Genomic DNA, 72,089 nt, shown 5'->3' with positions numbered 1-72,089 from the left:
GTGGACACAGGCGGGAATGAACCGGAGGCGACGAAGATGCCTTAGAGTAGTCAGAAAGCACGCCTTAATTCTTTCGAACATACCACGGCAGCTCGGTGCATACAACCCTCTCACCCAAAAGTTGTGTTGTCCGCGTTCCATTCCAACTGGTGTAGTTGAAAAGTATCTAATTTTTTGCCTCAGCTATTGCTCACATGTGTGTCCCGTCATGTCATCTACGCACACCAACTCCATCACTTGCCAAAATTTTGTCCCTAGTTTACCCAGTTTTTCTCACACTCAATATTGTGTGGGCATTTTGAAAATAGCATATCTTTATAATTGTGCATCGTATGAAGATGTGTTATACATGAATGTTGATCAGCATGATGTTAACTTGTTGTAAGTTCCATTTTCGACCATGAATAAGATTTCCAACATTTTGTTAACCATGTTTGAAAAGTGTGTGTTGATTTAAATGCTTTGTGTCTGAAACATGCAGTTTCTTATCCGAAACTGAAACTTTCAATTTCTTCTCTGAAAATCACCTGGACAGGCAGCCATAGCTGCTGGTGGATTGGATGTCGTGCTTCTTCAACCCCCCAGCAGCGCGAGGGGAAATAAGATAAAACTTCCGTCCCGTGCTGGCGCTTGGGGAATGGAGCGAAATGGATTTAAGAGGGGCGGGGGCATGACACAAGGCAGCGCCGCCGACCCCTGAGTGGCAGCAGGCAATCTGGCCGTGCTGTTGGTTTGTGCGGCGGGAGAACAACCAGAGGGAAGACTGAAGAAGCACATCAGACGCGAATTATTCTTTTCAGTGGATGGCTCTCGATGGCGTACTTTTTTTTCTTGCCTCTGCATGATACAACTTGTATTTTTAGCCTCCCAGTCCATGGCGGACCAGCAGCACCTTAGCTGGGCGGGCCAACCTACAGAAAGCAGCACTTGATTTTTCATCAAGGCCCAAAAACAATGCAGTATTATGTGTGTTTTTAGGCCGAAAACATTATTGCGGGGGTTGAGCGGGGAGGGGGGACTGAGCAAAAAGATGAAAAAGGAGCTGACTCACCGTTGCTACCCTAACAAGCAGGTGCCATTCTTCTCAGGACGAAGGTGTGCCGTGTGACATTCACACGTCACAATCTCACATTATACATTCTAACTAGTTCACACACAAGTACAACAAAAAAGGTAAACATTCAGGTCAAACTCAGGTTCACGGGATACGTTCATATTCATAGCCAACATTGGCAATAAACAACTCAAAAGATTCATGTATAGACAAGTTCAGCATGCCTATGCATCCAAATGATTCATACTTAGATCACAAGCCAATATGCATAGCTAACATTCACAAAAGATTCAGATATACACAAGTTCAGCATGTTTATGCATCCAAATGATTGAGATAACACAACCAATATCATCCATCGACAAACATTAATCACCTACAGTACAGACGGGCAAGTGATGTTCACTCGGTGGTACTTGCTAAAATTAATGCTTGTCTGAGCAAACTTCCGAGTACATAAGAGGCAGCAGAGACCATATGAACTTTGACCATCAATAGATATAGAAAGAATTGGTCTAAGAAACTTGATGATGCATTATGGGCTTATAGAACTGCTTATAAAAATCCTATGGGCATGTCTCCGTATAAAATTGTCTATGGAAAAGCATGTCATTTACCTCTTGAGTTAGAACATAAAGCATATTGGGCAATTAAAGAACTCAATTATGATTCCAAACTTGCCAGTGAGAAAAGGTTATTTGATATTAGCTCGTTAGATGAATGGAGAACCCAAGCTTATAAAAATGCCAAGTTGTTTAAAGAAAAAGTTAAAAGATGGCATGATAAAAGAATACAAAACGGGAATTCAAAGTGGGTGAGTATGTTCTATTGTAAAATTCTCGTTTTAGTTTTTTTGCAGGAAAAATTCTCTCTAAATGGGAAGGACAGTGTATCATCGAGGAAGTTTATCGTTCTAGGGCTATTAAGATCAACAACTCCGAAGGCACTAATCCGAGGGTGGTCAATGGACAAAAAATTAAGCATTATATCTCAAGTACGCCTATTAATGTTGAAACTAACATTATTCAAACTATAACACCTCAGGAATACATAAGAGAGACCTTCCAGAACACTCCAGACCTCTGAAAAGGAATAGGTATGTGATACGGTAAGTAAACCGACTCCAAAAATTCCATAAAAATATTTTCTGTCAGTTTTGGAATATTAGAAAAATACAAAAATAAGAAATAGCCAAGGGGACCCACGAGGTGCACACGAGGCACCAGGGTGCACCCATCACGCTGTTGGAAATATGCCCTAGAGGCAATAATAAATGGTTATTATTATATTTCTTTGTTCATGGTAATTGGCTATTGTTCATGCTATAATTGTATTGTCCGGAAATCGTAATACATGTGTGAATACATAGACCACAAAGTGTCCCTAGTAAGCCTCTAGTTGACTAGCTCGTTGATCAACAGATAGTCATGGTTTCCTGACTATGGACGTTGGATGTCATTGATAACGGGATCACATCATTAGGAGAATGATGTGATGGACAAGACCCAATCCTAAGCATAGCATAAAAGATCATGTAGTTTCGTTTGCTAGAGCTTTTCCAATGTCAAGTATCTTTTCCTTAGACCATGAGATCGTGCAACTCCCGGATACCGTAGGAGTGCTTTGGGTGTGCCAAACGTCACAACGTAACTGGGTGACTATAAAGGTGCATTACGGGTATCTCCAAAAGTGTCTGTTGGGTTGGCACGGATCGAGACTGGGATTTGTCACTCCGTGTGACGGAGAGGTATCTCTGGGCCCACTCGGTAATGCATCATCATAATGAGCTCAATGTGACTAAGGCGTTAGTCACGGGATCATGCATTGCGGTACGAGTAAAGAGACTTGCCGGTAACGAGATTGAACAAGGTATTGGGATACCGACGATCGAATCTCGGGCAAGTAACATACCGATTGACAAAGGGAATTGCATACGGATTGATTGAATCCTCGACACCGTGGTTCATCCGATGAGATCATCGTGGAACATGTGGGAGCCAACATGGGTATCCAGATCCCGCTGTTGGTTATTGTCCGGAGAGGCGTCTCGGTCATGTCTGCATGTCTCCCGAACCCGTAGGGTCTACACACTTAAGGTCCGGTGACGCTAGGGTTGTAGAGATATATGTATGCGGAAACCCGAAAGTTGTTCGGAGTCCCGGATGAGATCCCGGACGTCACGATAGGTTCCGGAATGGTCCGGAGGTGAAGAATTATATATAGGAAGTCAAGTTTCGGCCACCGGGAAAGTTTCGGGGGTTACCGATATTGTACCGGGACCACCGGAAGGGTCCCGGGGGTCCACCGGGTGGGGCCACCTATCCCGGAGGGCCCCGTGGGCTGAAAGTGGAAGGGAACCAGCCCTTAGTGGGCTGGGGCGCCCCCCTAGGCCTCCCCCCATGCGCCTAGGGTTGGGAACCCTAGGGGGAGCTCCCCCCTTGCCTTGGGGGGCAAGGCACCCCTTCCCCCCCACTTGGCCGCCGCCCCCCTTGGAGATCTGATCTCCCAAGGGCTGGCGCCCCCCCAGGGGTCCTATAAATAGTGGGGGGAGGGAGGGCAGCAACCGACAGCCTTGGGCGCCTCCCTCCTCCCCTGCAACACCTCTCTCTCTCGTAGAAGCTCGGCGAAGCCCTGCCGGAGACCCGCTACATCCACCACCACGCCGTCGTGCTGCTGGATCTCCATCAACCTCTCCTTCCCCCTTGCTGGATCAAGAAGGAGGAGACGTCGCTGCACCGTACGTGTGTTGAACGTGGAGGTGTCGTCCGTTCGGCACTCGGTCATCGGTGATTTGGATCACGGCGAGTACGACTCCGTCATCCACGTTCATTGGAACGCTTCCGCTCGCGATCTACAAGGGTATGTAGATGCACTCCCTTCCCCTCGTTGCTAGTACACTCCATAGATGCATCTTGGTGAGCGTAGGAAAATTTTAAATTATGCTACGATTACCAACGGTGGCATCATGAGCCAGGTCTATGCGTAGTTACTATGCACGAGTAGAACACAAAGAAGTTGTGGGCGTTGAGTTTGCCAATTCTTCTCTTTTCTTGTTTCGGTGGCATTGTAGGATGAAGCGGCCCGGACCGACCTTACACGTACACTTACGTGAGACAGGTTCCACCGACTGACATGCACTAGATGCATAAGGTGGCTAGCGGGTGTCTGTCTCTCCTACTTTAGTCGGAACGGATTCGATGAAAAGGGTCCTTATGAAGGGTAAATAGAAATTGGCAAATCACGTTGTGGTCATACGTAGGTAAGAATCGTTCTTGCTAGAAACCTACAAACCACGTAAAAACTTGCAACAACTATTAGAGGACGTCTAACTTGTTTTTGCAGCAAGTGCTATGTGATGTGATATGGCCAGAAGATGTGATGAATGATATATGTGATGTATGAGATTGATCATATTCTTGTAATAGGAATCACGACTTGCATGTCGATGAGTATGACAACCGGCAGGAGCCATAGGAGTTGTCTTTATTATTTTGCATGACCTGCGTGTCATTGAATAACGCCATGTAAATTACTTTGCTTTGTTGCTAAACGCGTTAGCCATAGAAGTAGAAGTAATCGTTGGCGTGACGACTTCATGAAGACACAATGATGGAGATCATGGTGTCATGCCGGTGACGAAGATGATCATGGTGCCCCGAAGATGGAGATCATAGGAGCATGATGATATTGGCCATATCATGTCACTATTTGATTGCATGTGATGTTTATCATGTTTTTGCATCTTATTTGCTTAGTACGACGGTAGCAAGTAGGATGATCCCTTATAATAATTTCAAGAAAGTGTTCACCCTAACTGTGCATCGTTGCGAAGGTTCGTTGTTTCGAAGCACCACGTGATGATCGGGTGTGATAGATTCTAACGTTCGAATACAACGGGTGTTGACGAGCCTAGCATGTACAGACATGGCCTCGGAACACACGCAATACACTTAGGTTGACTTGACGAGCCTAGCATGTACAGACATGGCCTCGGAACACGGAGGACCGAAAGGTCAAGCATGAGTCGTCTAGAAGATACGATCAACATGAAGATGTTCACCGATCTTGACTAGTCCGTCTCACGTGATGATCGGACACGGCCTAGTTAAACTCGGATCATGTTTCACTTAGATGACGAGAGGGATGTCTATCTGAGTGGGAGTTCATTAAATAATTTGATTAGATGAACTCAATTATCATGAACTTAGTCTAAAATCTTTACACTATGTCTTGTAGATCAAATGGCCAACGTTGTCCTCAATTTCAACGCGTTCCTAGAGAAAACCAAGCTGAAAGATGATGGCAGCAACTATACGGACTGGGTCCGGAACCTGAGGCTCATCCTTATAGTAGCCAAGAAAGATTATGTCTTAGAAGCACCGCTAGGTGATGCACCAATCCCACAGAACCAAGACGTTATGAACGCTTGGCAATCACGTGCTGATGATTACTCCCTCGTTCAATGCGGCATGCTTTACAGCTTAGAGCCGGGTCTCCAAAAGCGTTTTGAGAAACATGGAGCATATGAGATGTTCGAGGAGCTGAAACTGGTTTTTCAAGCTCATGCCCGGGTCGAGAGATATGATGTCTCCGACAAGTTCTTCAGCTGTAAAATGGAGGAGAACAGCTCTGTTAGTGAGCACATACTCAGAATGTCTGGGTTGCACAACCGCTTGTCTCAGCTGGGAGTTAATCTCCCGGATGACGCGGTCATTGACAGAATCCTCCAGTCGCTTCCACCAAGCTACAAGAGCTTTGTGATGAACTACAATATGCAGGGGGTGGAAAAGACCATTCCCGAGGTATATTCAATGCTGAAATCAGCGGAAGGGGAGATCAGAAAAGAACATCAAGTGTTGATGGTGAATAAAACCACCAAGTTCAAGAAGGGCAAGGGTAAGAAGAACTTCAAGAAGGACGGCAAGGGAGTTGTCGCGCCCGGTAAACCAGTTACTGGGAAGAAGTCAAAGAATGGACCCAAGCCCGAGACTGGGTGCTTTTATTGCAAGGGAAGTGGTCACTGGAAGCGGAACTGCCCCAAATATTTAGCGGACAAGAAGAAGGCCGGCAACACCCAAGGTATATGTGATATACAAGTAATTGATGTGTACCTTACCAGTACTCGTAGTAGCTCCTGGGTATTTGATACCGGTGCGGTTGCTCATATTTGTAACTCAAAGCAGGAACTACGGAATAAACGGAGACTGGCAAAGGACGAGGTGACGATGCGCGTCGGGAATGGTTCCAAGGTCGATGTGATCGCCGTCGGCACGCTACCTCTGCATCTACCCACGGGATTAGTTTTAAACCTCAATAATTGTTATTTAGTGCCAGCTTTGAGCATGAACATTGTATCTGGATCTCGTTTAATTCGAGATGGCTACTCATTTAAATCCGAGAATAATGGTTGTTCTATTTATTTGAGAGATATGTTTTATGGTCATGCCCCGCTGGTCAATGGTTTATTTTTGATGAATCTCGAACGTGATGTTACACATGTTCATAGTGTGAATACCAAAAGATGTAAAGTTGATAACGATAGTCCCACATACTTGTGGCACTGCCGCCTTGGTCACATTGGTGTCAAGCGCATGAAGAAGCTCCATGCAGATGGACTTTTGGAGTCTCTTGATTACGAATCATTTGACACGTGCGAACCATGCCTCATGGGTAAGATGACCAAGACTCCGTTCTCCGGAACAATGGAGCGAGCAACCAACTTATTGGAAATCATACATACCGATGTGTGTGGTCCAATGAGTGTTGAGGCTCGCGGAGGATATCGTTATGTTCTCACTCTCACTGATGATTTAAGTAGATATGGATATGTCTACCTGATGAAACACAAGTCTGAAACCTTTGAAAAGTTCAAAGAATTTCAGAGTGAGGTTGAGAATCAACGTGACAGGAGAATAAAATTCCTACGATCAGATCGTGGTGGAGAATATTTAAGTCACGAGTTTGGTGCACACTTAAGGAAATGTGGAATGGTTTCACAACTCACGCCGCCTGGAACACCTCAGAGAAATGGTGTGTCTGAACGTCGTAATCGCACTCTATTGGATATGGTGCGATCTATGATGTCTCTTACCAATTTACCGCTCTCATTTTGGGGTTATGCTTTAGAGACTGCCACATTCACTTTAAATAGGGCTCCGTCGAAATCCATTGAGACGACACCGTATGAATTATGGTTTGGGAAGAAACCTAAGCTGTCGTTTCTAAAAGTTTGGGGATGCGATGCTTATGTCAAGAAACTTCAACCTGAAAAGCTCGAACCCAAATCGGAAAAATGCGTCTTCATAGGATACCCTAAGGAAACTATTGGGTATACCTTCTACCTCAGATCCGAAGGCAAGATCTTCGTTGCCAAGAACGGGTCCTTTCTGGAGAAGGAGTTTCTCTCGAAAGAATTGAGTGGGAGGAAAGTGGAACTTGATGAGGTGATAGTCACCCCTTCCGAACCGAAAAGTAGCGCAGCGCGGGAAAATGTTCCTGTGGTGCCTACACCGACTGGGGAGGAAGTTAATGATGATGATCATGAAGCTTCAGATCAAGTTACTGAACTTCGTAGGTCCACAAGGACACGTTCCGCACCAGAGTGGTACGGCAACCCTGTCCTGGAAATCATGTTGTTAGACAACGGTGAACCTTCGAACTATGAAGAAGCGATGGCAGGCCCGGATTCCGACAAATGGCTAGAAGCCATGAAATCCGAGATAGAATCCATGTATGAAAACAAAGTATGGACTTTGACTGACTTGCCCGATGAGCGGCGAGCCATAGAAAACAAATGGATCTTTAAGAAGAAGACGGACGCGGATTGTGACCATCTACAAAGCTCGACTTGTCGCTAAGGGTTATCGACAAGTTCAAGGGGTTGACTACGATGAGACTTTCTCACCCGTAGCGAAGCTGAAGTCCGTCCGAATCATGTTAGCAATTGCCGCATACTATAATTATGAGATATGGCAGATGGACGTCAAAACGGCATTCCTTAATGGCTTCCTTAAGGAAGAGTTGTATATGATGCACCCGGAAGGTTTTGTCGATCCTAAGAAGGCTAACAAAGTGTGCAAGCTCCAGCGCTCAATCTATGGGCTGGTGCAAGCATCTCGGAGTTGGAACATTCGCTTTGATGAGATGATCAAAGCGTTTGGGTTTACACAGACTTATGGAGAAGCCTGTGTTTACAAGAAAGTGAGTGGGAGCTCTGTAGCATTTCTCATATTATATGTGGATGACATATTATTGATGGGAAATGATATAGAATTCTTGGAAAGTATAAAGGCCTATTTGAATAAGTGTTTTTCAATGAAGGACCTTGGAGAAGCTGCTTATATATTAGGCATCAAGATCTATAGAGATAGATCAAGACGCCTCATTGGTCTTTCACAGAGTACATACCTTGACAAGATATTGAAGAAAGTTCAGTATGGATCAGTCCAAGAAGGGGTTCTTGCCTGTATTGCAAGGTGTGCAATTGAGCACGGCTCAATGCCCGACCACGGCAAAAGATATAGAAGAGATGAGTGTCATCCCCTATGCCTCGGCCATAGGGTCTATTATGTATGCCATGCTGTGTACCAGACCTGATGTAAACCTTGCCGTAAGTTTGGTAGGAAGGTACCAAAGTAATCCCGGCAAGGAACACTGGACAGCGGTCAAGAATATCCTGAAGTACCTGAAGAGGACTAAGGATATGTTTCTCGTTTATGGAGGTGACGAAGAGCTCGTCGTAAAGGGTTACGTCGACGCTAGCTTCGACACAGATCTGGATGACTCGAAGTCACGAACCGGATACGTGTATATTTTGAATGGAGGAACAGTAAGCTGGTGCAGTTGCAAGCAAAGCGTCGTGGCGGGATCTACATGTGAAGCGGAGTACATGGCAGCCTCGGAGGCAGCACAGGAAGCAGTCTGGATGAAGGAGTTCATTACCGACCTAGGGGTGATTCCCAATGCGTCGGGCCCAATGACTCTCTTCTGTGACAACACTGGAGCTATTGCCCTTGCGAAGGAGCCCAGGTTTCACAGGAAGACCAGACATATCAAGCGTCGCTTCAACTCCATTCGTGAAAGTGTTCAAAATGGAGACATAGATATTTGTAAAGTACACACGGACCTGAATGTAGCAGATCCGTTGACTAAACCTCTCCCTAGGGCAAAACATGATCAACACCAGGACGCAATGGGTGTTCGATTCATCACAATGTAACTAGATTATTGACTCTAGTGCAAGTGGGAGACTGTTGGAAATATGCCCTAGAGGCAATAATAAATGGTTATTATTATATTTCTTTGTTCATGGTAATTGTCTATTGTTCATGCTATAATTGTATTGTCCGGAAATCGTAATACATGTGTGAATACATAGACCACAAAGTGTCCCTAGTAAGCCTCTAGTTGACTAGCTTGTTGATCAACAGATAGTCATGGTTTCCTGACTATGGACGTTGGATGTCATTGATAACGGGATCACATCATTAGGAGAATGATGTGATGGACAAGACCCAATCCTAAGCATAGCATAAAAGATCGTGTAGTTTCGTTTGCTAGAGCTTTTCCAATGTCAAGTATCTTTTCCTTAGACCATGAGATCGTGCAACTCCCGGATACCGTAGGAGTGCTTTGGGTGTGCCAAACGTCACAACGTAACTGGGTGACTATAAAGGTGCATTACGGGTATCTCCGAAAGTGTCTGTTGGGTTGGCACGGATCGAGACTGGGATTTGTCACTCCGTGTGACGGAGAGGTATCTCTGGGCCCACTCGGTAATGCATCATCATAATGAGCTCAATGTGACTAAGGCGTTAGTCACGGGATCATGCATTGCGGTACGAGTAAAGAGACTTGCCGGTAACGAGATTGAACAAGGTATTGGGATACCGACGATCGAATCTCGGGCAAGTAACATACCGATTGACAAAGGGAATTGCATACGGATTGATTGAATCCTCGACACCGTGGTTCATCCGATGAGATCATCGTGGAACATGTGGGAGCCAACATGGGTATCCAGATCCCGCTGTTGGTTATTGACCGGAGAGGCGTCTCAGTCATGTCTGCATGTCTCCCGAACCCGTAGGGTCTACACACTTAAGGTCCGGTGACGCTAGGGTTGTAGAGATATATGTATGCGGAAACCCGAAAGTTGTTCGGAGTCCCGGATGAGATCCCGGACGTCACGAGAGGTTCCGGAATGGTCCGGAGGTGAAGAATTATATATAGGAAGTCAAGTTTCGGCCACCGGGAAAGTTTCGGGGGTTACCGGTATTGTACCGGGACCACCGGAAGGGTCCCGGGGGTCCACCGGGTGGGGCCACCTATCCCGGAGGGTCCCGTGGGCTGAAAGTGGAAGGGAACCAGCCCTTAGTGGGCTGGGGCGCCCCCCCTTGGGCCTCCCCCCACGCGCCTAGGGTTGGGAACCCTAGGGGGGAGCTTCCCCCTTGCCTTGGGGGGCAAGGCACCCCTTCCCCCCCACTTGGCCGCCGCCCCCCTTGGAGATCTGATCTCCCAAGGGCTGGCGCCCCCCCAGGGGTCCTATAAATAGTGGGGGGAGGGAGGGCAGCAACCGACAGCCTTGGGCGCCTCCCTCCTCCCCTGCAACACCTCTCTCTCTCGTAGAAGCTCGGCGAAGCCCTGCCGGAGACCCGCTACATCCACCACCACGCCGTCGTGCTGCTAGATCTCCATCAACCTCTCCTTCCCCCTTGCTGGATCAAGAAGGAGGAGACGTCGCTGCATCGTATGTGTGTTGAACGCGGAGGTGTCGTCAGTTCGGCACTCGGTCATCGGTGATTTGGATCACGGCGAGTACGACTCCGTCATCCACGTTCATTGGAACGCTTCCGCTCGCGATCTACAAGGGTATGTAGATGCACTCCCTTCCCCTCGTTGCTAGTACACTCCATAGATGCATCTTGGTGAGCGTAGGAAAATTTTAAATTATGCTACGATTCCCAACACGCGCCCTAGTGGCTCATGGGCCCCTCGCGAGCCTTCCCGACTCTGTTTTCTTCTAGAATACTTGTTTTGCAAGATAAAAATTCTTTATATACTCCCGGATGTTTTCACCACCGCATCGCAGCAATATATGTTGTTCTTTTTTTGTGTTGTTTTCTGTCAGATCTACCAGGCTAGTCATCATGTCTTCTTCCTCCTCCAATAACCTAGAAGATGATGCTTGGTTGCTGAGATGGAACTAAGGAGAGAGGGATCTGAGGCTGCCATGGAAGAAGATGAAGGAGACTCGCTCGAAGTGCACCCTCTGGCCTCGGAGAGGGGCATGCTGGCCGGCATCTCCACTACTTCGAACCCCCATCAAGCCATGAGGCTGATGAGCGACCAAGGGAATCATGAAGTGGAAGAAGGGATTCCCCCTAGGAGGCCCTTACACAAGTTACATCGGAGCAATTTTCATAATTTGGTTCACAACTATGGGGTTGAAAATACTCCTTGTATGCACATACCGTCCAATTGGGACATATCTCATCCACGAGAAAGTGATGCAGGAACAAACTCTTGGGGACTGGAGAATAAGCATATTATGGCTGAGGTGGAGAACAACACTGAGTTGACTCATCAAGCTCTCCGAGAAATTCAAAGTCTGAGGAGGCACTCATGAGTTTTATGGAGAACAAACCCGCTACTTCATCATCACCAACATCACCAAAGAAAGAAACTTGAGTACACGGGTTTGGGCACTCCCCTTGGCTTGTGCCAAGCTTGGGGGAGGTGCCCCGGTATCATATCACCATCACTTTTATTATCTTTACCTACTTTAGTTTGATCCTTAGTTATTTCGTGATTTAGTTGAATAAAAGTTTAGTATGATCTATTTTTGAGTGCTAGTTTTGTGATCTATCTATCTATGTAATCGAGTTGAGAGTCATATAATAAAGAGTAGTTTGAGTTTTTGCTTCTTTACTTTTATGTTTCAATCCTAGCAATGAAAATAATGAAAAAGATCATATCTATTCTTATGGAAAGTAATGAAATTACATAAAGAAAAATATAATTGGTAAAATTTATTGAAGGATAAAAAACATAGCATTGGTCAATGATGCAATTCATGAAAGAATTAATAAGGGAAGAGAAGATTCAAATGCAAATACACTATCTTGGACATCTTTTATGATTGTGAGCCCCCATTAAATATTTTATGTCAAATTGTTGATGTTGGACAAGGAAGACAACGTAATGAATTATGTTTGCTTATATTCACAAAGAAGTTATATTGTTATAGATCCTCCAACATGTGATGCTTGCCCAATATCTTTGCTAGCCAAAAATCCGCACCAAGTAGAGATACTACTTGTGCATCCAATAACCCTTAAACCCAGTTTTATGTCATGAGAGTCCACTATATCTACATATGGATTGAATGAGATCCTTCAAGTAAGTTATCATCTGTGCATAAAGCAATAAAAATTGCTCCTAAATATGTATGATCTTTTATTGTAAGGGAAAAATAAGCTTTGTACGATCTTGTGATGATAAAGAAATAAAAGTGACAGTTTGCATAATAAAGGTTGCTATCACAAGGGGCAATATAAAGTGACATACCTTTGCATTAAGAGCTTGCACATCCAAAAGCAAAAAGCGCATGATAACCTCTGCTTCCCTCTGCGAAGGGCCTATCCTTTACTTTTATGTATTTACTTTTCATGCAAGAGTCGATAGTGTTCTCCTCTATTCCTTTTTATTTTTCTCTTTTGCAAGCATCATGTGGTGGGGAAATATCTAGGCATGTATATCCAGTTGGATATGAGTGATCATGAGATATTATTGTTGACATTACCCTTGAGGTGAATAAGTTCGGAGGCAAAATTATAAGCCCCTATCTTTCTATGTGTCTGGCTGAAACTTTTTGCTCCATATATATGTTATGAGTGTTAGCAATCATAGAAGACTAAATGATAGTTGAGTATGTGGACTTGCTAAAAAGCTCCTACATGACACCCTTCCTGAAAAGATGATGAATTGTAGTTGCCTTGTCGACTGAGAACAAAGTTTGTTAGTTTTCAAGAAATTTTATGCCTTATACTTCTTTGTTGTGATGAATTGTTGCTTGCTCATGAGAAGTTCTATGATAATGTTAATTGTTGCTATAATAATGATCATGATGTTGCATGTCCATATTTTTTTATCGACAGCTCTTTCTCTAAACATGTGGGCATGATTATCGATATCGGTTTCCCTTGAGGACAAGCGAGGTCTAAGCTTGGGGGAGTTGATAAGTCCATTTTGCATCATGTTTTCGTACTATTATTTGTAGTGTTTTTAATCAATATAACACTCAGTGGAGCAATTCTAATGCTTTTTTCTCTTTTAATATGCAAGATTTACATGAAGAGGGATATTGCCGCCAGCTAGAATTCTGGACCTGAAAAAGCTATGTCAAAGATACCTATTCTGCACATCTCCAAATGAGCTGAAATTTCAAGGAGATTTAATTTGGAATAAATAGAAAATATTGGAGAAAAGAAATACCAAAGGGGGCCACCCAGGTGCCCACAAGGCACCAGGGCGCGCCCAACCCCCTGGGCGCGTCCTGGTGGCTTATGGGGGCCCTGGCCAGCCTCTGTTGCCCATCTTCTCGTATATAAGCCCATTTGACCTAGAAAAAATGAACGAGAAGACTTTCGGGATGGAGCGCTGCCGTCTCGAGCGGAGCGATTCCGTTGGGGATACTTCCCTTCGGGAGGGGGAAATCGAAGCCATCGTCATCACCAACAACCCTCTCATCATGGGAGGACCAATCTTCACTAGCATCATCTCATCTCAAACCCTATTTCATCTCTTGTATTCAATCTTTGTATCAAAACCTCAGATTGGTACATGTGGGTTGCTAGTAGTGTCGATTACATCTTGTAGTTGATGCTAGTTAGTTTATTTGGTGGAAGATTATATGTTCAGATCTATTATGCTATTCAATACCCCTCTAATCTTGGACATGAATATGATTTGTGAGTAGTCACTTTTGTTCTTGAGGACATGGGAGAAGTCTTGTCATAAGTAATCATGTGAATTTGGTATTCGTTCAATATTTTGATGATATGTATGTAGTTATTTCCCTTAGTGGTGTTATATGAACGTCGACTACATGACACTTCACCATCTTTGGGACTAAGGGAATGCATTGTGGAGTAGTTATTAGATGATGGTTGCTAGAGTGATAGAAGCTTAAACCCTAGTTTATGTGTTATTCCGTAAGGGGCTAATTTGGATCCATATGTTTAATGCTATGGTTAGATTTATCTTAATTCTTCTTTCGTAGTTGCGGATGCTTGCGACAGGGGTTAATCATAAGTGGCTGGCTTGTTCAGGTAAGAACAACACCCAAGCACCGTTCCACCCACATATCAAATTATCAAAGTAGCGAACACGAATCAAACGAACATGATGAAAGTGACTAGATGAAATTCCTGTGTGTCCTCAAGAATGCTTTGATTATTATAAGAGAGCGTTCCGGCCTATCCTTTGCTACAAAAAGGATTGGGCTACCTTGCTGCACCTTAGTTACTATTTCTACTTTTCACTCGTTACAAATTATCTTGCTATCAAACTACTCGTTACCGATAATTTCAGTTCATGCAGAAAATACCTTGCTGAAAACCGCTTGTCATTCCCTTCTGCTCTTTGATACGTCTTCGTCGTATCTATAATTTTTGATTGTTTCATGCCAATATTATACAAGTTTTACATACTTTTGACAACTTTTTATATGATTTATTGGACTAACCTATTGATCCAGTGCCCAGTGCCAGTTCCTGTTTTCTGCATGTTTTTTTTATCGCAGAGTATCCATATCAAACGAAGTCCAAATGCAGTAAAAAATACAGAGATTTATTTTGGAATATTTGTGATTTTTGGGAGTTGGAATCACCGCAAACGGAGGCCCACACATGGCACAATACACCAGGGCGCGCCAGAGGCCCCTGGCGCGCGGTGGTGGGTTGTGCCCACCTCGTACGTCGGTTGGACCTCTACTTCGGGCGCAAGGAAGCTTATATCCGGGGAAAAATCGTGTTAAAATCTCAGCGCAATCAGAGTTACGGATCTCCAGGAATATAAGAAACGGTTTTCGGCTAGATCTGGGGAGTGCAGAAACAGAAGAGAACAGAGAGGGAGATCCAATCTCGGAGGGGCTCTCGCCCCTCCCATGCCATGGAAGCCAAGGACCAGAGGGGAAATCCTTCTCCCACCTAGGGAGGAGACCAAGGAAGAAGGAGGAGGGGGCTCTCTCCCCCTCACTTCCGGTGGCGCCGGAGTGCCGCCGGGGGCAACGATCGGGACGGCGATCTAGATCAACAATCTTGCTACCGTCAACACCAACTCTCTCCCCCTCTTTGCAGCGGTGTAACACCCCTTTTCCCTGTTGTAATCTCTACTTAAACATGGTGCTCAACTCCATATATTATTTCCCAATGATCTATGGTTATCCTATGATGTTTGAGTAGATCCGTTTTGTCCTGTGGGTTAATCGTGATCTTGGTTGGTATGATTGTATATTTTATTTATGGTGTTGTCCTCGGTGCCCTCCGTCTAGCGCAAACGTGAGGGGCCCCGCTGTAGGGTGTTGCAATATGTTCATGATTTTCTTATTGTCAGTGTTGCGAGAGTGACAGAAACTTAAACGCGGACAGGTGGGTTATGACGTATGGGATTAAAGAGGACTTGATACTTAATGCTATGGTTGGGTTTCACGACCTTAATGATCTTTAGTAGTTGCGGATGCTTGCTAGAGTTCCAATCATATGTGCATATGATCCAAGTAGAGAAAGTATGTTAGCTCATGCCTCTCCCTCGTATAAAATTACAAGAATGATTACCGGAACTTGTTATCGATTGCCTAGGGACAAATGACTTTCTTATTGGCAAAAGCCATCCTCTTTTATTATCTTGCAATTTTTCCGTAGTTTTATTCTCACAAAGTACTCGTAGTTTTATTCTTGCCAAATAGTTTCATACTTGTTTCCGGTAAAGTAAACGTCAAGCGTGCGTAGAGTTGTATCGGTGGTCGATAGAACTTGAGGGAATATTTGTTCTACCTTTAGCTCCTCGTTGGGTTCGACACTCTTATTTATCGAAAAAGGCTACAAACTATCCCCTATACTTGTGGGTTATCACTCCTCGTTGGGTTCGACACTCTTTCTTATCAAAAGGACTACGATTGATCCCCTATACTTGTGGTTCATCAAGTTACATCGATGCTAGCTTCAAGAATGGTATAGATGACTACAAATCTCAATTGGGCTATGTTTTCACCCTCAATGGTGGTGTAGTGGTTTGGAAGAGTTTCAAATAGGACACTGTTGTGGATTCTACAACAGAAGCGGAGTATATTGCGGTCTATATCTAGAGGTTTCTTCAAGAAGTTGGTGTGGTCCCAAGTGCAATGAACCCGACGGCGCTCTATTGTGACAATAGTGGTGTTGTTGCTCAAGCAAAGGAACCAAGATCCCACATGAAGACCAGACACATCGAACGCAAGTATCACATCATCCAATAATATATCGACAAAGGTTTTGTGAAGGTTCTCAAGGTTCACATAGATTTGAAAGTGTCAGGCCCGATGACGAAGGCCTTACCACGAGCAAAGCATGAGCAACACTGGATAGCAATAGGTGTTAGAGAAACTATGTAACTAGATTATTGCCTCTAGCGCAAATGGGAGTCTGTTGGAAGTGTGCCCTATAGGCAATAATATTGTATTATTATATTTCCATGTTCATAATTAAGAGTTTATATTCTATGTTATAACGGATATGATCCTGGAATATGCGATTCAGTGGAAAACTCATATGCACGTGTAGAACAATAAACGGTAAAATAAGATTCCTAGTCTCGCCTCTAAGATTGGCTCAAGTGTTGTTAGTGATCAGGTTTTCCAGATCTTAGGATATCATCAAGTGTAACAATAGTCCTAAAACAAAATTGGGATTATGACATTAGAAGAACTATCATATTGAATCGACCCAAACTTGTTTGTTATACTTTGTGATGATATCGTCACAAGTCAATTGTTATGACATGGAGTGTTAGCATGTGTTTTAGTTCCTTAGACCACGAGAGTATCATAGTCACTTCTTACTGTACGATGAGCTTTGGGGTTGCTCAAACGTCATCTGTAACACGGTGATCATAACGACAACTTACAGGTTCATCGGAAAGTTTGACAAAGGACTCGATAGCTCGAGAGTGGAATTTGCTCCTCCGATAATGGAGCGATATTCTTAGGGCCCTCTCGGTGTGACATCATCCATCATCGTCTCGCCATACACAGGTGACTATGCCACGGGGATGCCCGAACATGTCAACGAGAAAGAAGAACAAAACTGGCAACGAGGAGACCGGTATAGTGAGCATGTGTATGAATCAAGAGGATACCAACACGTCTCACCCAGGGTTTTGTAAAATACCTTGAAGCAAAAGGAACATGACATGATAACCAAAGGTTCACTCGAATGTCATTCGTGTAAGCATAGGGATCGATATGGACGTCCACGGTTCCTCTATCGGTCATTAAATGAAGGGGTTCCGTTCATGTCTATGTTTGTTGAACATACAGGGTCACAAGCTTAAGGTAATCATGATCTATTGAGTGTTAGTAGGGCGAGAGTATTGAGGATTTATTTGTGGAAATTTTCATTAATATTCAAAATAGTTTTGAGAGGAACCGGAAGCGTTTCGGGGTCATCAGAAGGGTTTCGAAGTTTATCGGGCAATACCGGGTATTACTGATAATTAATATATAGGTGGGAAATGTTGCTGGTGATGTTAAATTAATAATAAAAGGCTCTAGTAATTGTTAGCAGACTTCTATATTTAATTTAATATCAACGGGCCTTAAAAGGCCAATAGGTGGAGGGAGAATTGGGCCACAAGGGCCTGATAGGGGTGGCTCCCCCTTTCCCCTTTGGGAAGCCGAATTAAGGTGGGGGAAGGAATCCTCCTTGCCCCCTTGGCAGGCGCAAGGGGAGGGGAGTCCACCCCCCTCTTGTGGCGCCCCTCCTCCCCTCCAACCTATATACCATACTAGAGGCTTTGGGTACTTTTAGATACACAAGTTTTGGAGCCTCCTCTAGTTCTCTAGTTCTAGTTCTAGTTGGTCCTAGCTGATCAATTAGATCTTAACCTAGATCCTCTAATCCTCATAATTAGAAGCCCAGTGTGGTTCTAATCTCCTCCCTCTAATAGCTCTGGACGGTGAAGCGCTGCCGGATCGTGAAGACCGTACGCTTACACCTTGTAGACAGGTCATGCTTTCAGTCTTCTGTTCAAGGGACTATTCATGGGCGGTTCGCAGGATCGTTCATCTATGTTTTGAGACTCCAAGTACGATCTACACCGACTTGTCTTCTTCTACTGCAACTTGGAGACGGTAACGATCGATATCCAAACCGTTAGTGCATCTTCATATTGTTCCTGGGTGAGCAACCCCAAAGTCCACTGTACGGTAAGAAATGACCACGGTACTCTCATGGTCCAAGGAATTAAATCACACGTTAACTCTCCATGTTATAACAATTGACTTGTGATGATTGCATCTCAAAGTATAACAAACAATTTTGGGTCGATTCAATATGATCTTTCTTCCAATGTCATATTCTCAAAGTTGTTTTAGGACTATCGGTACACTTAATGATATCCTAGGATCCGGAAAACATAATCACCAACAATACTTGAGCTAGTCTTAGAGGTGAGACTAGGGATCTTATTTTACCGTTTATTATTCCACACATGCATATGAGTTTTCCACTGAATCACACATTCCAGGATCATAGCAGTTATAGCACATAATATAAACTCTCAATTGTGAATATGGAAATATAATAATAGAATATTATTGCCTCTAGGGCATATTTCCAACATGCACCACTTGGCCACCGACTTATTAGTTGTATCAAAAGGTCGCAATACTTGATCACGACCTCTTGGATGATGTACCATCGATGGTTGAGCGACTTGGTCCCACAATTATGGATGAGTTCATTGCGGTTAGGTTCGAAATTCTTGTGCTCATGGAACCAAGAATGTATGTTGGACCAAAATGTTGTGCGCCTTTCGTTCGTGCCGTGGATTAGATCAATGCTAGTGGCAACCATGCATTGCATAACAATTCGTCCTCTCACATGTTGAAGCTTTCTCCTCTACCCCTCTTCTTTGGATCGGCCGGCCAATCCTTCGGATGAACCATGTATTGCAAAACAATTAGTCCTATCCCGGCTACCCGGTGCATGAGTCTAGCTACTGGGTGTACGTGCCCTGCCCGACTGCCTGGTGTACGTACCCGGCTGTTGGGCGTACACCTCCAACTCCGATTCATCTAATTGTCCATCCTTGAAGCTACCTCTCGCTCCATCTCTGTTTTGGAATACCTCCATCATCTCCCTGTCTGCATCGTCATACGCCATCTCCCTCGTTGAGACACGCCGACATACAAAGAGCGGACATCGAGTTGATCCACGCCAGTTACTACCAGACAAGATGTTGTGATGCCAAATAAGGAAATGGAGAGGCGTCACGTCAACTTTGACGGAATACGACACGTACCCGACAACGGAGGCTAGGGACTACTCCTACCAACCGAGTTGTTTGGCAGCGTAGAACTAGGGTGGCTGATATTGTTCTGGCCAGGGACATGTGTACATGGACGGCGCTGGCGGCGGCACCCTTTAGCCCCACTCACCTCCCCTGCCGCCATTCTTTTTGCCAGCCGCCTTATCCTTTCCCTTCTTGTTGAGGCGGCAGGCTTGCCGTGTCGCCGAGTTGATCTTCTGGGCAGCCACCTTCTCTGGATCCTCCACATGTGCCGGCTACAGTAGCTGCTCATACGGATCCATGTGGCCGCGAAAGTGAAAAGCGCGGGAATTGGGGTATAGGGCGACGAGGATCGGAGTAGAGAGCATGGGTAAAGGGAGGTTGGCGTGGAAATAATGTGGACCGCTTCAAATGTATGGGCTCCGCCTCGTTTTTGGGCAGGTAGGGGGTGTCGGAGTCCAACGTGGTGGAGGTCCGGTCTCCCACAAAGCCCCCGAGCAGTTTGCTTCCGGTTTGCGGGAAACAGACACACGGACGTGTTCACGGACAAATACAAGTCCGTGGTTGATGGTTTGCAGTGTCCAAACAGCTCGGTCCGGACGTTTGTGAGCGTTTTGAGGGTCCATGTTTGAGATGCCCTTAGCTTTATTAGTGCCTACAAATCATGCGGACAATAAAGATTGTGAAACTGAAACTACCTATTCAAAAGAATTCCTTGTTGTATTCTTTTAAGCCAATTTATATTTCTACTTCCGGCCTCTGCATTCCTAGTTGCAGGTGGACTTATTTTCACCTTAAGCAGGAATTGTTTAATAAATACTTCTTGTGTAAACTAATTTAAGGTCATTTTTTGCGGAAATGATTTAAGAGGTAATATCATCGCTGGTGCTTAAACTTGTCACTGATGTTCACGTGAGTGCCTAAATTTGAAAAATATGTTGAACTCATTCTGGAACTTGACACGAGCGTGCAAATACGGTGATAATCTCATTCGTTGACATATAATGGCACCATATTTTAATTAGCATGCACACATGGCATGAGACCCACTAATTTGAAGCAGCCAGGACTCGAACTTGGGACGGCGCTATAGCAAACAACCTGCTGTATCCATAGCGCCATTCATATTTTCATGTCAGGAATGATAATGAACTTTAATATTTTGTTTAGCAACCCATTTGTGGGTTTTACATGGGGTGCAGTCCATGCAACCCATTTGCACATGTTAGCTTCTTTTTTAGAAATTTGTAAGAAGTTTGTAAATTATAAACACATTAATGAAAGTAAATCTAGAATATTCGTGTGTTATAAATATGGTTCGTACAAATAAAATAACTTATTTAAAAAACATTCATGTCATTTTAAAAATATTTACTTATTTACATGTGGATTATATTTAAAACATTTAGTAAATACAAAAAATATTAATTGTAGTAAATGTAAAAAATATAACTCATGGATTATATCAAAATACCAAATTATAGATGCAAACATTTTTATTAATATTCACTTGTTATAACTTTCACTCATGGCATATATTCTTAATTTCTATATAGTCGATGTATATATTTGTAAAAACAATTTAAATTTTAAGTTTTGCATAATTATGAATATTTCTAAATTATACGATTTCATAAAAAAGCAAAATTATGAACTATAAAAAATAAAATTTTGTATAATTAAAATACTATTTATGAATTATGATTTGGAAAATATTTGTAGTATTATAACTTATATAAATATTTTTATAATCATAAATACTATTCTATTTATATGATTTTTCCAGATATAATACATCAATACTTTTTAAAACTACTAGAACATTTTGCTAAATAATTTACTTTTTGTGTGTATTATATCCATAATATAAGAATGTTTGAAATTTATTTCTATTATTATCATTATAATTTATCAACTTTCTATAAAAAAATAAAAAAAGAAAGCTAACATGTGCAACATGGACCGCACAGATAGTGGCCCATTTAAAGTGGGTCCCACGCTACATGTGCATGCTAATTAAAATGCAGCGCCACGTCAGTGCATTATACATCTAGGGATGAGATTATCATCGTATTCGCACACACTCATGCCAAATTCTAAAACCAGTTCGATGTATTTTTCAAATTCATGCACTAAAGTAAACATCGATGGCAAGTTTAAGCACCACCGGTGATATTACCTCATGATATAAAGATCTTATATTAGTTTACAGTGGGAGTACTTGCTAAAGTGATACCTAGGGGTGCATATATCACAACGTCTTTTTGTGCTGCAAATGGTAATGGTTTGCAAATTTATGTTTTTCATATCAGAATGATTTACCTGAGAAATGGCAAATGATCAAAGCAAAACTATGCAATTTCATGTTATGAAAAAAATTTAACTAATGATACTAGTTTCACCTTACCTGTTTAAATAATCTTATTTAAATTCCTTGTGTCGATGGAAAGGGTCAATAGGAACCTCCCTGTTGGCATCCGACACGGCGACGTCGACCCTCTTCACCGTCGGCCAGACCCCGCACACGCTTCTTGTGTAGGACCCCGGGTCAGCGTAGGCTTTGCGGGGCTATTCTTCCACAAGCTAGTTCACATTGAGGATGCTAGGGCGGCGGCCCCGGGGTCGTGTTGGATGCTGCAAGTTGCTTCACGTTGGTGTGAAGTGGCAACAACCAAATCTGCACTCCGGTATGGGAAGCCCTATGGCGGCAAAGGTGCGAAGATATCCCGCCCATCTACTAGGCCACTCTAGCATGGCTTGGAGTACTGGTTGCCGTGACTATCCAAAGTTTATCACGAAGATAGTGACCGGAGCACCACTTCATGTCCGAGGTGAAAACTCTTGTTCTGTCTTTTATTAGTCGCTCCTTGTAGCGCGAACTGGCGTTTTTATCATGTTGAAGGCGGAGTCTACTTGTTGATGTGTTGGCCTTTCATTGGTTTGCTTCGGTAACTAGGATGAAAATCCTTGTCCTGGTCGTCTCCGGACGGACATGGCAACGACATTGCGAGGGTGTTTATCCCTTCTTAAAGGCGTTGATAAGAAAGATGTCAACTTAGTGGTATGTGTTAATCTATATATTTTAAAGGTTTTTATCTTACTTTTCTATGTTATGTACTTTGCTTGCTAACGACTTTAGCTTTATTGCCATGCATCAAGTCCAATGAATATGATTTTGTGCAACAAAATGATCCAGATGTCAGAGGTTTCTTTTTCAAAAGGTCAAAGTTAGGAAATTTTGACTATATACTCTGTAGACAATCATTTACACTCATAAATTGAGGTATTAAGACAACATGTATTTTTTTCAAATTAAGGGGCCTGCTCCGGATTTCATGAAAACGAAACATCTAATTAGATTTTACTTGCCATATGAATTTGCACACTGGGTCTAAAGTTCTGAAACCAAGTCCTAGAGCAACTCTAGTAGATGCACCATATTTTGGATCACCAAAACTGTTATGGACGTGATCGCTATAAAGCACTAGAGTCCACAATCACTAGTATTGCTATAAGTAGAACCCCAAAAAATGACCTCCTGGTAGAACATGTTTGTCATTGGGTAATAAGAACTATTTCTTTCACATCTCATCAGACAACAATTGAAGAAGCATCAACCTTGCTTTGAACTTGATTTCAACAAGCAAAACAGAAATACAACTAAAAATATTTATTTAAACTTACAATCTATTTTAGTTCGACCTCTTTCTCTGTTTGGAAGTGACCTCGCAGGCAGGGGGTGCTTCGACTACTGCGACCTCATGCGGTCACGAGGTCTACAACACTTGTGCATCCTTCATGCGGGAAAAGGCCACAACTTTGTAGCCCTTTGAAAGGATCGAGAAGAGGTGTCTAGAGGGGGGGTGAATAGACTCTAATCAAGAAAAGTAGCATTTTTTAATTTCCTTAGGTTGATGTGGAGTTTGGGCACAAGTTTAAGAATTCACAATACATATCAAGCAAGCATGACAAGAGTATATGAGCAGCGGAAAGTAAAGCATGCAAGTTGCAAGAATGTAAAGGGATGAGATTGGAGTGTGCAAACGCAATTTGGAGACACGAAGATTTTTTATCCGTGGTTCCGATAGGTGGTGCTATCGTACATCCACGTTGATGGAGACTTCAACCCACGAAGGGTAACGGTTGCGCGAGTCCACGGAGGGCTCCACCCACAAAGGGTCCACGAAGAAGCAACCTTGTCTATCCCACCATGGCCGTCGCCCACGAAGGACTTGCCTCACTAGGGTAGATCTTCACGAAGTAGGCGATCTCCTTGCCCTTACAAACTCCTTGGTTCAACTCCACAATCTTGACGGAGACTCCCAGGTGACACCTAGCCAATCTAGGAGACACCACTCTCCAACAAGTAACAAATGGTGTGTTGATGATGAACTCCTTGCTCTTGTGCTTCAAATGATAGTCTCACCAACACTCAACTCTCTCTCATAGGATTGGATTTGGTGGAAAGATGAATTGAGTGGAAAGCAACTTGGGGAAGGCTAGAGATCAAGATTTATGTGGTTGGAATGTGATATCTTGACCTCAACACAAGTGTAGGTGGTTCTCTCTCAGAAAATATGTGTTGGAAGTGTAGGCATGTTCTGATGGCTCTCTCCACGAATGAAGAGTGAGTGGAGGGGTATATATAGCCTCCACATAAAATCTAACCGTTACACACAAATCACCAAATTCGGTGGGACCGATTCAAAGAACTCGGTCAGACCGATTTGGTTCATAATGTGACCGTTAGGAGTTTCGGTGGGACCGAATGGATCAACTCGGTGGGACCGATGTGCTAGGGTTAGGGTAAATCCTCATCTCGGTTTGACCGATTACTCAAACTCGGTGGGACCGATTTGGGTAATAAGCGAAATAGAGAGTTGGCCAAGCAAACTCGGTGGGACCGATTGCATATCTCGGTAGGACCGAAATTATTGCAATGGGCAACAGAGAGTTTGCAAGCCCATCTCGGTGAGACCGAGATCCCATCGGTGAGACCGAATTGATTAGGGTTTCTGGCAGTGGCTATGTCAATGGAACTCGGTGGCGCCGGATAGAAAGATTTGGTGAGGCCGAGTTTGACTTTTGGTTTGGGACATATGTGGATATGTGAAAGTAGTTGAGGGTTTTGGAGCATATCACTAAGCACTTTGAGCAAGAACCTCATTAAGCAACACCTCATCCCTTCTTAATAGTATTGGCTTTTCCTATAGACTCAATGTGATCTTGGACCACTAAAATGAAAATGTAGAGTCTTGTGCTTTGAGCTTGAGCCAATCCTTTGTCCTCAACATCTTGAAGGGGTTCCACATCCTCTAGTCCATGCCACTCCATTGTTGAACTTATCTGAAACATACTAGGTAGAAGCATTAGTCCAACAAGAGATATGTTGACATTAATTACCAAAATCACCCAGGGAGCACTTGTGCTTTCAATCTCCCCCTTTTTGGTAATTGATGACAACATACGTCAAAACTTTAGATAAAGATATAGAGAATAACAAGTAAAGCTTTGGAAAGACATGTAACATGCATAGGCTCCCCCTATATGTATGCAATCATATAAATATGGAACATAGGAGCATGTGAATGTATAAGCATGACAGAGTAAGCCATGTGTTACATGTATCTTGGCTATATGCATCAGAGCAAATGATGTAAATATAGGAAATGTACCTTCATGCTCATGAGTCCTTCTTGCAAACAGTATGTACAACAGCAAGAGATCCTTATACACATGACTGTGATGCATATACTTACCTTGTGATCTTAAGTTGGCCTAGGAAAGAATGAACCTGAGTAAACAAGGTTAGATAACACAGATACACCTACTAGCCAGAGCAAACAAAAAAACCCACAAAAGTACCAAGACTGAGATAACACATAGAGAGTGAGTACTGAGTACTCTCACTACACCACGACACTACAAACACGACATGCATCTGTTGGTAGAAGTGAGAATCGCCGACACTATTTTTGTCCAGACTATACCGACACACAGTGAGTTAGTGTTATATAAGAGCACGACACATTATTTGTCGCCAAAGCACCGCCAAAGCGCCGACGTAATTTCTGTCGGCACATATAGACTCTACTGATTGTTTGTGTGTCGCCGATTCTTAGGGACACAAAAAATATCGGGGTTGTTCAGGTGGGTCCATCTAAAATATATGGCGCGGGATGAGAACAGTGGACGCTCCAGATGAAACACCCACTTTCCCCAATCTAATAAGGCCTTGTACAATGGGAGATGCTTAGAAAAATAAACCGAGTTTTTCTGAAGCACCGGTGCCTAAGAAAAGACTGATGTATTTCTCTAAGCACCTCCCCTAAGCAGTACAAGGCCTAATATCATCGTTCCCCAATCTCACCCCTCTCGCTGCCGCCCACACACAACACACAGACCTAAACCTAACGCGCCCGCGCCGCCACCCACGACCTTCGTGCCGCCGGTCAAGCCCGCACGCTGGTCCCCTCATGCCACTGCATCTCAAACCCCGGGCGTTCCTTCCCTCAGCCCGCATCAGCAGCAGCGCCGTCCGCGACAGAGGAGCATCGTCCGCCCACCACCCGCCGTTGAGGAGCAGCAGCGCCGTCCGTTGCTGAGGAGCCGCCCGCCGTTCTTCTTCCTCCACCGGCGACACGTGTACCTCCAGATCTCAACAAGTAAGCTGCAAATCTTCCCGCTCTGCCTGCCCTTGTTCTCTCCGATCTCCATTACTGGCAACGAGGTCAAATTAGGGTTCTGAAATTAGATAATACAGGAGATTAATCGAAGGGGAAAAGGAACATTTGACCACCAGCTAGCATAAGGATTTCATTTTCGGTGGTTTGAGGCAAGATCCGCTCTTCCCTGCCATGGATTTTGATGGACAGCAGGTTCTATTTGAAAGGAGAAGAGAGATAGTTCAGGGAAGAAGAAGTCGCTTAGTTTACTAGCCACTACTGACTTTGATAGTATGACCTTCCCAGGTTTAAGGGGCATGGCATGTTGGCACCATTCACAGCTGGATGGCAGAGCAATGGTGTGCATCTGTTGGTTCTTGAGAGATCTGAGGTTGCGACTCTCTAATTATAGCATTATATATGTTTACTTCTCATGCAATGTAGCGTTTGATATTGGAAATGGCAGCTAAGATGTTCATTACAGTATGCTATGGCTGTAAACTATGTATCTATGTTTTTCTTATACAATGTTAACCTACATATGCAGGGTTCTTATGTTTATAACATCAATGGGAATAAGTATCCAGATTCTCTAGCAGGACTGTGGTGTACAACTTTAGGTATGTAAAGTACAATCTTTGGAGTGTGATTTTTGCGATTATGTACCACAGAATTGTTCATTCTTTGGGATAATACCCTGCATCACCATTTTGTTTTTGCATTTAAAAGTGATGTATAAACTCTAATTTGTATCCTTTGAAGTGCGTCTCTTGTTGACTATTGATTTGTAACCCCAAATATGAAACATGACTCTCTTAATTGCTGGAAATATTGGTCATATCTATTTCAAGAAAGGTTGTGCACCCAACATTTATAGGTCCCATTCCGTGCAATCAGCCCAATATGCTTCATGTTCCTTTACAGAAATTAACAATTGGTCTATAATGTTAAAGGGCCGAACTGAACCTATATGCTTCTGCCTGTTGTTACATCATTTCTATACGCCTCTTCCTGTTATTACAGCAGATTTTAGACATGACAATGTCAGAGACCACAAATAAAGAGATAACCTTGAAATCTTAGTTTCACATTGGATGTTTGGAACATCAATTCAGTACCCTTAGTGCTAAACAGAAACCATATTCTCAATAAGCTGATATTTATTGTTGAACGTGCCTTTTGCTTTTGAAATGATAATTATTACTTAGCATGTGATGTTGCCTAGTAATAAACTGAACCGTATTTTAGTGTTTTCATTTTCCTCAATTACCAAGTTTAGCATCTACCTTTTTATCTAATACACTCCATTATACTCAAATATGTACTTTACAACCCACATGTGTTGCATTTTTTCTGCTAACAGGAGTACCAAATTTGTGAAGACTTTCATTTTTACATTCGTTACTTTCAGCCGCTGAACAAACTAAGGTAAAGAACGAAAAACACGGAAAAGGCTAGCTGTTGGCTGTGGGTGCTGAGCTGACGGACAGTGTGGAAGAAGAAGGTGTGATCTTGGCAGTGGCCCATGAAGCAGTTTTTTTCTTTGCATGCTGATCACTACTGCACTGTTCAGATTCTTAATCAAGGTAGTAGCCAATTCTCCGTGTTTTCCTCTCTATACAAATTTCGACTTGTTTGATGTTCTTTACTTTTCTTTCTCCTAATTAATCATCTAAGTTCCTAATGAAAGTAGCTTTGTGTGTGTGTGTGTGTGTGTGTGTGATCATACTTCCTTTACTTCTATCGCTAAGTTTCAGTTATCTCAGTATGACCACTATCGAAGCCAAGTGATGTTTGTTTGAGAAAATAGTGTAATAAACAGAGGTTCTTTGTGTTGCAAATAATTTCGTATGCTGAAAGAACAACTCAGCCCAGTTTGTATGCAGCTGGCACATATGTTCGCCAGAAATAGATGTGGGTGAGTGTGCATGTTCTTACTGCTTTAATACTTGCAGTGACTGATCGACTGTGATTGTGGGTCGCAACCAAGGGAATGCTAACCGTGGTGGTGGTGGTGGTGATTGAAGAGCCCTTAATCAATTCGGCCCTGTAGATTGGAGCAGCAACATGGGATATTGCACCATCTAGCTCCGTCTATATGATTCATCTTATGTTCTTGGTCTATCAACTAGAGGAATCTACAGGTATGTGCTGCATGTTTTCTGCTAACAGGAGAGCAACACATTTGTGAAGACTTTCATTTCTTGTTTACTTTCAGCCTGTCATAATTTTTTAACTGAAGACATATTATTGTTAGTTGGATGAGAGCTGATGCTATACTGCCAGTAGATAGACTAGCGTGCAAACTGTCTTAATCTGTGCAAATAACAGTGCAAACCAACCTCGTATTCTTCGAGGAACAAACTGATATTATGGTTACAGTTTTTAACAGAAGCAGGAATATTAGTAAGCATTATATATTGATGTTACATGGTTTGCTGCACCTTAGGGCCGTTAGCTAGGCATGGCCTTACAAAATACGTGCATTATTTGGCCAACCATTCTTCCTTTTGCTACGTGAACTGACAACAAGCATTGTAGTAACATGCTGTTTATGTGAATTCCAGATTCTTGAATACGTTCCTGACCTCGCGCAATCGATAGTCGGTCTGATCTCATCCTCCAACGACCAAGAGTTCCGAGACGAATGCGTGGTGCCCCTCGCGAAACATAGGTGAGATGATCTTGCACTCACCTTTTAATTATATTTTCCCTACAGTCTTCTATGTGTAGTATTAGCACTACATTAATGTAATTTCTATTTTATTCATGTTGTAAAGAACGGCTTCAGCATCACAGGATGTGCAATAATAAGAGCAAAATTTATCATCCACTTCACAGAGAAAATTTCGTATCAAATGTACTTAAACACACTCTGTTCACAGTTAGACCTGTTTGTCAATGTATTTTGTCGCCTTTTTATTTACCCCCTTGTTGTACTCTTTTCTCATCACTGTATTTGTCCATCAGCCATCCCTTCTCTTCCCTTGTGCTTCCCTCTTTTTTCTGGTCTTCTTCAAATCTCTAAAGTTACAGTAAGAACCTTATTACTGATGCCTTAGAACAAATCTGATTGCTTAAGAATGGGCGCATAATTTTCATAGTAAGCCATGTGATTTGGTAGGAGCTAGCGTGGCCTTGGTTTATTTTATGATAAGGACATCTTATGTAACCAAACTGTTTGCAATATCTTCTATTTTTTAGATATTGTTTTAGATCTTTGGGATCATTGGCAACTCGCAAGTTTGAACAAATTCTCATTTCTTTTTTTGATAAAGGGTGATTTTATTATCTCAAATGTAGCATCAAGCGGATACAAAGCATTATGAGTAACACCCGGCCTCTGCATAACTAGGATGTACACGGCCCAATATGAAGGTCTGACAAAAAATGATGAAAAAAAACCGACAAATCGGCAACAGTAGAGCCCTATAGACCAACACTATGCCTATGTCGATGGAGGTGGTGGATCGATCCGAAGGTTATGTTGCCACCCATGTTGGGAAAAAACCTCCATAGCCACCAGCTCCAATTGCATAGCTCCAATTGAATACACACCGCCTTGAACAGCGGTTGGTCCTCCAGTCGATGTAACATAGGCCACATACGTAGCAATTGCGTACACCGGAAAATAACCTGTAGAGGAGAAGCATTTCTTCCATTAAAAACAAAATCATTTCTACATAGCCAAAGCGACCAAATTAAGGCATACGCTCCCACCCTTATTAACGTTTTGAACCTATTTGAAATACCGTCCAACCAATGACCAAAAATATTGGCAACAGTTGTGGGCGGATACAAATTTGACGCTATTTGGATGACAGACCACGTAGAACGTGCAAACTTGCATTGGAAAAGGAGGTGTTTGATTGTCTCGTCATGAGTACAAAAACAACACTTCTTACTCCCTTGCCAGTTGCGTCATGCGAGATTGTCTTTGGTTAACACAACCCCCTACGAAGATACCACATGAAAATTTTCACTTTTAGTGGAATCTTGGACTTCCAAATTTTCTTGTTATTACTCACTGGTACCTCAGAATGTGTGAGCGCACGATACATAAGTCTACAGTGAAAGACCCTGATGTAGTAAGGTTCCAGTGAAACACATCCCGGCCTTGTGTCAGGTTAATCGAATCTAGTCGGGATAAAAGATTATGCCATGACACAAGTCGGGGGCCAATCAAATCCCGCCTGAATGAAATATTCGCGAGAATGAACTGAGCACTTGCGCAATAGTATTATTCTTATCGCGAACAATGTTGTATAAGCCTGGATATTGTTCTCGGAGACTGGCATTGCCTAGCCAGATGTCTTCCCAAAAACGAATCTCCGACCCATCCTTTATCGCGAAAGACCCAAAGCGAAAGAGATGTTTCTTTGCCGCCATTAGGTCAGCCCAAAAGTGCGAATCGCCAGGTTTCCAAAATGCCTGGGACACCGCCTTTTGACCTAGATACTTGTTGCGCAGCATGGTTTGCCAAACACCATCCTCAGTAAGTTTGAACAACCATTTACTGAGTAGGGCCTCGTTTTTGACCTGCAAGTCATGGATTTCGAGCCCTCCTTGGTCTTTCGGCCTACAAACCACGCTTCATTTGGCCAGCCTGTATTTTTTTTTCACCGTCTCCTTGCCAAAAGAATCTGGATCTGAAATAATCCAGTCTTTTTAGGACCCCTTTTGGGAGTTGGAAGAAAGAAAGCATATAGAGAACCATATTTGTGAGGATAGAGTTAATTAAAACCAGTCGTCCTCCAACTGAGAGTAGTTTGCCTTTCCAACTACTCAATCGTTTCTCTAGACGCTCCTCTACATGCTTCCACTTCGCAATGGTGAGGCGTCGATAATGAATCGGTATTCCCAGATATTTAATCAGGAATTGGCCATGTGCGCAACTAAATAGGTCAGCATAATCGGCCACCGCCTCAACGGCTTCTCCAAAGCAGAACAATTCGCTTTTATGGAAGTTTATTTTGAGACCCGACATTTGCTCAAACGCTGAAAGCAAGAGTTTCAGGTTTCGAGCCTTGTCCAGATCATGTTCCATAAAAAGAATTGTGTCATTGGCGTATTGTAAAATAGAGAGGCCACCATCCACAAGGTGTGGCACTACTCCTGCAATCTGGCCGTCCTGCTTGGCGCGCTCAATCAGAATCGCCAACATGTCAGCGACAATGTTAAATAACATTGGGGACATGGAGTCACCCTGCCGTAGTCCATTTTTTGCCTGAAAGTAATGGCCTACATCATCATTGACTTTGATGGCCACACTACCACCAGTTACAAAATTGTGGATCCACTGGCGCCATTTATCAGAGAAACCTTTCATCCTTAGGGCCTGTTGAAGGAAAGACCACTTGACCTTGTCATATGCCTTTTCAAAGTCAATTTTGAATATCACTCCACTCATGTTTTTTCGGTGCATCTCGTGGACGGTCTCATGCAGGATTACTACACCATCTAGTATATTTCGTCCTTGCATAAAGGCCGTTTGAGATGGACGGACAACACGATCAGCTATCAAGTTTAACCTATTCGTAGCCACTTTGGTGAAAATCTTGAAGCTAACATTAAGGAGACATATGGGTCTGAACTGCTGAATCCGTTCAGCCTCCTTAATCTTTGGCAACAAAACAATCTCGCCAAAATTTATTCTGAATAGATCAAGTCGATCGGCATGAAGACAATTGAACAACTCCAAAAGGTCAGCCTTGATGATATCCCAGAAATTCTGATAGAATTCTGCGGGGAAACCATCAGGGCCTGGAGCTTTGTTGTGTTCCATTTGGAACACCGCCGCTCTCACCTCCTCTTCTGAGAAAGGTGTTGTGAGGATATCATTCTCTTCTGCCGTGACTTGTGGAATATCATCTATTCGGGTCTCGTCAAGGGTGACATTCCCTTCATCCGACGCTCCGAACAGAGATTTGTAGTAGCTGGTGATATAGTTTTTGAGCTCCCTTTGACCTTCGATCCGCCCCTCATCCTGTTGGAGACTATGAATACATTTCTTCCTATGTCGACCATTGGCGAGCAATTGGAAGTATCTTGTATTACTATCTCCCATTAGAATGAAGTCAGCTTTGGACCTCTGGTAGTATTTGATCTCCTCTTCTCGCAGAAGACGGGCAACCTTCTCATTAGATTGATTTTTCAATTCAATCTCATGTTGAGATAAGGTGCGGTCTCTGCAATTTTGTCGAGGTCATCAATGATGGTACAAAGGCGCTGCTTTTCTTTTTTATATAACCCATTGATGTGTTTCGCCCATCCAGAGAGGTGTTGCCTCATGGCCCTTATTTTATAATTCCATCTCTGAATCGGTGTACGACCAATGGCTGGCCTCTCCCAAACTTTCTTGATTATTTCTACAAAACCTTCCCGGTGCAGCCATGCCAATTCAAATTTGAAAGGGTGGCGGGAAGAATGGCTCGTAGAATTAGAATCAAGAATGATTGGCGCATGATCCGATAATGCCTCGATTCTCTCTAGGGCTCGCACGGTTATCATAGGAAATTTTAGCTCCCATTCGGTATCCATGAGTACCCTATCGAGTTTCTCGTATGTTGACACAGAACGGTTATTAGCCCAAGTGAACTGCCGCCCTGACATACAAGCCTCCCGAAGGTCCAAACTATCAATCACAGCATTGAATAGGAAAGGCCAGTGAATGTTGAAGCGGTCATTATTCTTTTCTTCCTGGTACCTAAGGATATTGAAATCCCCTCCAATAAGCATTGGGTACGGGTTATCCTTAGCCCGATTCACCAGTTCACGAAGGAAAGCGGATTTATGCTCATCTTGGGCAGCCCCATAGACTGCGACCAGGCTCCATGTAAAATTATCAGCCTTGTTTCGTAGGTGAAATTTGATATGAAATTCACCGGTCGAAAAGGCCAACAAGTCCATTGCCGTGGTCTGTATCCCAAGAAGGATTCCTCCGGACCTTCCACGAGCTGGTAGACTATGCCATGTGTATTCGAAACCACCAGATAGGTGATCGAGGATGTGCGGGCGGAAGTCACATTTACCAGCCTCGAAAATTGCCACAAAATCCAATTCGTGTTCTCGCACACAATCACTGACGTGTTTATGTTTAGCCAAGTCTGAGAGACCTCTGCTATTCCAAAACATGCCGCTCATGTGGAAACTCGGATTGGTGTGGAAATTTTTGCCTTCTTGGGCGGTTTTTGTTTCTTTTTAGAGGATTGTGATTTAGATTTCCGCAAAGATGCTGTGAAGTCACAAAACATGGACCCAGATCTTGCGTCATCCAAACCAACCTCGGTAATATCACCAACCAAGTGGGAGACTAGCGGACCATCATATTTGGCATCCACTTCATCCTCCTCCTCGGTTTCGGGGTTAGATAGGGTGTTATTACACTTCGGAGAAACCTTTAAACGGTCAATCTCCATGTGTTTAAGTGCCCCAACCGACAGTTTAATTTCTTTATCGTTCTTTCCCATAAATACACCAACATTATTTAAGCTATTATTAATGCGAGTATCTGAAAAAGAAAGAAAAGATTGAGCGGACAGGGTACCTGGCGTGGGGTCCAAATTTCTCACGGCTTGGCGGCGCATCGCCTTCGCTAGAGAGTGCTCATCACTCGTGGAAGAACCATCGGCGGAGGTGGCATGACGATTACTACGTCGGAGAGGCGAAGCAATCCCTCCAGACATAGTCGCCGTCGGTGTCGGCGGCTTAGCCGTCGGGGTCCGTAATGTCCCAGATGTCGGTGAAGAGGGACGTGCCGACGGTCCAACCGGAACGGTAGCAACGGGCGTCGCGGCAGTACCATGTGCACGAACCGCTGCTGGACCGAGTGAAACCACAGCGACCGGAGAACATGCCGGTGCAGTCGACTCAGACGGTGTCGGGGAACCTCGCACGCAAACCGAGGTAGCAGCGCGTGCACTGCTGGCGCCGTATCCTTGCCCATAGCTAGCTGCCCGAGCATCGGGACTGGGGTTGCTGCATGCGTTGCATGCTGTGCAGGCGCGCCCCCAGGCACATGCATGTGAGCGACGGGCTCATGCACAGTGCCCACGGCTAGCTGGCTATGCACGGAGCTAGCCATGGCCACTGCATGCTTCTTCGGTGCACATGCATCCATGAGCGAGGTTGCAGCACATACAACCGTGGATGCCTCTCCCTCCGGCTCCACAGTCCTCTGGATATCTTGACCATCAGTGTGTTCTGCATGTGTCATACTCGGAAGGACTGCATCAGGGTGTTGCACAGTACTAACAGTAGAAGTTTGCATAGACACCACATTAGTGCCATATCTAGCCCCTGACGATGTATTGCCATTATCATTTTGAGTGTTTTTAGCTCTCTTGGTAGCATCCCTGTCCGGCATATCCTCATCTCGGTTAGCACCGTCATCATGTTCATCATGGCGCTCCCAAATACGAGGTACGAAGTCAGCATCCGGGACATAGTCGTCCTCCTCGAGCACATACCGGAACTCATACCCATTTAGCTTGACGTAAACATCAGAGGAGACTGAAGCTTCATTACTCCCATCCTGCTTGGCGAAAATATCTTTAGAATGCACAACAACTTGGATTCGTACAATACCGTGACGCCGCAAGCATAACAAGTCAACATCCTGTGTTGTGCCAATAACGGATCCAACCGCCCACAGAGCAAGGAAGTGGCGGAGAGTGGGTGGGACGCCGGTGACATGAACCCAAACTGGTTGTAACGGATGTAGGGATCCAGCCTCCTCGACTTTCCATTCACTAAAAGAGATCTTCACATCATGTGACTTGACATTGTACTCAAAAGCTGCCACTCGCTGCAAAACCTCTATGGAAGGGAAAGACACCAAGAAAGAATCGGCCCCATGAGGAATGGCCTCCCACTTCCAAGAAGTCTGTAGGGAGACAATTTTAGCGACCTCGGCCTCCACCACAGCGGCAGTTAAAGAACCATCAGAAATCTTAACCAAAGCTGTCGGCAAAGATGGGGGTGCAAGATGTTCCTTGAACAGTGAGTCCGGCAACTGAACAAACATAGCATTGAGTATTCCGTGTCCACCGAGCGATGCGCAAGGCCTAGGTTGCTTGAGTACAGTGCAGCGGTGGTGGGGATGCTTGTAGTTGTCACATATATAACAAATAGTGAACCGCTGTGCAGTCCTTGGACATGTGCTTGTCGCACCTGCACTTGAAGCACCATAAACCGGTTCTTTTACCTTTCACAAGCTGCCCTGCCATAGCACCCGTGGCTGTAGAGCCAGAAGCATCAACCGTGGAGCCTTGAACTTGATGGGCCGGCACTGCCACCGGTGGAAACACGGGCGTTGAGAGCGTAGCCGGGGGGACTGCAGTGGCAGCAGCGGCATCGCGGCGACCCCCCTTGCGCTTGCCCTTGGAACGGCGAGAGGCCCCTTGTGCCGGCTGGTATCCGGCGCCGAAAGTTACCGGAGCTTGCGCCGAAGCTGCGGCCATTGGAATGGCTAACGCAGCCGCAGATGCATGGGATGAAGGCGCGCCAAAACGGAAAGGTCTGGCGGACGCACCAAAGCCAGCGGAGCTCCCCGATGTTGATGCAGCGGGCGGAAGAGGAGCTGCCTGTCCCGAGCCCTTGGGCGGCTGATTCGGACGGCCGGACATGGTTGACGATCTTCCTAGCAGCACTTGGGCGAAGGAAGGCGGCGGCTCGGGACGAGTAGTGTTGGATGATGTGGGGGCAGCGGACGCGGTAGGGTTACGTATTCCTGATGGTCTCCTTGTTAGATCGATCCATCGCATTGTACGGCCCAGGTGCAAGGCCGGTTTTGGCACGTCCAACACCTTGGTCCCGTCCCCACATGGTGGCGTAATTTGATTTTGAATCCCGTCTCCATCTTGATCCGCAATCAGCGCCGGCCGATCAGCCACCGCCGCCGACGTCGGTTCCGGGAGGAAGTCAGCAAGCGCCACCGAAAGCAGAGGTCGGCGGCCTCGGCAGCGGGCCCTTCCATGGGCGCATCTGCACTCCACGGGAGGCCGGCCGCGCCGGCGGCCCGATAGCGAGGTGCTCCGGTGAAGACCTGCGACCAGAAGATTGGACATTAGAAGAAACTGGACTATCTCTCACCTGCCTGGATTGGGACGAGGTTGACGACGAGCCTCGCTCCCAAAAAGGCGACGCCGGTGTGGGATACCCGACATCCGCCCAGAATTCTTCCGCAATCTCCTCCTTCGTCTTCCTCCTCCTGGGTTTCATAGTAGACCATTGCCCACCTTCGTCACACTCAACAAATGATTGCTCAAACATAGAAGTTCTATTTTGCAGGGACATGACAAAAAGTTGCAAGTCCACAAGTGGATCTAAGATGTTCCGGTCATCGCTTTTGTTCATAACATGGTAGACACATTTTGTTCATATGGAAGTTGATGCCGGCTTGGTGATTGAAGGATTGGTCTCTTTCATAATACTCCCTCTGTACCAAAATACTCGTAGTTGGGGGAACTTGAACTAATTTCCCCCAACTACAAGTATTTCGGTACAGAGGAAGTATTTTGTAGTAGCCAAGTGATCGAACAATTGGTCTCTTAGGAGCTTAGCCTTTATATTTTGCAGCAGGACACGTCTTGTATGTCGACTTATGTATTACCTTCATGGTTGTAGCAAACTCGAGTGAAGATAACAAATTTTCAATATATGTTGAATACATGTACTAGTGAATGGTGAATGGTGTCTTGTGATGAATAGAAGAGTGTAACTATTTGTATATGTATTGTGCACTGAACATGAGTTGAAAACTACGAATGTAATTTTATTGAAAATATGGTGTAAATGCATTTTTTGCTAAAATGTGGAGCCCTGGCAGCAAAAAAGTCGGCAGAAGTATTGGACGTCGCACTATGTGTCGGCATAGCACATTAACAGACAAACTGTCGGCGTAACAATGGACGTTGCATTATGTGTCGGCATAGCACAGTGTTAGATGATCTGTCGGCATAGCATAGTCTGTCGGTATAGAATTGTCGGTAAAGACCTTTCCCGGCAGGACTATAGGCGACAACTCATTTCTGTCGCCATAGATCTTTGCCGACACTAAATGTGTCGCCTTAGGTGACATATGCCAACAGATTGTTTGACGCTGATTTGAGTGTCGTGGTGTAGTGTCTACTGGATATAGACATGTCCCCAAAGGTAAAGATGTGCAATGAGTTCAAGGATTTCCTTCCCTTAGATGTCTTGCTCCCCCTGAATCTTGCATGGGATATTGGGAGAAGATAGGGAACATAAAATCAGAGCAAAGAAAAGAAATAGCGCTAATGCAAACAATCAAATATGAACATGTCTTTTCCCCTCTTAAAGACATGTGACTTCTCTCCTCTTGAACACCAAGCATCTGGGTTTCTTACACTCTCCCCCTGAGTATTCTCTCCCCCTTTTGATGTGATCTCTCTTTAAGCTTTGATGTGATCTCTCTCTCCCCCTTTGACATCAATTTCCAAGAAGGGCTCTTTAAGATCTTTATGACAAATGGGTTTGGTCCTTGAGTCACAAAACAAAGTCGAGTGTAATGCTGGTAGAGGACAAGAATCATTGAGTGGAGCTGGAGTAGATAGAACGCAGAACAAGTGGCAAGCTGTCTTTTCTGAAGCAAAATCGGTAGCACCGAGTTGTGTGCTTCGATGGCACCGAAAGAATTCGGTTGGGCCAAAGAAAACAAACCGGTGTGACCGAGTTCATCACAGTGAAAACACTTGTCACCTCAGCTCACTAGCCAATTAAGATCTCACAAGGATTTGCAAGGAATTAGCTGAAAGATTTGCAATGAATTCGATGCAGAGAATGCAGAACACAAGTAAACAGAAAATAAATCTAGATGAAGATTTTTTTGAAAAGGGGAAATAAATATGCAAGAAACAAATGCAAGAACTCAGAGAAACACTGGAGAACTTCATCTAGAATTGGGCGGCGACAAAGTCACCTATGTTAGAGTATATTGACTTAGGAGTCAAGTGAGGGCACTTGATCATAGGTCATACTCATCGTTTAAGCTCAAAATGGGGTTACCATTTTTCGTTTAAGCATCTTGATGTATTCACATCTTGTTGAGTTGCTTTGCCCCATGACTTGGAGTAAAGCTTCTCTAAGATGGGATAACATACCTTGGGTGGTGGTGTTGATCTTGATAATGTCAATGTTCAAGAAAGTGGTAAGCGTAAGCGGAGCGGAAGGCCACAACTTAGAGCAATGGCCGCTTAAGCGCAGCTTAACCGGGATTAAGCGTTTTTTTAAATTGGCCAGAATTTGGCTGTTTTCAATAATATGCAGAAGAAAACAGGTAACATAGCACATAAGTAACTGAAAATCTGAAATAACATATTGAGGTTCAGTGGTTCACACACCATAACAAATAGGCAAATAACACATAAGGATAAGGTTCAGTGGTTCACACAGCAAGCAAAAATGCATATATTGTCTTAGAATGAGCATATAAGATAAATGGCAGCAGCCAAGCAGCAGCTCATGAAACTGCAGCAGCAGCCCAAGCAGCAGCTGCAGCAGCAGCCAGGAGGAGCTGAACTGGTAGTAGTGGATGTCCAGGAGGAGGAGGAGCTACCGGCGTCCAGATCCAGTAGCTGCTGAGGAGGAAGAACGCCAGAGGAGCCGCCGCTGGATGCAGAGCAGAAGCAGCCGCCACAATGCTCTCTTCTTTCCCCTCCTGGAAACCCAGTAACCCTAGCCGAACAGGCCTCTTTTGGGCCAGGCCTTATATACCCCCCCTTTTCCCCTCCCGCCTATGGGCTATTTCAGCTCCCGTCTGACCTTTGGGCCCGCCTTCTACGCTTTTCTGCCGCTTAAGCGCGCGCAGCGAACGCTCAGCCAGCGCTTAGCGCTTAACCGATCGCTAAATCACGCTTTTTTCCGCTCAAACGCTAAAAGTTGCGCCTAGGCCAAAAGCGAAGCGTTTAGCTACCGCTCAGCGCTTAAGCGACGCTTAAAAACGCTTTCTTGAACACTGGATAATGTAGTTGAATTTGTGTGGGTTGCTCACGGTTGATGTAGCTCATCAAGAGTTGGGAGCACCACTTGGAATTTGAGTTCATCTACCTACATGGGTTAGTCTTGCAAGGAAGAGCACTTGTATGTCCAAAATGATAATCATAAATCTTAATGTAGAACTTGTCAAAGGATATGTTTGAAGGGTTTCGTGCTTCCTTGTCTTCAACCACCATTGTGTAGAGACTTGGTGATGTAGAAATTGCTCAAGATATGAGTGAGGTGCAATTTCATGGATTTAGATCCATCCAAGTACCTACAAGGGTTAGATAGCATGCAAGGGTGCAAGTATATCCAAGACATATAGATGGCATCATGAGGGAAATATCAAGGATTAGTCAAAGGCTCATGCCTTGCATGTATCCAAATGGAGTTCCTACTCCAAGTTTGAAGCATCAATGATGTTCAATTCTCCTCTCAAACGGCAAAAGACTTTCTCATCAAGCGGTTTGGTGAATATATCCGCCAATTGCTTATCGGTACGAACATGCTTAAGATCAATGTCCCCTTTGGCAACGTGATCTCGAATGAAATGATGACGAACTTCAATATGCTTAGTTCGAGAATGTTGCATGAGATTGTGAGCAATTTTGATAGTACTTTCATTGTCACAAAGCAATGGAACATGTTTCACATATATCCCATAATCTATAAGAGTTTGGGTCATCCAAAGTAATTGAGCACAACATGAACCAGCGGCAATGTATTCCGCTTCGGCGGTGGATAAGGATACCGAGTTTTGTTTCTTGGAGGACCAAGGCATAAGAGATCTACCAAGAAATTGACACGTACTCGAAGTGGACTTTCTATCAACCTTGTCTCCGACATAGTCCGAATCGGAGTAACCAACAAGATCGAAAGAAGACCTCTTAGGATACCAAATGCCAAAATTTGGTGTGTGTATTAAGTATCTCACTATCCTTTTCACAGTCTTAAGATGACACTCTTTAGGGGCCGCTTGATATCGTGCACACATGCACACACTTAGCATAATATCAGGACGAGAGGCACATAGATATAACAATGAACCAATCATAGAGCGGTAAACTTTTTGGTCAACTGGTTCACCGTCCTTAGTCAAGTCAAGATGTCCACTAATAGGCATGGGTGTGGACATACCTTTGCATTCTTGCATATTGAACTTCCTGAATAAGTCCTTGGTGTACTTTGTTTGAGAAACAAAGGTACCTTCCTTAGTTTGCTTGATTTGCAAACCAAGAAAGAATTTGAGTTCACTCATCATAGACATCTCAAACTTCTCCGACATTAGCTTTCCAAACTTCTCACTAAAATGAGGGTTAGTCGAACCAAATATAATATCATCAACATAAATTTGGCACACAAATAGTTCTCCATTAACCCTTTTAATTAGTAAAAAGAGTAGAATCAATTTTTCCAATTTCAAAGCCTTTTTCAATAAGGAACTTGGTCAAGCATTTATACCATGCTCTAGGAGCTTGTTTAAGACCATAAAGGGCTTTGTGAAGTTTGTAAACATGATTAGGTTTCTTAGGATTGACAAAGCCGGGAGGTTGCTTAACATAAACTTCCTCCTCAATTTCACCATTTAGAAAAGCACTTTTAATGTCCATTTGGTACAAGGTGATATCATGGTGATTAGCATAAGCAAGTAAGATGCGAATGGACTCAAGTCTAGCAATGGGAGCATATGTCTCACCATAGTCCATACCTTCGACTTGAGTGTAGCCTTGGGCGACTAGGCGTGCTTTGTTGCGGACGACTTGACCATCTTCATCTTGCTTGTTGCGAAACACCCATTTGGTACCAATGATGATGTGGTCGTTGTCGGGCTTCTCGACCAATGTCCACACTTGGTTTCTCTCAAAGTTGTGTAGCTCTTCATGCATAGCGTTTATCCAATCCGGATCTTTCAATGCTTTTTCAACCTTCATAGGTTCAATGCTAGAGATGAATGAATAATGTTCACAAAAATTAGCCAAACGAGTTTTAGAGCGAGTGATTCTCCCGGTTTGGATGTCATTATAGATTTGCTCGATGGGATGGTCTTTGGCGATTCTTGCTCGAACTCGTGGGAGCTTTGGCTTGGCTCGGGGTGGAACATCTTCTTCATCTTGTTCTTCTTCTTGGTCTTCTTCATTGTTGACGTTGTCGTTCTCTTGTCGTGGTGGAGAAGGAGGTTGTTGATGTTCATCTTGACGTACTTCCTCGTTTTCTTCGTCTTGGTGTGTCCCACTTGTGGATGCTTCTGTATCAATTCTTAGTTCATCTTGTCGTGAGGTGGAAGCTTCCACTTGGACGGACGAGGTAGTCTCCTTCACCTCCGTTGGTCGAATCTTGCCAATAGACAAGTCTTGGATTGCTTCCGAAGGGTCTTTGTCTCCTACATCAATTGACAATTGCTCTACTTGTGAGCCGTTAAATTCATCAAACTTCACATCTACCGTCTCTTCAACCTTTCGGGTGGAATTGTTATAGACACGGTAAGTGTGAGAGTTTGAGCCATAACCAAGTAGGAAACCTTCATGAGATTTAGGAGCAAATTTAGAACGACGATGCTTATCAAGAATGTAGCACTTTGAGCCAAATACTCGAAAGTATCCAACTTGGGGTTTGTTACCGGTGAGGAGCTCGTATGCCGTCTTGCCGAGTAGCTTGTGAAGATACAAGCGATTTGTTGCATGACAAGTTGTCTCAACCGCTTCCGCCCAAAAGTGTTTCGGAGTCTTGTACTCATCAAGCATCGTTCTTGCCATCTCAATAAGAGTCCGGTTCTTTCTCTCAACAACTCCATTTTGTTGAGGCGTGTACGTAGCCGAGAACTCGTGTGAAATCCCTTCTTCGTCAAGAAAGGTATCCACATTTGCGTTCTTGAACTCCGTTCCGTTGTCGCTCCGAACCTTCTTGATCTTCACGTCAAATTGATTTTGGGCCTTCCTAGCGAAGTTTTTGAAGATCTTTTGGACCTGCGATTTATCATCAAGAAAGAACACCCACGTAAATCTTGAATAATCATCAACTATGACTAGACCAAATGAGTTACCACCGAGACTCTTGTAGGCATTGGGACCAAAGAGATCCATGTGAAGTAGCTCGAGTGGTCTTCTCATGGTCATGATGTTCTTCACACGATGACTCCCTCCAACTTGTTTTCCTGCTTGACAAGCACTACAAAGTCTATCCTTGTCAAATATAACATCTTTTACTCCAAGGATATGATCACCTTTAATAAGCTTATCAAGATTTCGCATGCCCACGTGACCTAGCCTTCTATGCCAGAACCAGCCTTTAGAAGAATTAGCAATTAAGCAAGTTCTAGGTTGAGCCTTTTTAGTGAAATCAACAATGTAAAGATCACCTCTACGTATACCGGTAAATACCATTTTATGATTGTCTCTTCGAAACACTTGGCAATCTACCTCAGTAAGTAGGACATTGAAACCGAAATCAGCAAGTCTAGATACTGAAAGTAAATTGTACCCAAGAGATTCAACGAGCATGACATTTTGTATGGAGCTATCATGTGAGATGGCCACCTTACCTAGGCCAACCACCTTACCCTTTGAGTTATCACCAAAGGTGACATACTTTCAAGGGCCGTTGTTTTCAGCAAGCTCATGGAACATATCTTTGTCTCCGGTCATATAATCAGTACATCCACTATCAAGGACCCATTCCTTTCCTCCAGCCATGTAGCCGCGCAGATATGCCATAAGACCAAAGTGTCTCATCGCATCATCAAGATCATAGTCACTATCATCATCCTCATCATAGTATCCATGTTCAATATCATCTTGTGATTGATCAACTCCTAGAGAGGGTAATTCATTAGATAAATGATCATTACTATGGTTATCTTTATGAATTCTAATAGCTTCGGAAATAACATTGCTAATGATTCCAACATCTCCTTTGGCACGCATGAGATTGGTAAGCTCAAATAGACAATCACCAAACTAGGATCACTGGAATTCATCTTACTCAAGGCAATAGACTTATGGAGAATTTCGTCTAAATTTTTCAAGGAATAATTTGGAAATCGTTCCTCAAGAAATCTCCATATAGTATAGGCACAATCAAGAGTAGGTAAACTAGCAATCAAATTTTTGGGCAATCCTCTAATGATAAGATTGATAGTTCTAAGATTGCGAATCATGTCAAGATCCTCTTCGGGTGTAGGATGCAAAGGATCAATATGAGGTGCACAAGGGCTAGTAATGTACTTGTTCAAATGATATTCATTGAAAATCTCAAGCATTTCATTTTTCCACTCATAGAAAAACTCTCCATCAAGAATAGGCACTCTACGTCTAAGACTCCCCAATGTAGACACATCCATCTTCCTCCAAAGGTGTTTAAACCAAGGCAATGGAGACCAAAGCTCTGATACCAATTGAAAGGATCGAGAAGAGGTGTCTAGAGGGGGGGTGAATAGACTCTAATCAAGAAAAGTTGCAGTTTTTAATTTCTTAGGTTGATGTGGAGTTTTGGCACAAGTTTAAGCATTCACAATACATATCAAGCAAGCATGACAAGAGTATATGAGCAGCGGAAAGTAAAGCATGCAAGTTGCAAGAATGTAAAGGGATGAGATTGGAGTCTGCAAACGCAATTTGGAGACACGAAGATTTTTTATCCGTGGTTTCGATAGGTGGTGCTATCGTACATCCACGTTGATGGAGACTTCAACCCACGAAGGGTAACGGTTGCGCGAGTCCACGGAGGGCTCCACCCACGAAGGGTCCATGAAGAAGCAACCTTGTCTATCCCACCAAGGCCGTCGCCCACAAAGGACTTGCCTCACTAGGGTAGATCTTCACGAAGTAGGCGATCTCCTTGCCCTTACAAACTCCTTGGTTCAACTCCATAATCTTGACGGAGGCTCCCAAGTGACACCTAGCCAATCTAGGAGACACCACTCTCCAAGAAGTAACAAATGGTGTGTTGATGATGAACTCCTTGCTCTTGTGCTTCAAATGATAGTCTCCCCAACACTCAACTCTCTCTCATAGGATTGGATTTGGTGGAAAGAAGATTTAAGTGGAAAGCAACTTGGGGAAGGCTAGAGATCAAGATTTATGTGGTTGGAATGGAATATCTTGACCTCAACACAAGTGTAGGTGGTTCTCTCTCAGAAAATATGTGTTGGAAGTGTAGGCATGTTCTGATGGCTCTCTCCACGAATGAAGAGTGGGTGGAGGGGTATATATAGCCTCCACACAAAATCTAACCGTTACACACAAATCACCAAACTCGGTGGGACCGATTCAAAGAACTCGGTCAGACCGATTTGGTTCATAATGTGACCGTTAGGCATTTCGGTGGGACCGAATGGATCAACTCGGTGGGACCGATGTGCTAGGGTTAGGGTAAATCCTCATCTCGGTTTGACCGATTACTCAAACTCGGTGGGACCGATTTGGGTAATAAGCGAAACAGAGAGTTGGCCAAGCAAACTCGGTGGGACCGATTGCATATCTCGGTGGGACCGAAATTATTGCAATGGGCAACAGAGAGTTGCAAGCCCATCTCGGTGAGACCGAGATCCCATCGGTGAGACCGAATTGATTAGGGTTTCTGGCAGTGGCTATGTCAATGGAACTCGGTGGCGCCGGATAGAAAGATTCGGTGAGGCCGAGTTTGACTTTTGGTTTGGGACATATGTGGATATGAGAAAGTAGTTGAGGGTTTTGGAGCATATCACTAAGCACTTTGAGCAAGCAACCTCATTAAGCAACACCTCATCCCTTCTTAATAGTATTGGCTTTCCTATGGACTCAATGTGATCTTGGACCACTAAAATGAAAATGTAGAGTCTTGTGCTTTGAGCTTGAGCCAATCCTTTGTCCTCAACATCTTGAAGGGGTTCCACATCCTCTAGTCCATGCCACTCCATTGTTGAACTTATCTGAAACATACTAGGTAAAAGCATTAGTCCAACAAGAGATATGTTGACATTAATTACCAAAATCACCCAGGGAGCACTTGTGCTTTCAATCTCCCCCTTTTTGGTAATTGATGACAAAATACATCAAAGCTTTAAAAAATTATGAAGCCCGAGGTCAGCATGATCGATTCTGCTAGGTCAGTTTTGTGCCGCAATATAAATGTTTATTATGGTGAACCGATGATACGATGACTCTCTTAGAGTTGTTCTTTATCACGCGGACCTCATGCAATTTGTGATCGGAAACACTAACGCCCACACGTGTGGGCGTTTGTATCTCGCCCACACGCGTGGATCCGCGTTCATTTGTGGGTGCATGAATTTTGGCATGATTGTGGTACCACGTAGGACTGGGCTGATGTGTGGGCATTCACCCGGTCGCCCACACGTCCGTTTCACCACACGGAGGGACCGGTGTGTGGGCGTTTAGCAGTTCGCCCACACGTCAGTTTTCACTCACGCACAAGGGCTGGTGTGTGGGCATTTGCCATCTCGCCCACACGTCCGTCTCCTCTCCCACGCCCAAGCTGCCAGTTGCCATGCGTTTTGCAGTGTACATGGCAACTGCTCTAGTGTAGCAGATGGCAACCCTCTTTTTTTTTTACCCGAACATGTCGGTTGCCATGTGTTTTGCAGGGTACACGGCAACTGCCCTAGTGTGCTTGTAAGCAGATGGCAACTCTCTTTTTACCCGAACATGTTGTTTTGTCATGTCTCTTTGTAGCGCTACACGGCAACTGCCTAGTGTTAGTAGGTGGCAACTCCTAAGGTTTTCAAATCATGGCAACTGCAGTAAACCAGACCATACATGGCAACTGCTTAGTGTTAGTAGGTGGCAACCTCTAAAGTTTTTAAATCATGGCAACTATAGTACTCCCTCCATTCCCTTATACAAGGCCACTATGAAAAATACATTTTGCATCTATACAAGGCCACTAAGAGTAACCGAGACAAAATTTAATGATGTTTTCTCGTACTAGCAACTTGTTTAATACTTGCATGCATGTAGTCATAATGACATTGTGCTACTTTCTTCTCATTCCTTCCTTGCATACATGTGGGTGTATTAATGATCCCAGTTAACAAGAAGAAAAGTTGGCTTGCAAAGTAGTCATTAAATTTTATCTAGGTACCTGTAATTTGAGTTTGTGGCCTTGTATAAGGGAATGGAGGAAGTAAATCAGACCATACATGGCAACAACTGCAATTGTACAAAATGACATCTGGCACTTGACCTGAGATGGCAACTGCAGTTGAGCAACCATGGCAACTGCAGTTCAGCGACATGGCACCTGCAGTTAAACGGACATTGAAGAGGGTCCGGACCATGGCAACTGAGGGGACGCATGGTGACTATCACGCGGGGCGTGCGGGACCGTGAGGTAGGTGGCTGAGAGAGGTCGTGTGGGCGTTATGCATTTTACCCACACGTAGGCATGTGATAGGGACCGCAAAGAAAAAAGGAGACGTGTGGGCGCTAGTTGTTTTGCCCACGCATAGACGTGTGGTCTGCTCCTCTTAAACACCACACAAAACGTGTGGGCAGATCCCCTTAACGCCCACACATGTGACAGTTATCGTCGTCCATTGTGATTCGTATCGTCAATCCAAGTTATTGCTTCTGATCATGCTTTTCCATACCAAACTAACTTTTTTCATGGCAACGTCTTTCAGTCGGACATACGAGCTCAGTGACCTCCTGATGAAGACGTGAACAGTTGCCGCTGCCAACCAAACGCTGCAAGATTTGCTTCCACCTTGATTGAGCTTTTAGCCACTGCAAGACGTGAACAGTTGCCGCTGCCAACCAAACGCTGCATCTCTGGCCAGCTATTGCCACGGACAGCACACCCTCCGCTGGTGGAGGTGGACAATACATCGGAACCTGGGGAGGACAATGGAAAGGCTTAGAGTTCTTTGATACGGAATGCTACTACTCCCTTCGTTTTAAAATAGATGACTCAACTTTATACTAAAATAGATAACTCAATTTTATATTAACTTTAGTATAAAGTTAGTATAAAACTGAGTCATCTATTTTAAAACGGAGGGAGTACTTACGTACCAATAGGGAATAGATCGCTACTGTTTTCAGGTTGACATCTCGCGACTTGACGGGTGGTCCGTCAAGCTGTGTCCTGATTGATATTTTCGCTGTCTACCGACTACCAGTCGAGTTCATCTCTGATTCTCTGATAATATGGCTGGGATCCAGTACTCTGCTATGATGACTGAGCCTGACAATGTCACTTTGATTGAGCTTTTAGCCACAAGACGCCACGTACAATTGGTTACACATCAAACATGTCTGGTGCAGAAGTCCAAGTCAAAGATGAAGTGCAGCACAATTTCACCATGCACATGTTGCGGCGTGCATCGTTCAATTCAACCTCCTCCATTGATGTCTTGTTGAGAAGAGAGAAAAAAATGGTTTGTTCTCTTCTGGGCCATGAAATACAGCCATTAACCATGGCCCGATGCAGCTCTCAAGAAGCTGAAAGCAGTTAAAGCCTCACACTCACATCAAAAAGCCCAGCCCGCGTAAGCTCAGATGCGGAACTTTATAGTAATAGTAGTTTATTTATTCCCCTAAAACAAAAAAATTTAGTTTATTTATTATGCGTCTGTGCATTCGGTGATGCCAAGTGGAAAATCTTTTAAAGTCCCACCGTTGCTTGTGGAGATAACTTACTTTCTGGCCGTACATTATTCTGCTGCTGCATGAGACCACTATTGCTCAATGTTTAACGAATCATTTAGCAAAAGGAGAAGGGAAGTTTACATAAAGTGTATATGCCTATATGGTATGGTCTTTTCCCCATCAAAAGTTCAATAAGTGTCTACCTAAAAAAAAAGTTCAATAAGTGTCTCTCCGTTTGTTAGAACATCATACGGACATATCAAGGTGGTATATATAGTTTATAAACATGATTACTGATGGTGATGTTGAGTTATACTAAGAGGGATTTTTTTTTAGAAAAGGAGGATGACCCGGCCTCTACATCTGGGCGATGCATACGGCCACTTTATTAATTATTCTCACAAGACCTTATAAAGCCATACCACAGCAAGACTAAGCCACCGTCTAAGCAATAACTGTCGCTACACCTATTCAATTGATGAAGGGGCTCAGATAGTCTGGGCCTAATACCAAACAGACATCACAGCCAAACCTAAACATCTAAGACTGGAGGTCCCAACCAGGACGTCTACCGGGTATGGGGCACCTACCAGTCCGGCGCACTCCCTCAATCAGGGGCCTGCCGGGTATGAGGCCGCCGCAGCCACCTGCTACCAATCCATCTTCAGAGCTGTACTGTTGCATGTACCGTGCCAGGTCTCTCTGCCATCGACACCACCACGACACCCGACAGCGTCGTCCTCCTGCGCGAGTCCATCCTCCCACAACGAACTCCGAATCTGCACTGCGCCACGCCGTCAAGATCCGTCGCCATCAGTGTGTAGGATGAATCACCGCTCCACCAAAGAATCCGTACTCTGGTCCCTCGATCATGTGTGTACGTCCAAGAATGACGCCCCCAAGGGAGGAACGACACCAGAGCGCCGCCGTCATCCGATCTAGGGTTTCCCCCGGAGGTAGCAGAAAGTGGCCTTGAACTTCTCCACGGCGATGCCTTTAAGAAGAGAACGACGCAGATAGTGCCGCCACCGCCGGCCTTAGCAGATGCCAAAGGCAAGTTTTCACCCAGATCAGTTCGAAGGGATCCAACTCTCGTGCACGGGCTGCCGTCACCACCAGCACCACCAGGCAGAACCCTGGAGCACCGGCAGATCAGCGAGCCGCCGGCACCACCGCATCCAGATCGCCGGCCACGCCGGGCCGCCGCCATCCCCCGCGCCGTCCGGGTCAGAGACGGAGCCGCCGACCGCGCACAGGGACCACCGCCGCCTGCACACGCCGGAGCGCCGCCGAGAGCCCAGCGCCCGCCACCGCTTGCCGAGGCTGCCGGGCCGCCGCGCGCCCCAAGCGGACTCCCACGCACACCAGGAGAAACCGCGAGCGTGAGCCCTGCCGTCGCCCCCAAGCCCGCACCGGCGCGCCCCGCCTCCAGCGATACGCCCGCGCCAAATCCAGCGAGCCGTGGGAGAAGAGATCCCGTCACCGCCGACGCCGACCGGGCTTTGCCCGGCGGCAGCGAGGAGGAGAGGTCGGGGGAGGGACGAGGACGCGGCGGCGCTAGGGTTCCCCTCGGTCGCCGCGCAGGGGCGACACGGGAGGAGTCGGGAGTCGGGAGAAGGGAACACTGGTAAATATGCAAGACATTTGGATCGAAGCCATGGCAACTAGTACGTATTCTGTCCCGGCAGTTCTGTATGGTAACCGATAGGAAGCAGTAGGTAAAACGTAGCGTGCAACACCGAATACTTATAAATTTCATTCTGCGTTTAACAATTATCGCGACCGCCTTCGAGCCACGGCACAATATGCAGACAAGCACTCGCAAAAATTGACGGCCCAACGACGCTAACCGCAGCTCGGCCGAACTCCATGAGCCATGAGCCGCTGTTCTATTTTCAAAAAAAAAAAGAGCCGCTGTTCACATAACCCCATCGCAAAAGTCAAGATCGCCCATGGATTCATACGCTGCGGCGTACGCGTCTCGTCGCGGAACAATTAATGAGCATCTAGTATCTCCGTGTGTGTCTATCTCTCGCATAACGCCAAACCAAGTTTTGGTCAGTGCAAGTGACGTTCAGAAAAAAGAAGTGCAGTACAGTTGTTGGAGAAGCAAATACACATAAAGTCTGCAAAGACCTGATGATTAGGTTAGACGAAAGCGCTTGTGATTGAGTCGTGGCACCTACATTTTGCGTGTGCTTAAATAGTGCAATATCGTTACGTACTAATAATCCTGTCCCTTTGCATTATTCCTGGATTCATTTCAGGATTTCCGGCGATGCGCTTTCAGTGGGAGGAGACGTTCTCGTCGACGACGAGGCGGCTACGATGACTTCATAAATTTCAAGATGACATGCCGGCTCAGTTTTTAGGAGGTGCTCATAAGCATAGGATGTGCGCATGTGCGTTCATAGGGTTGAGTGCATGCACGTATGTATGAGTGTTTGCGTCTGTACTAATGCTAAAAAAACTGTCCCTTTTTCGAAAGAAAAAGAGGTAGATTAAAGAGCCGTTCGGTAATCCTCCAGCTTCATGAAATCTGAGGAGCTGCGGAGCATCTCTTACCCAACTCCGCATTTTTTAACTGCTGCTTCACTAGCTCTCGGAGTGGAGTTATGAAGTGGACTCCCAGTAACCCACCCAACCCAACAAACGGGCCGGCTCCGCGTCGGTGCATGAGCCACGAGGGCGCCGAACCACCGGCAAAACTCATAAACAACAGCTCATGCCCATACAATGATCCATCGCGATCCGGGAAGGAACTATACTACTAGTATGTACACAGGGTTAGCTTTGACTTCTTCTTCTTCTTTTTTTTTTAACTGGCAAGCGGCAAGGTCTTAAGAAATTAAGCAAATCGCTCTCGTCTCAGTCGGAAGCAGGATGACGGCTTCGTCCACTGCAATAACCTCTGGACTCTGTTGCTGCTGGCGACCGACAGAATGGAAAATACCGTGCGTCGTAGTGGCAGCGGGTGGGAGAAGAAAAACGTTTTCTCCTACTATTAACGTGTGCATGGCCGACGCGGGGAGAAAATTTTATATTGTTTCCGTGCGAGTAGGACGAAAGCGTTTGGCGCGTCGCTCCATGTGCGAGTTCGCAGGAATTGACCAGACAGGTGATAGCCAGGTGGGCCTGCCCGGCGACTGCAATTTATTGAGGTCTTGAGAAGCACACCTGCCTAGCTACGTACTAATTATTTAAGTAATTGCAACTCAGAAAAACCTACGTATTAATTCGCCAGAAATCGTGTTTTATTCGCCCGTTCTGTCTCATTTTTTTCTTCGGAAAAGTTGAGGTGATGGGTCCGTCCTAACCAGTGTCTCGCTTCATTCTCAAGAGATCAAGCACCAGAAATGGAGTGCGTAGAGGGGTCCCACGTCCCCGACCGGAATTCATTTGAGCTTGCTAAGAACGGCGCACATAAAGTGATTGTTGGATTGAGACTTTGTGCCAAAGTGGTTGATGGAGAATGTCCACGTTTTCACCAGGGTGGCGACAAACATCAGACAAAAAATAGCTGAAATTTGCATCCTATGAAGGCATTTCTGATAGTAATAAGGATCAAGGCTTTGCAACATGTCGGTACTTTGGTTACTTGCTTATCTTGGTGCCCTCCAAGAAAAAAAAGGCTAGCGTTTTCATAAAAGAAAATTGTGATTTACATATATCTTGGTTAAACTTTTGACAAACTTCACTGAAAACATTTAAATATATTTAGTTTATGCCAATATTTTCTTGTTACATGGGACACCTATCCTATAGAACCCATGGTGGCACTGCTAGAGTTACGGCCTCAATTGGCGAAGCTTCTAAAGTGTGCAATTGTTCTACTTTTGTGATGTTAGTGGCTGGTTCGGTTCCAGTGTTGAATGTATATTGAGTTGTAATGTTTGTGTTGGCTCTGGTGACCTTAATATGTTCAAGCTGTTTTGATCTGATCCTGATGTAAGCACTTGATGTAATACTGAAGTTTGATGAATTAAAATGTGAGTTATCCTAATGTGTTCATGATCTGATCATGATGTGTTCGTGTTAGCAAGCCGAGCTCGAGCGAATCCTTTCAAGCTTGGTAGAAGCTTGATCATGCTAGAATGAGCCTAAGTGGGACTTTAAGCTCGATGATATTGTCAGCGTGGCGGGATACAGGGTACCCGAGTCTGCTGGAGATGGGCCTGGCTGGATCTCTCAAGGACCAAGAATAAAAAATGTTCATAGTCGGGGCTCCCTGAGTATCAAGATACCGGCAGCCATCAGAAGCCTTGCGGTGACCCCCCTCCCCCCACCCAATCACCCACATCTCCCTGACCACCAGGATCGTTCCAATGGACCATTTACGAGAGGGATTCAACAAATGGTAAAAGGATAGAAATTAGTCAAAGAGTTCTTTGGGTTCTATGAGTGCGTTAATGATTATACCCATTGTTCAAGAATTCGACCGATTAATCAGTTAACGTGCATGGTTAATCGCTACTCGTAGGGTGGCCGACTCAAATAGCACATATTCATCATATTGACTTGTCGGACCAATTAACTGATAGTTGGACCGATTAATCGGTTGTCGGGATGATTAGTGCTGGCCCATTAACAGGTGGGAACACAAAGCCAATTTTCTGGTCTGTAGCCCCTCCCTCTCCTCAATAGCTAGGTTCTGCCCTTTGATGGTGCATTACACTAGGGGTGCAGTGACCCCATCAGCCATGGAGCTCAGTATACACTGGTACGCGTCGGCGCTATACAAACGGTTTTTAACCCCTTCCGCGACGGCGTTCGGAACCGTCGCCAAGTGAGTGACGGCGAAAGGGGGGTCCTTCCCACACGACCCAGAAACCATCAGGGATATTCTCTCCTGGCACACACACTCGGCAAAATGAGGTAGTGTGCGACCGGTGAGCGCTCAAATACGGAAATACGTATAGTAGAGCTAAAAATATATAATTATACAAGCGAAATTGTTTTCGGTCGCAAGTACATCCCACAGAGTCAGTCCCCGCTAAACGTTTCCGTTCGTATGTACATCCCACACAGTCGCTCCAAGGAAAACGTTTCCGTTCACAGGTACATCACACACAATTTTCGTCGTTAAATCGTTTGTGATAGCGTTGCCATTGCACATGATATTAACAATTTTATCGTTTGCGTTATTAAATGCATCACACAGGTGCGTAGAAGGAACTGTGTGGCAAAGGCTGTCCATCACACACAATTTTATGTGGTAAACAGTTGCGCAAGGTGGCCTAACGCAAAAAGTTTTCAAGAGGATGTCGTGTGTGCAGTGGAGATTGATCGCACACGTAGTGGATCCTAGAAACGTTTCTGATCTCCACGTCTATCGCAGACGTTTCTCTTTCGCAAACCGTGTGCAGTGTAATCCCTAATTAATCCCTAATTTAAAAATCACATGTATTGAATTTGAAAGTAGGCAATCATTTATTTCATATCCAACCATGTTTATTACAAATATAGGTTCAACCACGAATGCATAATTCGATGCGCAGGTACATATACTGAAGAACTACAGAGGCACCAAGCATAGAATGATGAATTACAGTTGTACTAAAGACTGTAAAGAAAGAGGCGAAAGACATTCTGGTTGCTGGAGAAGGTGAGGCGGAATGCCCATATTGTGCCCTCCTCCATGCGTAATGCGCGCACAACTCTAGGGCAACCCCTTGTGATGGCTGCCCGTCCATCCTTCACTGTCTTCATTACGACTTCTCGATGCTCATTGTAGTCTAGATGAAATACTTTAACCTTCATTGCGTGTCCACCAATCATGTACTTTGCGAGGTAATCTTGAGTGAACTGCTTCAGGAACCACTGCGAATGAAAAAGATTCAGACATTGTTGTCGAACAACTCATTATGGGCAGTAAAAAGAGAAGGCTATAGAGTTTGTAGTTACCATCCTACAGCTCATTGTTGTGTTGGATAGAGCATAAAAAAATAATTTGCTTGCCACCATTCGTATCTTTTTGCTAATAATACTTATCAATTTCCTCATTTGATGCTTGTTCATGAATATCTCATTGCCCCATACGCAAAAAGGGTCGATGCGTGGATCCTTGCCAATGGCATATGTACCTACAAGCAACAAGTCAATATTAGAAGCTAACAAGTGTCCAGGCCTGGATCTATATGCACTACATTATGGAACGACCGGGGAAGTACAAGCCGAGGGATGAAGCTAACCTCGGCGGAAAATGGTGGCCACTCCCGTTGTTGTCCTGCATAAGTAGTGGAAAGGCATGATAAGTACAGCAACCTTAAGATCAAACAAATATAGAAAAGGTAAACAACATCATCTCCAAATGATAGCTTGAATGTGTTGGTTTCAGCATGCTGTTAAAGCAGATATAAAATGAAAGGCAATGTTACCGACAGCAGGCTTAACAACCATCAAATATTGCAATTCAAACTGGTATTGTTGAAAATGAATAGAACGTAGGTAATGCTTAAACATCACACTGGATAAATGTGTAAAACTGAAATAAAGGGCATGTGTTAACTACACCAGGAATAACTGGAACCAAATATAGCTATTCAAACTGGTATTGATGTAGTCAAGCGGCATAGTTTCGACTTGCACATAATGAACAACACATTGTGAATGACTGAAATAAACAAGGCATAAATGACTAGTATAACAACCAAATATAGCCATTGAAAACTGGACAGAGTCTCACTGCAACCAACCTAACAAGTAAATACAGATAAATAGGGCATATGCTTGAAAACTAGACAAATGCTCACTGCAACCAACCTAACAAGCAAATACAGATAAACAAGGCATCTGCTTGATGACTGGACAAGTGCTAAAAAAAGAAACCTAACAAGCAAATACAGATAAATAAGGCATCTGCTTGATAACTGGACAAATGCTCACTGCAACCAAACTAAGAACCAAATACATATAAACAAGGCATCTGCTCGATAACTGGAAAAATGCTCACTCCAACCAACCTAACAATCAAATACAGATAAACAAGGCATCTACTCACTATAAACAACCAAATATAGCCATTCGTGAAACTGAAGTGGACAATTCATACTTAAACATCACATAGCCCTATTGAACAATACATTTTTGCATAACTAAAATAATTAAACACGACACAGTTAAAGCACCGCACGGCAAATGCTACTACAACAAAGGGTACGGGTGTAGGATCGAAAGTATGTCTAGAGGAGGGGTGATTAGACTACTTGACCAAATAAAAATCTAGCCTTTTTCAATTTTTTGAAGTCTTGGCAGATTTTAGCAACTTAGCACAAGTCAAGCAACCAACCTACACATGCAAATATAAGAGTATAACAGCAGGATGTAAATCATTGCATATGAAGGTAAAGGGGAGGAGTTTGGTGGGAGCAAACGCAATGTAGACACGGAGATTTTTGGCGTGGTTCCGATAGGTGGTGCTATCGTACATCCACGTTGATGGAGACTTCAACCCACGAAGGGTAACGGCTGCGCGAGTCCACGGAGGGCTCCACCCACGAAGGGTCCACGAAGAAGCAAGCTTGTCTATCCCACCATGGCCATCGCCCACGAAGGACTTGCCTCACTAGGGTAGATCTTCACGAAGTAGGCGATCTCCTTGCCTGTACAAACTCCTTGGTTCAACTCCACAATCTTGACGGAGGCTCCCAAGTGACACCTAACCAATCTAGGAGACACCACTATCCAAAAGGTAATAGATGGTGTGTTGATGATGAACTCCTTGCTCTTGTGCTTCAAATGACAGTCTCCCCAACACTCAACTCTCTCTCACAGATTTGGATTTGGTGGAAAGATGATTTGAGTGGAAAGCAACTTGGGGAAGGCTAGAGATAAAGATTCTTGTGGTTGGATTGGAATATCTTGGTCTCAACACATGAGTAGGTGGTTCTCTCTCGAAAAATGGATGCTGGAAGTGTAGGCACGTTCTGATGGATCTCTCCACGAATGGAGGAAGGGTGGAGGGGTATATATAGCCTCCACACAAAATCTAACCGTTACACACAATTTACCAAACTCGGTGGGACCGAATACTCAAACTCGGTCAGACCGGTTTAGTTCAAAATGTGAACGTGAGGATTTTCGGTGGGACCGACATGTCAACTCGGTGGGACCGATTTCATTAGGGTTAGGGCATAAATTAATCTCGGTGAGACCGATCACATAAACTCGGTGAGACCGATTTCTATAATAGGCAAACAGAGAGTTGGTCAGGCAAACTCGGTGGGACCGATCGCTCATTTCGGTGAGACCGAAACGTTACGGAAGGAAACGAGTTTGCATTGCGAACTCGGTGGGATCGATCGCTCATCTCGGTTAGACCAAAACATTACGAAGGGAAACAGAGAGTTTGCAATCCCATCTCAGTGAGACCGAGATCCCTACCGGTGAGACCGAACTAATTAGGGTTTCTGGCTATGGCTATGTCAAATGAACTCGGTGGCGCCGGATAGTTCAAATCGGTGGGGCCGAGTTTGACTTTTGGTTTGGAACATTTGTGGATATGAGAAAGTGGTTGGGGGCTTTTGGAGCATATCACTAAGCATTTTGAGCAAGCAAGCCATTAGCAACACCTCATCCCCTTTTAATAGTATTGGCTTTTCCTATGGACTCAATGTGATCTTGGACTAAAATGAAAATGTAGAGTCTTGAGCTTGTGCCAATATGTGTCCTTAGCATTTTCAGGGGTCCACATTCCTAGTCCATGCCATGCCAATAATTGAACTTTCTGAAATGACCATCTTGAAAGAGCATTAGTTCAATGAGCTAGATATTGTTAGGAATTACCAAAACCACCCAGGGATAGTTGCACTTTAAATCTTACCCTTTTTGGTAATTGATGACAACATATAGATCAAAGCTTCGACAAATGATAATAGGATTGAAATACATCGTCGCTTTGAGAAGTATGTGATAAGCAAGAGCTCCCCCTAAATTTGTGCATTATTTAAAATTTGCTTTTGAATGCAAATGCACAATCGATTAGGATCATGGGTTACTCTTTCATGTCACATACATCTTGGTGGAGTGCTCAAAATGATAGAATATGAAATATGCACTCATCACCAAGGCAAAGTGAATGATCATATATGAGAGATAAGTAGTAGCATCATTCAAGCACAAACATTAAGGTATGATATGATCAAACACATGACCATACAAGTATCTCACACACACAAACATAGAGTATCATCCAAGCAAGCACACAAATAAGTATCAACCAAGAAGCAAAAGAGATAGCAAAAAGAAGCAAGCTCTCCCTCTCTCGAAGCCTATGATCTATACACTTTCTCCCCCTTTGGCAACAAGTTGCCAAAAAGCTCGAAAATGCATAGTGCTATGCGTCACTCTAGGCTTGATCTTCGGGAGGTGGCGTTGAGAGGACTCCAAGGACGAATGCATCTGTTGAAGTTGTTGGAGCTGGTGGAGTGGCAACTGGAGGTGCTACTGATGCTGTGGCTGCAGGTGTTGATGTAGTATCTCTTGTGTCTGTCACATGCACTGCTGCAGATCTCTGTGCCCTAGGCACTCTCTGAAAGGCATCTGTGGTAGCTTTCCCTTTCTTCTCCTCAGCTTCTTCCTGGTGCTGCTCAACAGCTGTCTACATCTCTGTCACTTTCAAGTCAAGATCATAGAATTTTGTCTCAATGATCCTCTCCACGCTCTCTTGATTCTAAGTCAGGGTGGCCAATCCTTTCTCAATCCTCAAAGTTGCTTGAATAAGATATCCAAGTTGATCTTCCTTTGACTTGAGAAACACTTGTGAAGCCTCTTCAACACTTGGCATCTTGGCTGCTTTCTTAGCCTTTGCTTTTTCCCTCTTCTCTTGAGCCTCTACAGATGTGGGATCTTCCTCATTCATGACAACTGTGTTATCCTAAAAGTCAGGCCTCAAGGGGAGATGTTCCTTGTCCAATAAGTATGTGCCTGTGCCCATCTTGGAGTTGATGAGCATCTGGATGTGTGGAGCATACCCACAAGATCTCTTTTGATGTGTAGCTGTCCTCTTGATTGTCTCAACAATCAGACTCATCACTTTGAACTTTTGGGGCACATCAAACAACTGCAGCAAATTTATGGAATGGCCTCTGATCATCCTATGATCTCCTGATTTGGGCAACAAGGTGTGCCTCAAGATAGTGTTAATGGTGGTCAGACCAGACAACAGATAATATACAGATCCCATCTTGTGAGTCTCCAAGGCTTTGTCAGGAATCTCCTTATACATGTTAGCCATGGATTTGTGATCTTTCTTCTTCTTGGCATAGACATCTATGTCATCCTCATGCTCTGCAGGGTCATTGATCAGCTTGGCCCATTCAGCAACTGTTGATTGGTACCTAGTACCTTCAGACATCCAAACAATCCTTCCATCAGAGTAGAAATGAGCTATGGAATAGAATTGCATAATGAGCTCATCATTCCACTTGGTGAGTTTCTGTCCCACAAAAGTGTCTACTCCACATAGTCTGAAGCTCTCATGCACTCCTGGGAAGTGGTCTTCATTGTTGTCAATGTATTTCCAGTCTACCCACTTCATATCACAGACAATTGGCTTCTTATCAAGCAGAATAGTCTCATAGAAGTCCTGCTGCTCCTTGGTGTGAAACCTATAGTCCACAACAGTCCTTCTCCTCACAGCGTATGGATCTGATTCTCTCCATAATCCGAGACCTGCATCTTTTCTGATTTTCATATTTTCTAACACTGGATGATTGTCATCATGGTCGGGGATCTTGGGCTTTAGCTTTCTAAGCACTTGGGCTTCAGCATCTTCTTCTTCTTCTTCTTCTTCTTCTTCAATTTCAGGCACTGGGGCCTTGTTCTTCTCAGCAGCTGGTATATTCCTTGTGCTCCTCTTTGGCACGGTCTTGGGGGCTAGAGCAGAACCTTTGGGGGCAGTCTTGGGCTTAGAAGGGGCAGCCCCAGACTTGATAGCATCCCCCATCACCTTTTGAGCTTTGGGTGCTGGTGCAGCATCCTCTTCCTCTTCATCCTCAGCTGGATCTCTCATCATAGAGGATCTCTCAATGATTCTGGCCATGGTCTTCTTGACCCTTTCCTTCCTCTTCTTGCCTTCACCAGCCTCTTTTGGTTCAAGAGGGAACTCAATTGTTTCCTGTGTTGAGGCTCTGGCTTTAAACATGGGCACTCTTTTTGCAGGAGCCTTCTTGTGCATACCAGGCTTTGTAGATGCAGTTGTGCCAAATTCCTTCTTGATAACCTTCTTCTAGGAGCTGACCTCCTCCTCAGCAGCTACATAGTCTTCATCTTCAGAATCAGAATTCCTCTTCCTCCTCTGCCTAGTAGCAGCCTTAGGCAGATTGCTAGGAGTACTTCTGCTGCCTTCATCATAACTTCCAGAGGGACTAGTGCCCTCACTTAGATTCACCTGCTCCTCAGACTTGTTCTGGCTATCACTCTGATCAGACATTCTGGCACTACAAACTGACAACTGACCTTGTGAATAGTTATAGATGAGATAGAGTGGATGAGCATCACAAAGTGCAGAGATTTTGCAAAACAGATGTGTCAAAAACTTAGTTTTAGTTTTCCACAGAAAGCATTTCGGAGCTACCGATTTGTTAAACTCGGTGACACCGAAGCAACTTTTGGAGTCTAAACTAGTGAAATCGGTCAGACCGAGACACAGTTCGGTGACTCCGAGATTGCTAGGGTTTCACTGAGAGTTGAACTCGGTCACACCGATTTGCAAGTTTCTGCCAGACCGAAAAGTGCAAGTGCAATGGCCTAAGCCAAATCGGTGAGACCGATTTCCACAACTCGGTCGGTCTGAGATGAGTTCGGTGGAAACCTAACCCTAAATTTTCGAATCAAATCTATTCTAAAGGAAGTTTTTGCTGGACAGGATGATCTCATACATGGTAAGAAACACGACATTGAATTTGTGCTAAGAATCGGAGATAAGGATAGCACAAAGGTTCAAACTCATACCCTAGCTCGGTGATGAGCTCGCTATGGCGGCAACGGCGGTGTAGAATTCTGTTGACGGCGACGGAGACCAGCGGCGGGAGATCACTGACGACGAGAGGACGATCCGGAGACCCGAGACGGTAGAGCAGGACACGTGCGGGCGAAGAGGTTTTGGAGAAATTTCCAAAATTTGACCCGTCGATATCTATATCCTGACCCTATCGGTGTGACCGAGTGGAACAACTTGGTGGCACCGAGATGCAGAATCGCAAGCCGTTACAACAACTCGGTGTGATCGAATGGTTCTAATCGGTTGCACCGAGATTGAAAACCTAGATCAACTCAGTGAACTCAGTTTGACCGAAAGGGATGAATCGGTCAGGCCGAAATGCACCGAGAGGTTTTGGAAGTTTAAGTCTATGACGAATCGGTGACTCCGCATGCTCCTCACCCAAAGGGTTTGAATTTGACTTGATCAAACTTTGTGATGTAGCATGAATAGAGTTTGAGACGAGAAAAGCATAGATAGCTAGAGGAAGTTCTTAGGCATTCTTGTCCATCCATTTGGCAAAAGAAGAAGAGCCAAACAATCAAAGAAACAAAAGGATGTCCTCGAATGATAAAAATATGCAATCAACATGCTCACACAATAAAATGGCAAATGAAATATGTGCCAAAGCATGCACAAAGACTCTAGCATCTATCAAGCAATTGGCGATGACTAGGTCATCTATATATGAGTATATTGACTTAGGGGTCAAATGAGAACATTTGATCATAGGTCATACTCATCGTTTAAGCACAAGTGGGGTTACCACTTTTACATAAAGCATTGTTGTGTTCACACCATTTGTCGTGGTGGGCGCATGGCAGATGCCAAGGGATGGCTGAAGATAGGAGGAGGCTCGAGGGCACTGGTGGGCTCCAGAGGCAAGGTCGGCATGAGCGAGCGCGGGAAACAGGACATACCCAGGTCCGGGGCTCTCCGGAGAGATAACACCCCTAGGCCGAGTGTGGTTTATACATAACAGTACAGAGTTGCTCCTGGAGCTGTATGGAGGAAGAAGGAGGTCGGGCCAAGGCTTAGGCTGCTCCCTCTCCTCGGGGGTTGCTTGCTAGGTGTGCGTGATCGCCTGTGCGAATGAGTGAGCTGCCGTATGCATGAGGGCTCATGGGGGGTTTTATAGGCCAACCCCCCAGGGATACAACGGTAATGTTACAAGGCCGTAGGGCCGGGTCGTCAGTGTCTAGAAACCCGGTGCTGGGGCCCGCCAGGTGCTAGGGCTCGCCGGGTTCGCCGGGCACGGGCCCCATGCACTTAGGGGGCACTGTGTGCCGTCTTGTCGGTCGTCAGGGCGAGGCCGAGTCGAGTCGGCTACAGTGGCGCTCCATCAGGTCGCCGCTTGTCGGCGTCATGGGTGATGTCGGGTGTACTGTTGCCACGTCAGCCCTGGTCAGCGGGTAGGTGGGGGGCACTGTTGCCTCGTCCGGCTTACCAAAGGCATGTGCGGGGCACTGTGGCTTCGGTCATCAGTTGGTGGAGACTCGTCCCATCGTACGGCTGGGATGGGACGTCCGCTGACCCTTGGCCAGGTTTGGAGAGAACGCTAGGGGCGGTGCTGGCTTGTTGGAGAAGTCTTGAGCTTGGTTGTTGGGGCCGAGTCGAGGAGTCCGGCCGGGTTGCAGATCCTACCGGGTCGCGGGGCCTGGCCGGGTCGAGCGACCCGGCCAAGGGCGAGCCGGATCAAGGGGCGATGCTGGCCCCGTTGTTTTTGAAAAGGATGCGGGTTCCATTGCCTACCTGGGGTTCATCCCCCCGACAGTAGTCCCCAAAGCTGGGAAGGTCCGCCGTCTTCAGACGGGAGGGCCTTCGCAGTTTCCTCCCCTGCAGAGGCGGATTTTGGTGAGCCCCGAGTCCGGCAACACCCACTGTGTGCCGGCTTCCGGAAGCCGGATCACGGCATCCCGCCCGCGGCGGGAACCGAGGAGTTCGACGAATCTTGGGCAATCTTTCGGGCTTCACGCAGTTGCCACGTGGTGCCTGGGAGCCGGAGGGGCCTGACAGGCCACACGCGTGACGGGACTGGGCGATGGCCCGGGGGGGGGGGGGGGGGGGGCTCCGCCGCGCACCCTTGGCCCACGCACGCGGATTTATTGCGGTGTCCGAGGGTCGGTTGCTATTCCCCAAGCAGTTACTGTGCGCGTACGTGCGCACTTATTGCGGGGAAGTGGGAGGGGCGAGCGCAAACGATCCCACTTCCCCATGTTTCAAACCGTGGCTTATAAATTGGGGGCGAAAGGGGCAGAGGATATCATTCACGCTCGCGCCCCCTGCCTCTTCATCCTCCCTCTGCTTCCGATGACCGCTGCTAGCCGCGACGCCCGCTGTCTTGAGCAGAGCTTTCTCGCCATCTTCTTCCTTTGCTCCTCCCTCTTCCCCCGTGCTCGGGTTGATGGCGCTGCCGTCAGGATCGTGGATGGGTTCCATCGTCACTCCTGACGACATCGCCTACCTCCGCGATACCAGGCGCCTACTGTCGGTGTCAAAACCGGCAGATCTCGGGTAGGGGGTCCCGAACTGTGCATCTAGGATCGATGGTAACAGGAGACGGGGGGACACGATGTTTACCCAGGTTTGGGCCCTCTCTATGGAGGTAATACCCTATTTCCTGCTTGATTGATCTTGATGAGTATGAGTGTTACAAGAGTTGATCTACCACGAGACTGTAATGGCTAAACCCTAGAAGTCTAGCCTATGAGTATATGGTAATGAATCTGTCCTATCCGGACTATGCTCTCCGGATTATATAGACACCGGAGAGATCTAGGGATACATGGGGTCGGTTACATAGGAGGGAATCTTCATAATCGGTCGCCTAGCTTGCCTTCCATGCCAAGTAGAGTCCAATCCGGACACGGGTATAGTCTTCGGTCTTCATGTCTTCATAGCCCATCAGTCCGGCCCAACGGATAACAGGCCGGACACCCGAGGACCCCTTAGTCCAGGACTCCCTTAGTAGCCGCTGAACCTGGCTTTAATGACGAGGAGTCCGGCGCGCAGATTGTCTTCGGCATTGCAAGGCGGGTTCCCTTTCTTCCGAACTCCAATGTAGTCCTCGGATGCGATGATTGTATCCGGACCTGCATATATAATTACAGAAAATACAATACTCCACGAGCCCAATCTGCCGACAACTGTTTATGACATTGCATCACGCCTGCCCGGTTATTATTTCCAACCGTTGGCTAGCCCGTCACCCCATGTCTCGGGAAGCGGTTTTATTGGCACGTCTTGTCAAAGCAGAGATCGTGTCCCCTTATTCACGGGATTTTCAATAATGTTGGCATGGGTAACCCAACCGTCCTCTGGGTAAAACTCTTTGAGGATAGGTAAGTTTCGAGACCCAGGAGGGGACACTCGATATTCTGGGCCTTTATATAGGGACCCAGACTTGTCTTTTCCCTCTGTACTTGCTTCTTCCTCAATCCCAGCCACCTCGAGTTCTATTCCTCGAGTTCCAATCACCACCAGCCCCAATCATGTCCGAGCCCAGCCGTTCAGGCCGGTGGGTGGCCTCTTCCGTCATGGAGGAGGATATTGCGAAGCTCCGCGTAGCGAGGTACCTGACCCCGGAAATGCTTCATTGGTTTCCTGCTAAGGGGCAGATTATTCCCACCCCCAAATCCGGCGAGATGGTAGTATTTGTGTCCCACTTCCTTCATGGGCTAGGGTTCGCGCTTAGCCCCTTTGTCTGGGGGCTCATGTTCTACTATGGGCTAGATTTTCACGATCTGGCCTCGGACGCCATTCTTCTCATCTCGGCATTTATCGTCACGTGTGAGGCCTTCCTCCGGACTCCTCCGCACCTTGGTTTGTGGCTCAAGACTTTTCATGTGAGACCGCGGGTGACAGAGGAGGAGCAGGCAGAGTGCGGCAGCGTTGCAATAAGCAAGCTTGCCAGCGCGGTTTGGTTTGAAGGTTCCTTCGCGAGTCTTCCGAACTATGGCAGCAGGGGTGGTTTTATGTCAACGAGCCGCGGGGCTCCAAGTGGATGGCTCCTCCCGCTTTCCGATCGGGCCCTCCAATTCAACTCGCTTCATGGATCAACAAGGGATTGAACTGGGGGTCCGTTGATGAGGTGCAGACTCTGCAAAGTCGCATCTGAAGCCTTGCCGAGAGAGGCATCAAGCTTGCGAATGTTGGTCAAGTAATGCTAGTCCGCCGGATCCTGCCATGTCAGCGGCGGCCTATCCGTATGTGGGAGTTTAATCCAGAAGGGCGGCGGACTCTTCAGCACTTCTTCGGCACTACGCATGAAGGAATGTGGAAATTATATTTCGGGGAGCGAGAGCAATGGCCGGACACCACCGAAGATGTCGGCCTCGACTGCAATCATCCGGACACTTCGGTAAGTATTCAACACCTTTTATTCCAACATCTTTTGACAAGATACTGAGCAATCCGTCCCTACAGGACTGGATAAAGAAAGCGGTATTAATCTGGAATCCGGCGCCCCTTCCCGAAGGTCCCGCGTCCACCCTGCTGACATGGATGTTAATTCTGACACCGTACCGGGTGTCTGCAGAGGGGGGTGAGAGCGGGGAGCCCAAAGGAGATGCATGTCACGGCAAGAAGCAGGCTGCTTCTGGAGGCCAGTAGGGGAAACTTTCCAAGAAAGGAAAAATGCCATCGTCGGTCAGCTTGAGCCGGGAAAGCAATGTCGATGTAGAGCTTGATGCTGAGGACGAACCTCCGGCTAGACCGTAAGTGAAGCTGGGTACTTTAACCATACCTCATTCTTTTCTTATTACTGAAGTAGTTCTCCGACATGTGCACGTCCTCGCAGGTTAACGCCCGGTGTTTCTCAATCGTCCTCCTCCTCGGGGGACCTTCTTCCAGAGATGATGGAGAGTGACACGCCTTCTCCGGTCTCCTCGCCCAATAGGGCGTTTGATCTTGAGGTGTCATCCCGGAGGGCCCCTCCCGACCGGCAAGTAGCACAGAAAACGAGGAAGGAGTTACCCGAAGGTGGTGCCTCTGTCACTCTGGGTTCGGGGGTCAAGAATGGCGGCCCGAACTGTCCGGCTTACAACTGGAGATGATTCTGGAGGCAGGTAGGCGGATTCCTTTAAAGGAATGTCATGCTCCGGCAACGGTGTCCGAAGACCCAGGAGTGCCGGAGACACTGACGGACATGCTACGACAGGCGTCCGTTTCAGAGGAGCACCATGCCTTAATGGCTACAGTGGTCGAAAAGGTTCTCTCCGCGAAGAGCGGGTTGAATGAGGCATTCATGAGTCTTCTAAGGGGTTTTGAGGTTTGTGATGTAATTTTGTCAATGGAATAATGTTGACAGAATGCACCTGTTGTGTATGCAGTAGCCCCTGAGACTCGGATCGCCTTCAAAGGAAGTGATCGGAGGATCGAAAAGAGATCTTCAGGTGCTAACCTTGGTTTAACTTGGAATGCAGGCTGTCTCCCCTCCTGCCGCTGCCCGGAATTCAGAGGTAACCGAGCTACATCGAAAGCTGGATATTGCGGAGGATGACATTGCTTTGATCAACAGGCGTCTTGACGACTCGCAAGGTATATATTTCGAGTATTCCTTACACCCATGTGCTTGTAACTTAAGCTTGACTCTGAGAAAGAGTTTTATATGAAATGTGCATGAATGCAGATGGTGCCGCCGTCGTGGAAGCTCTTCGGGCGGAGCTGACCCGGGTCAAGGAGCAGGCCCGGTTTAGTGCTGCGGCGGCCGAAAAGGCATCGGCTGAGTTGAAGGCCGAACAAGCTGCGCGGCACCAAGACAAGGAGAAGATGTCCACCATGGCGCGCGAGTTAGAGAATGCGGCTAGCCGCTGTACACTTCTTGAGAAGGAGAATGAAGCCAAAACAGCTGATCTTGACAAGGCCTTATGAGAGGCGAAAGAGGCACGGTCTGAACCCAGAGCAGCCCGTGAGGAGATTCGGCAAGCTGGGGAGATTGTGGCTGGCAAACCCTTTTTGCTACAGGCTAAGTTCGGTGATCCGAACTATGCTCAGCTTAACCAAGTTTGGAGTTCTCCGGACAATTTTTTAGACTTGCCGAAGAGTTCTTCCGATGCGGCGCAGTTTTATCAGGCGCAAGAGGGGTGTGCAACGGAGAAGCTTTTCTGGTCGCAATTCGGCGCGTCGAAGCGCCCTCTGTTGCTGAATGAACAGATGTCCCAGTGGGCCGAGCTGCATAGGATATCCGGCGCTGCCATGAAGAACGTCGTAGTCCATTTGTGGCCGACTGAACCTGTTCCGAGTAGTTACTTCGGCCTGGTGCAGCGGCTTGCTGACGCGGTGCCGCGTATCGACGCTGTGAAGCGATCGACGTGCATTGAAGGTGCTCGGATGGCCTTCGCCCGAGTCAAGACATTCTAGGGGAAGATGGAGGCCATCAATATTGCGACGAAGAGTCCACCCGAAGGCAAGGACCGTCCGGAACCGGAGCATTATTTTGGAGACGTCCTAGAGGCCGCCCGCTTGATAGAGGGTAAGTGCTAGAAAGACATAATATTCGAGTGATGTGTACAAGGGTTGTAACAGGCAACTTTATAGTTAATCTATTTTTGCTTGAAAGCTTGTATTCCTCCTGTGCGGCCGTTTTAATATAATTTGAAAGTTTTCCAGTCGTCGGCTTCAAACCCCTCGTAGGAAATACGGGGGTGTTCGGAAAAGCATTGAATCACTCTTTATCCAACGTCTTGGTCCATAAAGGAGGTGATAATGCGGCGAACCAGGCAATCGGACTATAGGGCATTAACACTTTCACTTAGCCATAGGAGTTTTATGGTGGGGCTACGACATAGCCCCTGGTATGTATGCGGCATATCGTAATATTGTGCCTTACATGTTTTGATCTAAAAAAGATCCTTCATGTGACACGGAGAATCGCTAAAGATTTGAATAAGTCATCAAGTGGTTGACCAGCTCTCGCCGCATCATGACAGTCAGTTTTCGGCTTTCTCTACTGAGGTGCTCATCTGGTCAAAGCCAGGGCACAATCGCAGTATTTCTCCCTTTACTACCCTAGCCGATAGAGCGGAACGTAGGGTAGCAAGCACAGGAGCCGGGCAACCCAACTATTGACCAAAGACAATGATTCGGAGCTGATGCATATAAGGCCAAACTTGCGACGCCGAAGTACGCTATAGAGCTGTTCGGACTTTTATTGGCGACTCATTTGTTCCCATACCGAGCACCTGGCCGGTTATGCTGAGGTGCGCCTTGTAACACCGTCGTTGCGGCCGTACTCATTGTAAAAAGAGTATAGAAGATTAGTTCGGATGAAGTTTACTCGGAGTGGAGCAACAAGCCAATGATAAATACATATATAAAAAGAAGGGAAAAACCACAACCCGGCTATTTGACATGCTCGGGGTCGGGAACGGAGGAAAAAGGCATAGTACGGGCTCAAAATAAAGAGTGCGGTCTACAAAAAGATTGTTTTGGACCTCTTGTCGCACGTCTGCGCCGCCCGTCCTCGGGGAGGGGAATCCTTAACGGAAGTGGCCCCTTAGGTGAGTGTGCAGATCCGAACTCCGATAGAGTCCGATTTAGATGCTGTCCTGATGGTCACCTGTTTTTAAGAGATAATAAAGAAAAATATGGAAAACAGATAAAAAACGTAACGGGAATGTTCGCAGGGTTGCCCGTATTGTGCTTCCGCCGGTGCCCATGGTATTTTGAGCGCGTAGTGATGTACGCGCGGTGTGAATCCTGCCGGTATAGCGGGTGGGTGGCGGAAGCCGAACTGCTATTTCCGTTCTGGGAGTGGTCGAACTTCGGAGGGGAACTGTTTCTGGCCCCTGGTGTTCGGCTGGCGGGCCGCTCCGTCGTCTTTATCGCCTAGTGGCCTCCTCCCATTGTGTTCGGCGTTAAGCTTGCCTGCCTGCTTAATACAGGAAATATGCCCTAGAGGCAATAATAAAGTATTATATATTTCCTTATATCATGATAAATGTTTATTATTCATGCTAGAATTGTATTAACCGGAAACATAATACATGTGTGAATACATAGACAAACAGAGTGTCACTAGTATGCCTCTACTTGACTAGCTCGTTAATCAAAGATGGTTATGTTTCCTAGCCATAGACATGAGTTGTCATTTGATTAACGGGATCACCTCATTAGGAGAATGACGTGATTGACTTGACCCATTCAGTTAGCTTAGCACCCAATCGTTTAGTATGTTGCTATTGCTTTTTTCATGACTTATACATGTTCCTATGACTATGAGATTATGCAACTCCCGTTTACCGGAGGAACACTTTGTGTGCTACCAAACGTCACAACGTAAATGGGTGATTATAAAGATGCTCTACAGGTGTCTCCAAAGGTACTTGTTGGGTTGGCGTATTTCGAGATTAGGATTTGTCACTCCGATTGTCGGAGAGGTATCTCTGGGCCCACTCGGTAATGCACATCACTATAAGCCTTGCAAGCATTGTGACTAATGAGTTAGTTGCGGGATGATGTATTACGGAACGAGTAAAGAGACTTGCCGGTAACAAGATTGAACTAGGTATCGAGATACCGACGATCGAATCTCGGGCAAGTAACATACCGATGACAAAGGGAACAACGTATGTTGTTATGCGGTTTGACCGATAAAGATCTTCGTAGAATATGTGGGAGCCAATATGGGCATCCAGGTCCCGCTATTGGTTATTGACCGGAGAGGTGTCTCGGTCATGTCTACATAGTTCTCGAACCCGTAGGGTCCGCACGCTTAACGTTACGATGACTGTTTTATTATGAGTTTATGTATGTTGATGTACCGAAGGAGTTCGGAGTCCCGGATGAGATCGGGGACATGACGAGGAGTCTCGAAATGGTCGAGACGTAAAGATCGATATATTGGACGACTATATTCGGACTTCGGAAAGGTTCCGAGTAATTCGGGTATTTTTTGGAGTACCGGAGAGTTACGGGAATTCGTATTGGGCCTTAATGGGCCATACGGGAAAGGAGAGAAAGACCCCAAAGGATGGCCGCACCCCTCCCCATGGGCTAGTCCGAATTGGACTAGGGAGGGGGGGGGGGCGCCCCCTTCCTTCTCCTACTCCCACAAGGAAAGGAGGAGTCCTACTCCCGATGGGAGTAGGACTCCCCCCTTGGGCGCGCCACCTCCCCTTGGCCGGCCCTCTCCCCCTTGCTCCTTTATATACGGGGGCAGGGGGGCACCCCATAGACACAACAATTGATCTATTGATCTCTTAGCCGTGTGCGGTGCCCCCCTCCACCAAATTACGCCTCGATAATACCGTTGCGGAGCTTAGGTGAAGCCCTGCGTCGGTGGAACATCATCATCGTCACCACACCGTCGTGCTGACGAAACTCTCCCTCATCACTCGGCTGGATCGGAGTTCGAGGGACGTCATCGAGCTGAACGTGTGTAGAACTCGGAGGTGCCGTGCGCTTGGTACTTGATTGGTCGGATCGTGAAGACGTACGACTACATCAACCGCGTTGTGATAACGCTTCCGCTATCGGTCTACGAGGGTACGTGGACAACACTCTCCCCTCTCGTTGTTATGCATCACCATGATCTTGCGTGTGCGTAGGAAAATTTTGAAATTACTACGTTCCCCAACACTTAAAGACCCAACAGTTTCTGTTGGTATGATTAGCTGGCTTATCCAGGTGGCCGTGAATCTGACAAGGTTGGTCCAATATCGTGTCAAGGGCGGATGGTCCGTCCTGTTTGGCCTTAAATGGCTTCTTCCGTTGACCGGGTTTCGGATTTTGAAATCCGGCATTGACCACTGTGTCGCGTAATCTTTCATTATTGCTGCGACTGTTGTGTTCGTTTAATCGTGGCTTGCCGTTGCCGTTGCCGTCTCGGATTTCGGAAGTGCCCGGGTCGCTGGCGTTGTTGCTTTTACGAGCGAGCCAGTTGTCTTCTCCCGCACAAAAGTGAGTCATTAGAGCGGTAAGGGCTGTCATGGATTTAGGTCCTTCCTGGCCGAGGTGACATGCTAGCCATTCATCCCGGACGCTATGTTTGAAGGCCGCTAAGGCTTCCGCGTCCGGATAGTTGATAATTTGGTTCTTTTTGACTTAGAACCTAGTCCAGAGTTCCCTTGCTGACTCACCGGGCTGCTGGACAATATGACTTAAGTCATCGGCATCTGGTGGCCGGACATATGTTCCTTGGAAGTTGTCACGGAAGGCGTCTTCCAGATCTCCCCAACTGCCAATAGAATTTTCTGGCAAACTGTTTAGCCAGTACCGTGATGGCCCCTTAAGCTTGAGAGGCAGGTATTTAATGGCATGAAGGTCGTCTCCGCGAGCCAAGTGGATATGGAGGAGGAAGTCCTCGATCCATACTGCGGGATCTGTTGTTCCATCGTATGATTCGATGTTGATGGGTTTAAACCCGTCTGAAAATTCATGCTCCATTACCTCGTTGGTGAAGCAAAGAGGGTCTGCGGCTCCTCTATGTTGGGCCACACTGTGAAGCACCTCTGGCGGACTCCGCTTACGATTTTCGGACCGAGCGTGCTCTGGTCTGTTGTGTCCGAATAGATAACCGTTATTACTGGCCGGGGCATGTCTCCGCGATCTGTGTATCGATGTTGCGTGTCCTGTTTGACCCTCCGGGTCTTGTTGGATTTCGCGAGTGTTCCCCCGAGCTTCTTTATTCTTGCTTGGACGGCCGGATGGGTTGGTATGGTGCTCTGCTGGGGCTGCTGCTTTGCCCGGACCAAACTGTGGCCGGCCTACCGGCTTATTCGATGGTGAGGTGGGCTCCAAAGCCTTGCCATCATATTGAGGGAGCCACCTACTGTTGTGGTGGCTCTTGTCTGGGATGCTAAGGCCGTATTCTTCGGCGACCAGGACCTCGGTCCATCTATCGTTGAGCAAATCTTGGCTTACTTGGAGCTGCAGCTGCTTCCTCCTTAGGCTCCTTGCAGTGGCTATGAGCCGGCGTTTAAAGCGCTCCTTCTAGAGGTTACTCAGGCACGATGAATCCCTCGTTGCCGAGGCTCTCTTCTTCCTCGGAGAGTGGAATATAATTACTATCCTCCGAGCCTCCGTATGTGGCCTGTTCATCAGGGCTATCCTGCCCGCTTTCCTGGTCCTCCTGTTCGGATCATGTCTCAACAAGGTCTTCGTTGTCCAGAGTATTACCACCTCCGATGCTAGTATTGTTTTCTTTTGAGTGACGTGACTGAGGGTGGCGCCGGGGGCACCGGTGTTTGGACTGTGTACCAGGAGGCTTATCCTCGACTGGATCCTCCTTGTCATCATCGAGATCGTCGTTGGGTGTGTCTACCATACACACGTCATACCAGGAAGTGGTCGCCCCGTGTCTAGCGGATAGTAAGCTCTAGCTTTGCCCCTCATCGTCGTCCAGACTGTCGATGTCTTCGGGGCAGGGGTCAGGCGTGTTGGTTGGGTCTTCGACGGTGGCTATGAAGTGGGTGGCGGGTGGGAAGCAAAATTCTCCATCATCCGCCGTAAGGTCGAACCGAACATAGTTCAGCCACGAACCGTCTGCCAGGGATAGGTTTTTTAGCGAGATTAGTAGGTCGCCCATGGGCGAGTGTTGGAAGATATTCGCGGCGCTGAACTTGAAGATTGATAGCCGATCGAGTTCGGTATCCGCGGGCTCGCAGGGTTCAGAACTCGATACCGGAAACAAGTCTGGGGTTCCGTTGATGCAAGTATCGTACGAAGTGGAATCTGCATGTGGCTCCAACGCCGCCGAATTGGTAGCCCCCGTGATGGGGTTGAGTTTCCCATCTTCAGACGACTTGGTCTGCTCCGGATCTAAGGCTAGAGTGGTTACAGGACCTATCTCCTGGATGCGGCCCGATGACAGGTTTAAGCCATGTTCATCGGGGCAAAGGGGAGCGGTTGTCGCGGTCTCGAATCCGTCGAAGATCAAGTCTCCACGGATGTCCGCGACGTAGTTCAGGCTTCCGAATCTGACCTGATGGCCAGGGGCGTAGCTATCGATCTGCTCCAGATGGCCGAGCGAGTTGGCCCACAGTACGAAGCCGCTGGATACAAAGATCTGTCCGGGGAGGAAGATTTCTCCCTGGACCACGTCATTACTGACGATTGAAGGGGCCATCAAACCTTTCGTCGACGGCACAGTGGAACTCTCAATGAAAGCACCAATGTCGGTGTCAAAACCGGCGGATCTCGGGTAGGGGGTCCCGAACTGTGCGTCTAGGATCGATGGTAACAGGAGACGGGGGACACGATGTTTACCCAGGTTCGGGCCCTCTCTATGGAGGTAATACCCTACTTCCTTCTTGATT

At 45.8% G+C, this 72,089-nt stretch overlaps 1 long non-coding RNA gene across 9 annotated transcripts; it reads left to right on the top strand.

Moving 5' to 3' along the window:
- The first annotated feature begins 25,951 nt into the window (after positions 1 to 25,951).
- Positions 25,952 to 47,927, top strand: LOC123097806 (uncharacterized). Of its 9 annotated transcripts, none has more exons than XR_006447454.1 (8): positions 25,952 to 26,268; positions 26,367 to 26,481; positions 26,575 to 26,659; positions 26,816 to 26,888; positions 27,680 to 27,854; positions 28,224 to 28,412; positions 28,836 to 28,942; positions 46,886 to 47,927. It is a non-coding gene; the product is annotated as an uncharacterized lncRNA (long non-coding RNA). The 9 variants fall into 9 exon arrangements; XR_006447453.1 differs by having other exon boundaries at positions 27,632 to 27,854; XR_006447451.1 differs by having other exon boundaries at positions 26,367 to 26,659; positions 27,632 to 27,854.
- Positions 47,928 to 72,089: the final 24,162 nt, after the last annotated feature.

This window comes from Triticum aestivum, chromosome 4D (assembly GCF_018294505.1).
Source record: "Triticum aestivum cultivar Chinese Spring chromosome 4D, IWGSC CS RefSeq v2.1, whole genome shotgun sequence".
In the NCBI taxonomy this organism is placed as follows: domain Eukaryota; kingdom Viridiplantae; phylum Streptophyta; class Magnoliopsida; order Poales; family Poaceae; genus Triticum; species Triticum aestivum.
Note: the sequence above shows the minus strand (reverse complement) of the source record. Positions and strands in the feature narration are given on the sequence as shown.